A 72,089-nucleotide genomic window follows, 5' to 3' on the forward strand; every position below is an offset into this window, starting at 1 on the left:
ATTCATTTTCATTATATGTACAACATTAGCCATAATTCAAGATATTTGGCTAGCTCTAGAAACCCATCTTCAAATTGTTTTCTAACTTCCTCCTTGATTTTTAACAGCATATCGGGTTTCATTCTTTTCAATTTCAACTGTATAGGTTTACTTCTAGGGTAAATGGATACCTTATGGGTCACTATATCCATATTTAACCTAGGCATATCTTGATATGACGATGCAAATACATCCATATATTCTCGCAAAAGGCTAACTATCTTTCCCTTGATGCTACAATTCTTATTTGCTTTGAATCTTCTTCAGTTTCTAAGTTAACTATTGAAATGGGATCCTCACTAGAGAGTGGACATAGACGGGAATAGCCAAACCACTATAAAAAGGGTTTGCATCTCTCTTTCTTTGTCTCCTTCAATTTTATTGCATTATATTTGTATATTTGCTTGATTTGTTTAAATTGTATTAGAATGTGTAATCAAGTACATTAATTTTGTTAAAGCCAATCCATTCCCTTAGGTTGCCACTTGGGTCAATGCATGAGAGAGGCAATTTGAAGATCCTTGTCTTCAACTATCTTAGTGAGAAGTAAAATCTTTCTTTCCATTTTTGCAATCTATTCCTCTATAGTAGCAATACCATTTTCCATGACAGACATGACACCGGCAGATGAGGGGATGTTGTGTGGGATAATCTTTTTATAGGGCTAAAGGATGACCCAAAATGTGAGCCATTAAAAGTATAATATTTTGATATGTGGATTGGGGTCTTGCCTCCACTCATAAATTGTTTCAAAATTGAAGAAACCTTCAAGTTTGACGTCTTCTAAGCGAACAAATGAAGCATTATTGTGTGCTTTAGCTTGTTCTCCTTGATTTTTTGAGAACTATGTATGCCCTTGATTTGGTACAAGTGAGTAGGCTTACAAGGTAGAGTTATTGGTGGTATTTGTATCACCATCTACAGATCTAGGAGCCACAGAGGTAGCAATGACATGCTTGTTGGATTCATTCCTCATAAGAGCTATTGGATTTGATGATGTGGAGTTGGAAATTTGTTATAAAGGAGAAAGAGATGAGAGGTAGTGATGTCACAATAGGTATGGCAAAAATTTATATTGTCAAAATTTGTGCATTGAAAATTAAGATAAGGAAATTAGTACAAAAATTTAATTCTTGCATTGAACAAAGAATAGGTGCAATCTTTGTCGATTTTTTACAATAAAGAATACAACAAATTTCCTTTGTTCGATTTCCTTGGAAGTGGAACTACCAATTTGAGGGCTCAATGATAATGTTTTTTTTTTTATCTGTAAAGGGTAAATATATATTGATCAAAAGCGAACATACACTATACACTGGGCATACCTAGGCAACGGGGGAAGCCAAGTCCCATCCACAATTGCAAGACATACATTCAAAAGGTAAGACCAAATGGCCTCCCTAATCAAGCATCGTAGTTACATCAATACCACAAAAACCAAATGAAATTATGCAAAACAATTCTCAGTCAATAGAGAATAGTTTGAATCTATCATAAACCACCCTATACATGTGTCTTTGGATCACTTTCAAAAGCTCTTCTGGAGAGATAGACTCATTCTCAAACTTTTTCTTATTTCTAAAATGCCATATGTAGTACACAATGGTAGCCAAGCATACCTTTTTACCAATTTCTTGGATTCCTGTACCTTTAGCTTCCTTATGGAGCCATTTTAAAGCAGCCTTCAGGGTAGTCATAGCCCTAGTTAAAGCCAGCCAATTACGTACCAAGTCCCACACTGTTTTAGAAAACTTGCATTTAAAGAAGAGGTGTTCATTGGTTCCCACATCTCTTTTTCAGGATTCACATTCCATATTAAATCCTTCTCCTTGCAATTTGTCATTTGTTAACAATTTACCTTTGAATCCCATCCACAAAGTGATAGCATGTTTTGGAGTACTACCACATTTCCACAGCTCTTTGTGCTAGTTTTTGAATGAAGAAGTGGTAAATCTTTTGAAAGATCAATTTAATGATCTACAAAAAGTTGGATATATTTGGTATTTGATCTTTTTGACAAAATTTTTAGTTCAAGGGCTCGAGGAGCATGTTCTCGAATAAAACAATAGTGCATCTCTTAAACAACGAAGTTGATGATTCATCGGGAGATGGTGCAATCTTCGTAAGCTTAATCACAAGTGATGGATGTCCAGAAGAAAAATTGATCGTACAAGATCGATCAAAATTTGAATGTTTTTTAGCCACTGAGATTGCCAAAGAATAGAACCTTAATTATTAATAAATACTTTCTTTTCACATTTTAGTTATTTGTTTTTCTCCAAGCTTAATCTATTTTGAGAAGCAAATAAGTCTATTTATATGAAAACCTAAGTTTAAGTAAACTCTAGAAGCTCTCTTATGTGTGAGATTAGGCTTATAGGCTAACTATCCATACTAAACAAATTAGGCTCACATTTGGGTGTTAAGGCCCAAAGCCTATATTTATTTTGAAGCCTAATATACTTTTTATCAAATGGTTCATGAGGATAATTAGTCAAAGATATTCTTTAATTTTAGATAATTAAATTGGCATTAAATTTTCTATGCCTACATGTGATGCTATCCCTTGTTTTCCTTTAGAAAAGAAACAATACAAAAGCTCCAAATCCTTAACCAAAGTAAAAAAAAAAGAAGAAAGTTAAAGTATATATTAAATTAATAAATAAAAATTAAGCTTTTACATAATATTAGTATTTGATTAAAAAAAAAATTTAATCACATTGACACAAAAATTGATTTTAATAGTATTTGATATAAGATAAGAATATAGTAAAAAATAAAATTTCTTTTCATTTTATTTTATTTTGTTACCCAAAACAAATTTTAGATTCAAATGATGTCAAAACAATTTTAATTTTAGAGTTATTTTAGCGTGGTATTGCCTATTATTAACACAATTATTTTTTAAAATTAGGTATGAGTTCACTTCAAATTTATGCTCCATTATTCTAAAATTTTTTATTCCTTAATTAGAAAAATCATATTGGTAACAAATAGTAGTGGACTAAATAATTGCAAAGTAAAAACGAAATTCAAACAATTAGACTAAAAATAACTATTGAGTAGGGAATTTTTTATTTGATGTCTATTTTATTATGATATTATTTCTTACTAATATAATTATTTTTAAAAATAAAATTTAATCTGATATTTGAATTTCTTAATCTTCTTTAAAAAATAATTTTTTTAATCCATTTAATCCAGCATGAACTGGGGGCGCGTGGACCCGGTTTTGATTCATTGCCTTAATGTCTAAGAAAATTACAATTTTTTCTACAAAAATTCTGAAATTTCTCTGTTGAGATCGATCGTGCACTCTCTTTGCTCCTTGCCCGGAAGCAATTCTTTTGAAAAATAAAAATAAAAATGGAAGAGCAGAAAACCATGGATGAACCTCTGCTCGCAGGTACACACTTCTTCACTTCCAATTTTAATTTTCATACGCGTGCATATGATTTTCAATTATGTAATGTTTTTCTCTTTGCTTTTGGCCTTCTTATCATTTGAATTTGAATGTAGGAAAAAATGAAATTGGGGAGGAGAGCGGGAGATGGAGTTCGTATCAGCACGTGGGAAGAGCAGGGTCCGTCATTCCGACGGCTTCTTTGGCCGGAACTGAGGTCAGCGTGGAGGAGATTCGGTCGGCGGCGGCCTCTTCCGAATACTACCCTCCCTCCATCCATGCCGGCTTGATCAGTTCACCGGAGCCCGACCCTAATGGTACGCGAGACCCAAGCTTCCAATTTGATATTTCCATAATTGGGGTTTTTAAGCTGGGTTTTTTGTGGGCATTACTTATTTTTGAATTGTTGGTAACTTTTTCTGCGAAAAGTTCGTTTTTGGACTTTTAGTGGCTGTTTCACCATTTGACTTTTGTTTAATTGTTAATCTGTTTAGCATTGTTGGTGACTTTTTTCTTGGGAAAGTTTGCTTTTGGACTTTTAGTCGCTGTTTCACCATCCGACTTTTGTTTATTTGTTTATCTGTTTACTTTTCTCAATTATATTGAGGAGAGAGCCTTTGCAATCAACATTTGCCGCACCAAAAATAAAGCTTCAGTGAGGAAGACAGCCTAGTGTCACCGACCCAAGTTCGTTTCCACTTGTTAGGCTTCATGTGGCACTTGTTCTGAACTCCTCCAATCAAGTTAGTGAAGGTTTACTTGATCATGCTGCAAGAGTATCACATAAGTCACATGCACCATGGTGGTGAAGTCTCAAATAATATAAAAAACAACTGGGAGCAAACATGGGGCAAGAATTATATCCATAATGTGCATCCATAGCATAGTGAGACAGGTGATAAACATTCCCCACAATACACATGTATGAAAGGGTCTACTTGTATCATTCATCAGAAAAAATGAATCCATATATTTTCCAGAATTCATATTTCAATGTAAATCTCTAAAGAATTATATTTTTTTGGGTCCTACCAATACATATTTATTGTTTATGTTGCTACTTTGTGACATTCTCCAACTAGTGACATTCTCCTCCACTCAATGTCTTGATGTCTTGATCGACGTGGAAACTAGGAAGTTTTCAATCTTTTGCGTGGAGTATTTTAGGGCTTCAAACTTCTCCCAACTTGTTTCTTCCTATCCCAATACTTCCATTTGACTAGATAGTTTTGTTGTTGATGATGTGCTTCACTCAGGAGTAAATTGTCCGTGAGCTTCTCTTCAAATTTTTTCACTATGGCTTGCATCCTTGAATTGGATGGTCTCTGAGCTTTTTGTTTGTTGGGTCTTATGTATCCGTGAGATATGGCCTGACATTGTTGAGATACAAAACTGGGAGGACACTATCCTCTTCGTTTTAGCTAAATAGAGCGCTCATCCAACACTTGCCAGTACGGGAAATGGTCCTTTATACTTGCATGGGAGTCTCTTGTCCTTATTGCTAAGGAAAACAAAGCTATTTTGATGGCACTTCAACAGACACGAGGTCTCCAACTTTAAATTGTTGTGCTCACAGCCATTATCTACACATTTTTTCATGCACTTTAAGGCTTCTTACAAATAAACTTGTGCTATTTTTGCATCCACTTTCCATGCGTTTGTACGAAACTCTTTCACTGCATGGGTTGTCAAGGGTGTTTGCAGTACCCACGACAATTTCATAAGGACATTCATTAGCTAGGACTTTTGAGAGTTAAGACAAAAGTTGAGCTAGTGAGGAAACTAACTTCTTTTAATTTTCGTTCATAAAATTTTTGTAGATATTCTTCTAAAAACTCATTGAATTGTTTGTTTTGACTACCGTCCATAGTTGGTAGCTTGTAGAAAGGTTAAGGCATGATCCCATGACACAAAAGAGTGTGACCAACAATGTTATTGTAAATCTGTCATCTTGATCATTGTCGAGGCTCTTTGGAACTCACTATAACTTGACTATGTTTTACTTAGACATTTGCCACATGGTTTGTTCATCCTTACTTTTATTCAAAGTGGAAATCAAGATTTGCCAAATGTTCTTGCTAATGGGCATGTTTCAAACTTAACCCATCTTGGGATAAGGAATGATCAATGGTAAATTGTCAATCTTCACCTTGGATCTAGTTTCGAATAGGTAGTCAGCCAAACCCTAAGGTAATGTACCATGAGTAGAAGCTTTTTCTCTTGTGCTAGTAGTTTTGTTCTGTGTTTGTTAGTTTTCAACTTTCACAAGCATCCTTCAAGAACACCCTCTAATGCAAAATTAGAAGCACCCATATGAACTTCAAAGGGTTTTGTCACACTTAGGAGAATTAGTATTTGGGCTCCCCAATATTTTCTTGAGATCATCAAAAGCTACCTAACAACGTTGAGATCAGACCAATTTTTATCATTTCTTCTAAAGATCTATCAGTGAAACAAGTCTTCTTAAATATCCTTCACTGATTTTTGTATAGTAGTTTGGCAAGTTTGAGGTAGGACCATAGTTTGCTTAAAGAGGTGTGTTTTCCACTCACAGATTGTTTGAACCTTGGTCGAATCCACTTGTATATGCCCTTCTTCAACAATATGACCCTAGAAGTTGATATGATTATGTGCATAGACACATTTCTCTGTGGTGAAGTAGATATGATTTTCTTTGAGCCTGTTGAGGGCCCGACACAAATGAGATTTGTGCTTTGATATTGTGGAGCTATAAACCATGATATTGTTAAGGTAGACGATTACAAACTTGTCAAGGTATTCTCTAGAAATTTAATTCATCAAGGTACGAAGAGTGGCAAGAGAATTGGTTGTTCAAAAGGCATAATAACAAGTAATCGAAATGTTCCATACCGAGTAACACATGTCATTCTTAGTTCGCCTCCTTTGATGATGCAAACTTGATGGTAACCTAATTTTTTTTGGTTAACAAAGAGAAAATTTATTTAAAAAAAGAGGCATCAAAGGGAGGCCACCCAAGTACAACGGAAACAACAAGAGAGAAGCATCCCTTAGACCCTCACTAAAAAGTATCAAGAAAATCAAAGACTGCAAAGGGGTCCTTCCTAGCCAGCCTAGAATACTAGCTAGAGATCATAGCAATCCAACGGTCTATAATAGCCTGAATAGGAGAAATAGTTCCTTCAAAGGCTCTTCTTTTCCTTTCTTTCCATACCACTCAAAAAATAGCAAAGGGAATGAGGGAGAGATATTTTCTTCCTTCATTATTTGATCTAATCCCTTTCCAAGTCCACATTTCACATTTAATTGTAGGTATAATGACCCACTTTTGCTTTACAACGGAGATGGCTAAGTTCAACAATTTCTTGGTCCATGAACAATGCAGAAGGACATGATCAATCGATTCCTCTTGCTCCAGGCATAAAAAGCATCAATTGACAAGAGAGTGACCTTTTTTTTTGAAGATTGTGCATGGTAGGGATTCTCCCAAGAGTAGCTTCCTATGTGAAAAAGAGCAACCTTAGTAAGGGCTTCCATTTTCCAAATTAGTTTCCAAGGGAAGTTTGTGCTGCTCTCAGCAAAGACGCTAAGGTGTTTGTAGAAAGAGCTGACCATGATGTTCCCATCCTTGGTCAAAACCAAGGGCTCATCAAAATTGGTCACACTAAATTTTAGAGATTGCTGAAAAATTCTGTGGAAGTATTAAGTTCCCAATCGAAAGCATTCCCCATTGGAATGATTTCACTTTTGCCAAATTCACTTTTAAGCCTGAAATTGCTTCAAAAACAAGGAGGTTAAGAATTTGTCCCGTCTCATCTTCAACAAAGATGATAATATCATCGGCAAAAGGGAGATGGTTGATCTCCATTGAGTCATTATTCCTTCCAATGCTGTTTCCTTCGAATATTTAGCCTTGATTTGCACTGGGCCAAAAGACATTGACCTCGCCTGAGGTTTGACAAAGAGACAATGACCTCCCTCGAGGTTTCAAAAATTTTAGGGACCTCCCCTAAGGTTTTCCAAAAAGGTACAAACCTCCCCTTGTATTTTGCAAAAAAGACAAGTTTCTTTAGGGGAAGTTTGTGTCTTTTTGGCAAACCTCAAGGGAGATCTGTGATATTTTTGAAACCTTAGGGGAGGTCTGTGGCGTTTATAAAACCTTAGGGAAGGTCTTTGTCTTTTTGCCAAATCTTAGGGGAGGTCAATGTCTTTTGCCCTTTGCATTAGTTATCAGAAGACTTAGAACTTCCATGGGCATGATAAACAAAAAGAGGGGGGGGGGGGGGAGGGGTCACCTTGTCTCAAAATACGAGGTGATATGAAAGAATCAATAGGGAAGCCATTCACCAAAATAGAGAAAGATGTGGTAGAAATACACTGGATCTATCCGCACCAGGATTACCGAAAACCCATTCTTTTGAGAATGTACAACCTTCTCCATACCTAGCTTGCGTACCACTCGTATTTTCCCATTAATGTAGGCATCAAAAACTTCATTTGCAATCAAAGCATCATCTATAATTTTCCAAATTGAAATAAAAGCATGTCGGTGCTTTCCAACAACTTTCAAAATTGCATGTTTGGTCTAGTTGCTAGGACTTTGGATCGAATTTTGTACAAATTGCCAATCCAGGTGATTTGGTGAAAGTCTTTGATGTTGCAAGCCCTTGGTTTCTTAGGAAACAAGGAGATAAAAGTTGAGTTGATATTGGACACAAAATTGTCGATTCTAGGGAAATATTCAAAAACCCCAATGATATCCCGCTTGGGAAGGTCCTAGTTCCTTTGGAAGAAAGGCATATTAAAGTCATTTGGACCGGGGGTTTTATCCTCATTTCAACTCTTAAAAGCTTGAACAATTTTCCTTTTCCTCAAAAGGTCTCTTCAACCATCGAGCGATGGAGAGGCTCAGGTTTCTTAACATAATACCATCAAACTCTGGTCTCCATGACTTTGATTTGGTGTACAAGGCTTTGAAAAAGTTGCAAATGCCTCTATTAATTCCTCCCCTCTACCACCAAAATCTTTCCCTCCACTTCTATTCTGGTTATCATGTTAAATTGACGATGTGCATTAGCTGCTTGGTAGAAGAAACTAGTATTTCTATCCCTCTCCTTCAACCAAAGAGCCTTAGATTTTTTTCTTTAAGCCATTTCCTATGTGTTGATGGTTTGGGCCAGATCTTTTTTAAAGCAAGCCTTCCAGATCTGTTTTCTGCCTTTAGACCCTCACTGATTTCCTTTTCATCCATCTCCTTAATGTTGTCAAGAAACTCTCCTTTTCCCCCAAGAGCAATGTTCCCAAAAATATTTTTGTTCCACTATTTCAATTTTTCTTCGAGCAATTTTAGCTTTGAGTCAACCCAAAGTTGGCTTCCATTTCAATTTTTGGTTCAAGCCACTATTTCTTAACTTGTTTATCAAACCCTTCATGTTTAAACCATTTGTTCTCAAAGTGGAAAGGGGTTGAGCCCCACTTGATCCCCCTGCATCATGAGGATTGGCAAGTGGTTTGAGATAGGGCGAGGAATCAGGGATTGGGTAACCTTCGGGAAGTGTTCCTCCCAATAAGAGGAAATTAAGAATCTATCAGTCCTTGAGTGTGACCTTGAGTTTGACCACATGGAAGGCCCACCAATGGGTGGGGGAGGGGAGGCTTCAATTAAAGCATAAGCATTGATGAAATCATGAAACTCTAGCACACAAATAAATTAGAAGAAGTCCTATCCCTCTTATAAGGATAAGGATCATGTTTACCAACCTGCTATTCGTGGAATTCATCTTTGCTTCCTGAAAACAAATCACATCCCCTTTCTAGTCATTGAGAAACAATCTGATCATGTATGTTTTTTTTTTTTCTTTTCAGTCCCCTTATATTCCACAAGATTAATTTTCTCAACACAGGGTCAAATTGCCGACCTGGCTGCTCCAGCCTCCCCCAAATCAAAGCATCCTCGGTGCTTGTCATAGTTCACCTGAGCACTCCAATCTTTTTAATTACCTACTTGTGTCGTTCAAGTGGCTGCTGCCTTGAGGTTTTTTTTTTTCCCTAGAAGTTGTGCGTTCTTCTCTTCTTTTCTTCTCTATTTCCTCAAATAATCACCTCATCTTTCCTTGAATCCTTCAAAAAATACCTTGATAGTCTTGCTCACCAAGTTCATTTTGTGAAGCACTCAATTGGACACCTGCGGATGTCCTGTCTCATCTCATTTAACTCCCTCGAAGACAGACAGGGGGGACTGGGGGACTAGCTTCAGCATTCAGCAGGTTTGTGGGTGCTGCAGGGATAATCGTCGGATTATCCACTTCAGGAGTTGGATTGATAGGCTCCTCAGAAGAATGATTGCCAACCAGAATAGGGCAGGCCTGCTCGATCTGGTCTTGCTGGATCTGCTGAGAGTTAAAATTCCCAAAAAGAACCTACTGCGAGTCCAAAGAACCAAAAGGGTCACAGCTGGAGGGGAAAGGGGTGAAGGCAGTGGGCTTAACAAGTGGAGGGAGAAGGGGGACCCAAAAAGTGGGAGGCCAAAAACAAAACTACTTGGGCTTAAAGAAAAAGTAGCCCCCAACTCTTGAAGCTAGTGCAAGTTGTGAGGTGAATAGAGCTGGGGTCAGAAGATTCCAATGGAAGAACCTTGGTAGCCTCATGGACGACACATGCAAAGGATTGTGTCCTCTCCATCAAGTTCATCTGCTACCTTGGCAATGGAAAGTCTGATGGAGCTTGCATGAGGGGACATACACCGCTTCAAGGAGAGACAATATCTCAATCTTTTGGGATCAGCAAGCAGACTTGACTGGTACAGCTTGAACAATGACCTCGATCACACCTTAGGATGGGCTGGAAGGCTAGGGATGATTCTATGACCTAACTCCTTCGCAGTTGAGAAGAGGTTGGACCAACCTTTCGAATCTAGACCCTTTGGAATGCAGATGACCCTCCAACCTCCTTTAATGATTTTTATTAGGGCAAGGAACTTGCCAAAACTGTTTTCCTTTTAATTGGAGCAATAACATCTTCTCCTTTGACCTATAGCGTTTTAGCCAACAAGGGGAAATAAGCTTGACATTGAAGGAGCTCTAGAAATTATTTAGGGCAGCTAGGAGCCACCTGTTTTCACCCTTGTCAAGAAAGATGGGGACCCTCTTGCCTTTACGGTTTTTAGTAACCTTGAGGAGGTCGACCTTCTCACCGTCAACCACTAGGTCGAAGGACTTCCTTTCGATGAAGATGGCCAACCTGCCATCGTGTTGCATGCGGAGAGGGGGCGTGCACTAGGTAGGACAGTTGAAGAGCAAATAAAAGGCTTTGGCCTTCGAGAGGGCAGAGGCTTCGAGTCTTCAAGAGAGAAGAGGATTCGAGCTTGGGAGGGAGGTTTGACAGCAAGGAAGGGGGAAGATGGGGTTGCAAGTCACTCTAGGGCTCCGAAGAAGCTCTAGCTCAAGGCTGAGAAGTCTAGCAAACAAGGCATAGGAAGAAACTACGAGGCTAGAAGAAAGGCTCGATGGCAAGGAAAAGAGCTTTGAGGCTTTAAGGCTTTCATAAATGACTAATTGTAACCCAATCTTTGATCCATTTTGGGAGAGTATGTGGCACCAGTTAACTGGTCAAATTGGTTTGCAATCAAGGGGATATGGTACTTATTTCAAACATTCACTGTATTGAGTGCATGGTAATTAAGGCACATTTTCAATCTCCTATATTCTCTTCCCGAACATTATAGGTGAACCAAAAGGAGCTCTTTAGTGTTGAATAAGTCCTGTTTCAAGTAGCTTGTTCAATTGCGTCCATAACCATGCTAATATTTGGGGATGCCGTTCAGCGTGGGGCTTAAGCAGGTGGTTTCACACGACAGAAGGTTCAATTTCATTGTCCTCCATGCATCAAGGCGGTAATACCCTTGGTCTGTGATCCTCTCAAGGAATTCATCTAGTACCATTTTTATTTTATTTTATTTATTTATTTTTTAAAAATTTCTATTGGACTTGTTCACATTTCTCTCTCACATTGCCCCTCTAGTAGCACTAAGAATGAAGATTCCTTTATTTATTTATTTTTTTCAACTTTTTCTTGAATTGGGGTGTCGAAAGAAATGTTCTTTCATTATGGTACTCACAGCTGCAGGCATGATGCTAGGTTTGTGCCCATGAAAGGCCCCTTATGAGGTTGAAACTTTCTCAGCCTAATTGGGGGTGAGGACCATGCGGTGTTGTTTGCTTGAGCTAGTTCCTTTGAAATATTGCTCCATGTCCAAGAGGAAATTATCCAACTTCACTTGGCATTTTGGGCATCCTCTAAGCTTGTGGGTCTAGGTAATTTTGTTCGTCCCTCCTTGATTGTGTTAACCTCTTACTTGCTAGCCTTTTGCTTAACTACATTCGATTTGGAATTGAGCTGCATTCGGCTTTGGAGTTGGGCTAGTGTCAATTATCTCACCAACTGTGTTTAGTCTCTTGTCAAAAAAGCTTATGGGCTCTTTGATATTATTTGTAAACAAATGAAAATTCTCAAAACTCTTGTTAGGTGGCATCTACAAGCAGAAGCACGTTTGGAAACTTGAAGTGTCCGTATTCGACACGTGTTAGATGCATACATCTGCCTAACACTCTATACGTTTAGGAAATTAATTAATTATTATCATTATTTTTTAATTTTTGGAAATGGCTGAGACACTTCTTGACATGGTGAGGACACCTTTGGGACATTTCTTGCACTAAAACGCTACGTCTTGTTGCCCCCTTTAGTTTTGTTAACAAATCCCCCCCCCCCCCCCCCCCCAAAAAAAAAAAAAAGAAAAAAGGAAAAAAAGGAAAAAAGGGAAAGTTGTGAGATTGAGAGTCAAGAGGTTCTTTGACATTGGAGTGGTTGGAATTTGGAGTCCTAGTGCTGTTGCACTAGCCTTGTAGAGCACCATCAAACCTTCCAATCTCCAACCTCTAGAATTTCCCCCTCTTTAAAGCCGTCACTAGTTTATCACTTCTTCTTCTTCTTACCTATTGCCCAACATCATCCATGCCCTTGAGTTGTTTTTATTTTTTATTTTTATTTTTATTGTTGGACCGATATTTTATGACATGAGCGTAATTGATGATTGTATAAGTGTAGTTTGTAAAATGTGTATGTAATAATTTTGCATGAATGGTGCTTATACTTCATTTTAAATTGGAATTACCACAAAATTTGTCATCTAAAATAAAAAACATGCCTAAATACATATATTTTTATATTAATTAATGTATCCTTGCCGTGTCGTATCCTCATTTTTTTTAGAAAATATCATAACACCATGTCATTATCGTGTCTTGTTGGTATCTTGTGTCAATATCAGTAATTGCTAGGGTTGCGTCAAGCTTTATTGGTAGTTCCCCAAAGGAAGTTAGTGTGGGCATCATTCTTCTTCTTCTTTTTGTTACCCATTGCCCATCATCATCCATGCCCTTGAGTTGTCTTTTTGTTGTTGGACCAATATTTCATAATATGAACATAGTTGATGATTATACAAGTGTACTTTGTAAAATGTGCAAGTGATAATTTTGCATGAATGCTGCCTGTTAATGGTTATTTAGTCATTTAGCATTATTATTATGTGTTAGAGCTTGGTTGGTAATAAGTGTGAGTTAGTAAGGGTATTATGATCATTTCCATTGTACTTGACATATATTATAAATAGAGGGAGAGACCTATCATTGAGTTTAGGTCTTCCATTTTACCCAATTATTCGACATGGTATCAGAGCATGATTCTGAAACCGAAACCCTAATTGTTACCACCACCATCAAAACTGAAGCCTAAAACCTAAAATCCGCTGCATGTCTACCTTCATAGAAGAATTTCCAGCAATATTATAGACCTAGAAAACAGTCAGCAGCGGCAGAAAGTCAGACCAGTCACTGGAATTTTCTTGGCGACACTGTCAGTTCGAGAACATCATATCTACTACATATTTTGCAAAAACAAAACCATAGTCATCCACAGACACTGCTGATCTGCCCCCCCACTGAAATCCCATCTCCAGATGGTGTCCCATGTGCCCTCACACGCCAGTCGAAGGCTGCCAGGGCCAACCCCATGCACTGGGGCATGAAGCTACTTTCAGGCATAGTTTTGACCTGAAATCATTTAACAGTGATCCAGTCCCTCTATTAACATTTTATTGGAGTTTTTCGTGATGTATTTTGTCCAAAAATCTCAAAATTTTTAATTGCTTTTGTGCAACACTCAAGGAGTGGTTATTTGATGCTTTGTGTAACTGTTTTTCAATGGTTATTGAGTTTATTAGGTCTGAAACAGTGGGATTTGCGATGTTTTTTGATACAATGTTCTAATTCCTTCCATATATCAAAATATCAAGCTGTTGGGCATGTGTTTTGCTCAAAGATCCAATCTTTGTTGTGATCATGCACTTGTGGTAATTCATTAGTTGTTGTTTGGTGTTAGTAACGGTCATTGGTGACTTTCTTGGAGCAGTGGCAGTGCTTATAAAATGTTTTTCGTGAGGCTGTGGTAGTGTTATATAAGTTTGTTGGTGATTAGTCCATGATAGTTTCGGTGGTTCACCACTCCAATTGTTCCAGTGCTGTGTGTTGCTTTCTTGGAGCTGCGTCTGAGTTTCTTGGTGCTGTGGTAGCCTTGTACTGATTTATTTGTGACTTGTTCATGGTGGGCACCTTGTACGTGGTTGTTCTGATTGTTCCAGCAATTAATCTTATGATCATTGGTCTGATTTTGTGAATGTTGGGATGGAGTTTGCAAATCCCAAAAGTATGGTTCTTTCGTTAGTCATTTGTTTGAGTGAACTGCGTACTGTTGACTATATTAGAGGAGGAGTATTCAAGGTTTTTGCAGTATCAGTTGTCTCAATAAACATCTTATCACATTGTGACTTTTGCCTAGAAAGGTAATCCTATAGTTTGTATGTCATCTGGTATCCTTCCTACTAGTCCTTGGGTTATCGATTCTACTGCCACTGGCCATGTTACAGGTGCAACCAACTTCTTTTCTGATCTCCAATATCCTAAAAATCTACCTCAAGTCACCCTTGCTGATGGGTCCACTATTGTTGTTAAAGGGATAGAAACAATAAATCCTACTCCTATCTCTCTTTTTTCTGCTTTATACATTCATAAATCTCCTTTCAATTTCATGTTAGTCACTAAATTGTTTTTTCATGTTCTTTCCTGATTCTGTGGTTATTCAGGATTTGAAGACATGAAAGACAATTGATAGAGGACGTGAGGTTTGTGGACTTTACTACTTTGAATCACCTTCTCCATGCATTACCTCCACAGTCGCAGCTACACTACTTCAAATCCATCGTCAACTTGGTCATCCGTCCTTGGACAAGTTGAAACTGTTAGTTCCTGCATCGAGTTATGTGTTTTAATCTTGAGTGTGAGTCTTGTCAATTAGGCAAGCATGATTGTGTTCTCTTTGCTCCCCGGGTCGAAAAATGGGTGGTTAGTCCTTTCATGCTAGTCCATTCCGATATTTGGGGTCCTAGTCGTGTCACATCAAAGTTGGGGTTTTGGAACTTTGTTTCATTTGTTGATGACTACTCTAGGGTGTCTTGATTATATTTAATGAAAGATCGTTCCGAGCTGTTTGATATTTTTGTGCCTTCTTCCCAAATAGAGACTTAATTTGATATGCCAGTCAGGATACTTCGTAGTGATAATGCTATGGAGTACTTCAGTACCTAATTCAGTACTTATATGACTAACTTTGGTATGATCCATCAGTCCTCTTGTGCCCTCACTCCACAACAAAATGGAGTTGCAAATCAGAAAAATTGCACAACAAAATGGAGTTGTAGAGCATAAAAACATACATATTCTTGAAGTCACTTGTAACCTATTGTATCAAATGAATGTCCCCAAAGTTTTTTGGAGTGATGTGGCGCTTATAGCTTGCTCCCTCATCAATAAAATGCCATCCTTTGTCCTTGGTGGTAAAATCCCATAATTAGTTAACTTCCCTAAGGCTCCTTTGTTCTCCCTTGCTCCTCATATATTCGATTGTGTGTCTTTTGTCCATGAGTTACTCCAGGAATGGATTAGTTGGATACTTGTGCTAGCTAATGTATTTTTCTGAGCTATTCATATACTCAAAAAGGATATAGATGTTATAGTCCTACTTTAAATCAGTTCTTTGTCTTTGCTGATGTCTTCTTCTTTGAGTCTACACCATACTATAATTCCTTGAGTTTTGTTGACTTTGATGAGTCCCTTCCTTTGCCTTGCCTTCTAGATCCGAACCTAGTATCTATGCTCAATCCTCCTACATCTTCATCTAGTTTGAGTCCTTTTTGTCACTTGGATCATCCCAATTTGCAGGTATACACACGACGACTCAAGGGGGAAAGTGCCTCCTCCAGCTTCTACTACCGTTCCTCTGGTTCCTTCGTCGGATAATCTTATTTCCCATGATGTTGATCCTCCTCTAGCTGTTTGAAAAGGTAAACACACTTGTACCCGACATCCGATTTCTAATTTTGTGTGTTTTGATTTCTTCTCACCCTCTTATTACTGTTTTGTTAGTACTTTGTCTTCCGTTGCTCTTCCAAAATCTATTTCCGAAGTCTTATCCTATTTTGGGTGGAGGACAACAATGGTTGAAGAGATTCATGCACTACATGATAATGACTTGGGATTTGGTACCTCTCCCTCCTAATGAGTCTGTGGTTAATTGTTGCTGCGTGTACAATGTGAAAGCCACCCTTGATGGTTCTATGGCTCGTTTGAAGGTCCGCCTTGTTGCTGAAGGGTATACTCAAGTGTATGGTTTGGATTATTCAGACACATTCTCTCTGGTTGCTAAACTTGACTCACTACATTTGTTGATTTCTTTAGCCACAACTTGTCATTGGCCTCTACATCAGTTAGATGTGAAGAATGCTTTCTTACATGGTGATCTTCATGAGGAAGTATATATGGAATGTTGTGATATGTGGCTCATTTACTGAATGGGATACATGTACAAAGGAAGAAAACATGGAGTGGTGAGGAGCAGCAGGGAAACCGTCAACGGTGTTTGGAGCAGTATTTCAGACAATTTCCATTCTGTCTGAAATCGTTGACGGTTTGGCTCAGGACACCCAGTGCAGTTTTCAAATTTTGAAAGGGGGGCGTTAGTATGGTTGGGGTTTGGAGGGGAAACCTCCGGGAACTCTATTTATATGTCATATTAGATGTATTTGTAGAGATGGTTGGTAGATGATTGAGAGGATTGATGTATTGTTCTTGTAATTTGGACAAGAAAATAGTGAATCCTTGCCGTTTGCTCCCATGGATGTAGGCATTGCCGAATCACGTAATTCCTTGTGTTATTTGTTGTTCTTGCTTTCATATACTTGCTGTGGTTGTGGATTGTTCTGTATATTCATCATTTATTGCATTGTGTGTTTGATCCTATACAAATATATTCCGCTGTGCAATTTATTTTTCACAACAAATTGGTATTAGAGCTTTGTTGTAATGGCCTTTGGATTTTCATTTGCGAAATTTGATGTTGTCAAGTTTGATGGAACCGGGGATTTCGATTTGTGGCAGAGAAGGGTAAATGATCTGTTAGTGCAGTAAGGCATGGTGAAGGCCTTATATGGAATTCAACTGGAAAACATGGATGAAGCAAGTTGGAATGAATTGGAGGCAAAGGCAGTATCAATCATTCGACTGTGTTTGGCTGATGACGTGTTGTATCACGTCATGGATGAGGATTCTTCGACAGCAATTTGACGTAAATTGGAAAGCCGGTATATGTCTAAATCTTTATCAAAAAAATTATTTCTTAAGCAAAGGCTGTATTGGCTTAAAATGGTGGAGGGTTCGGATTTGAACCAACATATCAATGCATTTAATCAGATTGTGAGTGATTTGATGCGTGTTGACGTAAAGTTCGAGGAAGAAAACAAGGTGCTGATGCTATTGAATTCCCTACCTACGTCTAACACGTATGAGAATTTGATTACCACTCTAACATGGGGCAAGGAAAGCTTGAATTTAGAAGAGGTGACAAGCGCATTGCTCGGTTTTAAATGACCAGCGATGAAGTTTCACATGGTGAAGTGCTTGTGGTGAAGAGTAACCAAGAACGTGGAAGATGTAAGTCTCGGAGTAGATATCGGTTGCAGTTCGGGAAGAGGAAGGACATAAAGTGTTTAAGGTGCGGTAAAATTGGGCACATAAGACCGGAATGTCCGGAGAGGAAGAAAGGGAATGCTGATAATCAGTAGGGTCCATCAAAATATGAAAATGTAGTGGAAGGAGACTCAGGAAGCAGTGATGGTGATATGCTATGTGTTTCATCGAGTTCGGAGTGTCTTATGGATTATTCTTGGATCCTAAGTACCGGATGCTCTTATCACATGACAACAAATAGAAAATGGTTCAACACCAACAGGTAAGTTAATACTGGTTGTGTTTTGATGGGGAATGATATTTCATGCAAAATAATTGGTATTGGAAAGGTCAAAGTCAAAATGTATGATGGTGTTGTGAGAACCTTATGTGATGTAAGGCATGTACTAAATCTAAGGAAGAATGTAATTTCATTGGGCATTTTAGATTGTAACGGATATAGTTACAAGTCTAAAAGTGGGGAAATGAAAGTGTGTGAAAGCGACTTGATGGTAATGAAAGGAAAAAAGGTGGCCGGAAATATCTATGCACTGTAGGGTACAACAGTCATAGGTGGAGCTGTAGCTGTAAAATCTGAGTCAGATGTTCTGTGGCATATGCGGTTAGGGCATTGGGGTGACTACATGTATTGAGATCTTTGGGGACTGATGAGGATAGCATCACGGGGCAGACGTATGTTTTTTGTGGGTTTATAACGATAGGTCTTGGTGTATCTCATGTGACACAAGTCTGTGGTGTTTACCAGGTTTAACTTGTGGTTGAGGTGGAGAACCAGATCGGGAAGAGATCCTCAGGTTAGACGTTGGGACTGAGTACGCTGGTTTTGTTCAAGGAGTTTTGTGAGCAGGGCAGGTTACATGCAGGGCTTGCAAGGAACTTCTAGGTGAAGTCAGTGAGTATGACGCGTTTCTCGTTTAACCGATCGCCGAAGGTATCACTTGATGAGAGAGTTGGAGGAGAATTGTGGGTAGGTTTTGTGGTAGACTACTCAGGTTTGAGTGGATGTCCACAGGTGCACAATTCTAGTGATGTTGGATCTAGGCTTGGTGTTATGTCTGGACAATACATCTTTTTTGGGTATAAGAAAGGTGGGTACAAGTTAGGTGATCCTGTGACAAACAAAGGGGTGATCGAGGACATGAATTTTGGTGAGAAAGCCATGGGGCAGTGTACTCGGGTAAAGGAAAAGAAACAAATGCTAGAAAACTGCGGCAACAACAAACATGTAATTCAGGTGGAGTTAGATTCTCAGGGTAGAAATGTGGGGAGTTCTATCTCAGGTCAATAGTATCATAGTATAAATGGGCATGCGATGCAGGTGGAGTTACAGATTCAGGGCAGAGATGACACTGTTCATATTGCAGGGAGTTTCAGCTCGAGAGATCAGTAGGATCATGGTGGACCCAGGTACACTTTTAGACCACCACTTAGGTATAAATTTGGCATTCTGGTCTTTTATGCATTCATTACTACCAGCAGCAAGGTTCCTACTATTTTTCAAGTTGCAGTGCACAACAAAGGGAAAAATAGATGGATAAATGTTATGGTGGATGAAATGGAAGTATTGTATAAGAACCAAGTATGGGAGTTGGTGAGACTTCCAGTGAGTAAGAAGGTGATAGGATGCAAGGGAGTGATGTATTTGTTGTGTGTGAATGACATGTTATTGTGTGGGAAGGCTTTGATTGAGGCTAGTCAGTTGGGAACTCTATTGAAAGGTTTTCACATGAATGTTTAGAGTACGCCAAGAAGGGTCTTGGTTTGAAGATTCGCATGGACAGAGTTGCAGGAAGATTAGTGTTATCTCAGGGTGGCTTTGTGGATAGGGTTGCAGGGAGATTGGTATTATCTCAGGGTGGCTTTGTGGACAGAGCTGCAGGGAAACTTTGTTTGCCGTCTCAAGGGGGTTCTGTGGAGAATCGATGTTAAATGTCTATTGCTCGGTACCCAGGACGGACGGTGATGTCTGGGATATGTCAAAGGTCCCTCATGCTGGTGTAATGGGGTGTTTCTGCAGGCAACAGAGTGGTCTGTTAGTTGTGAGATTTGTTGAAGACTACGCAGGGGGCTTTGGTGATAGAAGACTTACAACAGCTTTTGGGTTTACTGTTGTGGGAAGACCTTGTTGGAAGTCTAAGGCGCTACATCTACAACTGAATCGGGGTTCATGATAGAAGCCGAAGCTGCCATAGGCAAGCTCAAGCCTTGCTTGAACTTGGCTTTTGTCTCCAGTTGCTAGACGGGAGATGGTCCCAACCTAATGTCCCAAGGTCAAGATGGAGCAGCGGGCTGTGTTTTCGATTTCTCCTAAGGGTTGTATATTCGCCAAAGTGGAGATTGTTGTGATATTTGGCTCATATACTAAATGGGGTGCTTGTACAAAGGATGAAAAGATGGAGTGCTGAGGAGCAACAGGGAAATAGTCGACGGATTGGCTCTAACTGTCGACGGTTTGGCTCAGACACCCAACGCAGTTTTCAAATTTTGAAAGGGGGACGTTAATATGGTCGGAGTTTGGAAGGAAGTCTTCCGAGAACTCTATTCATTTGTCATGTTAAATGTATTTATAGAGATGGTTGGTAGATGATTGAGAGGATTGATGTATTGTTCTTGTAATTTGGACAAGAAGATAGTGAATCTTTGTCGTTTGCTCTTGTGGATGTAGGCATTGTTGAATCACGTAATTCCTTGTGTTATTTGTTGTTCTTGCTTTCATATACTTGTTGTGGTTGTTGATTGTTCTGTATATTCATCATTTACTGCATTGTGTGTTTGATCCTATACAAATATATTTCGCTGTGCAATTCATTTTTCGCAACATGGAGCAACCACCTAGGTTTGTTGCTCAGGGGGAGTTAGGCTCGGTATGTCAACTTAAGAAATCATTATATGGATTAAAACAATCTCTAAGAGCATGATTTGGCCATTTTAGTGTTGTGGTTCTTGAGTTTGGCCTTTATCAATGTGCCACTATCACTTTGTATTTTATCGTCATACTCAATCTAATAGGATTTTGCTTGTTGTGTATGTGGATGACATTGTAATCACTGGTGATGATGATCAAGGCATCCAAGACCTAAAGCTTTTTCCACTGAGTAAGTTTCAGACCAAGGACTTGGGACCATTGAAGTACTTCTTGGGTATAGAAGTATCGAGATCTTGTACAAGAATTGTCTTGTTACTTAGGTTTGATCTTTTAGATGAGATGGGGCTACACCCATGGGTCCCAATGGTAAGTGCCAGATATGGGTGATTTGTTGCCTAACCCAGGTCAGTATAGGAGACTTGTTGGAAAGTTGAATAATCTCATAGTCACTCTACTAGATATATCCTTCGCAACAAGTGTTGTGAGTTAGTTTCTCGATTCCTCTAGAGCAAGTCATTGGGATGCAGTAATTCGCATTTTGAGATATCTCAAAGGTGCACTTAGGAAGGTCTCTTATATTAGGATCGGGGTCACACTCTTATTCAGGGATATACGTATGTAGATTGGGCCAGGTCACCTTTCGATCGAAGATCCACAATCGGGTATTTTATCTTTATTGGTAGTAATTTGGTGTCTTGGAAAAGTGAGAAACAAACTTTGGTGGCTAGGTCGAGTGCTGAGTCAGAGTACAGGGCTATGGCACATACTACATGCGAACTTGTTTGAACTGAAGAACATGTTGAAATAACTTGGTTTTCCACATTCGCAGCCTATGGAGTTGATGTGTGATAATCGAGCTGCTATTCATATTGCCTTCAATCTGGTCTTCCATGAGCAAATAAGCACATTGAAGTTGATTGCCATTTTATTCGCAAGAAACTTGTATTGAAGCTCATTGTAACCACTCATGTGAAGTCTGAGTTTCAGCTTGCTGATTTGTTCACTAAAGCCTTGAGAGGCGCTTGTGTGAAATTCATATGTAACAAGTTAGGAGCATATGATATGTATGCTCTAGCTTGAGGGGAGTGTTTTATTTATTTTTTATTAAAGCTTGAGGGGGAGTGTTAATGGTTATTTAGACATTTAGCATTATTATTACGTGTTAGAGCTTGGTTAGTAATAAGTGAGAGTTAATAAGGGTATTATGGTCATTTCTATTGTACTTGACATACATTATAAATAGTGGGAGAGATTTGTCATTGAGTTTTAGGTCTTCCATGTTACCCAATTATGAAATGGTGCTTATATTTCATTTAAATCAAAATCACCACAAAATTTGTCATCTAAAATAAAAAAAATTCCTAAGATAATTTTTTGAAATTATCATACGCCATGTCATTATCATGTCGTATTAGTATCTTGTGTCAGTATCGGTGCTTCCTAGGGTGGTGTCAAGCTCTATTGGTAGTTCCTCAAGGGAAGTAGTGTGGGAATTGTTCCCCCAAGCTTGTTTATCTTTGCCTCAAAGGCATCCATTTGTCAACACTCCTTTAGAAGGTCTTCAACTCTATTGTCTGTTTTGTTGGGATTTAACTTGGGGGCATAAGGGTCTTTGGAGGATTATTGCATTCCGTGGCCCTATGGTGTTTGTGTGGGTGACCTCAAGCTCTATTGCACACCCTTGGGGTTGGATATTTTGGCACCAATGTCTTGAGTTTAGTAACTCTTGCCTCAAGTGCCTCGATGCACTTATATATATTCTTGGTGATTCTAACCATAGTTACTAGAAAACGCTAATACCTTAGTGAACCACGTATTGGTAGGAACGTTTTAAGACGTGGAACATCTTCATTTTGGAATGCTAGTTCATATAAATAATTTTTTCATATAAAGTAACTTTTTATTAGTTAATAGTGGGCAATTATCGCATTTTAGTTCTATTTTTGTCGTTATTAATCTATTTCTCAACAAAAAACGTCTACATTTTGAAATACCTCGTCATCCTCTCCAAAATATACAAGTGCCATTACACTTTTTTCACCAATATATCTATTTATGTATTCCCCTACATTCCATATTTTAGAGCATTTGCCTTATTGTGATCCTGTCCTGTGCTATGAACCAGAACGCTCCACATTCTAGGTAACATTGATCCTTCACCACTTGAGTGACAATCTCTGTGCTGATGTCAACTGTTATGGACTGAAGTTTGTTTACGATTGTTGGGTTTGTGTGGCTCTTCTCGTGACTCCTCCAAACAAGTTGGTTACGGTTCACTCCATCAAGCTTGAATGCACAAGTATCATGTACCATGTTGGCAAGCACACTTGGGGCAATAGTGAAACACACAATGACCCAATAAAAGCAAGGCCTTGGGAATATCCTTGTTGGATAAGAAGAATTGGATTTAGGTTTGTTGGGTTTAGTTAGTAGTTTATTATGTGTTTAAAATTAATTAGTATAGGATTGTGTATTTGGGGGTTGTTTGTAATATTTGTGTAATGTTGGGGTGGATTTGTAATTCATGTTGTTGTTTTAGGGGTATATGTGTAATTTCATGTGAAGAGGTTTTCTTATAAATAGTGTGTGAAAGCCATGTTGTAAGCAGTTATTGTTGAATTTGAATTGGAATTGAACATGAATTCACCCCCTGGTATCTCCTCTCTCATCTCTTCCCCTTCTTTCCCCTCTTCAATTTCTTCTCTCTCCCATGGCTGCAGAGCCTTGGTGCTGCCCTGCGTCATTTGGTATCAGAGCCCAAATTCAATCTTCCATCTTCCATCTTCCATTTGAGTTCCCCCATTCATTCCAATCACTCTTGTTCTTCCTCCTTTGTTCTTTCTTCTCATTCTTCTCCTTTTGTCTGCTCTGTTCTATCCAGCAACCTCTCTGTAATTCTGCCTTGCTGGTTCTGTTTCACCCTCCCTTCTGTAATTCTGTAGTTCTGTAATTCCCACCCCCTTCTCCTTTCTCTTCTTCTTCTTCTTCCATTTTATTTGCCCTGAAATTTCAGTGGGAAAATAAAACCGGAAAGCAGTTCTGAATTTTTCAGAAAATTTCAATTGTGTCCCATTTTTCAAGACCCTAAATTCTGGCCTAGATTCTTCAAGGCCACGCACACCATGACACCAACAAAAACAGAACCCCCTGAAACCTTCCCTTCTAATTTTCATTGCTGTCCGACCACCGGAGGACCCCCCACACGCCGGCCAAACCTCTCCCAGCTGATGGCCTCTTAAAGAACCTTAACTTCCTGTGCTTTTCTCATCACACCACCACCACCACTGTACTCCCCTTTCCTTGATCTCCCTTTGCCCCAAAAATTGTTGCCGGATAAGTCGGCCGGCGACTCACGTGCCCCACTCACCGGCTACTGCGAGTGTGATTCTGACAGACTCCCTTCCTGCTGCCAGAATCGCTAGAAATTGGTTCCAGCTATGAGAAATTGGTGTCTTCTCCTGAGATTTGATTTGCAGCATCGTATTTTGGTTCCTGACTTGATATCGTGCAAGTGAGATAAATTGCTACAAGAAGCAAGAAATTGCTTCTGCCAGCATTTGAAATCAGGTTTCATTGCTTCATTTCAGTTGACTTGGAGAAGGTTCTTTAGAAATTAGGAGTCAAATTTGTGGGTTTGCTTGATTTTATGAATAATTGAGGGCAAATTATGTTAAAGGGGTGTTGGTGATATAGAGCTGCAGCATATATATGCATAAATTCAGCAACATGGTGAAAAATTATAGGAAAAAGGAATGCCATTTGCAAAATTTTGGGCTCAATTTCAAGCTTTTTCATACCTCTCTCAAGTGTGGAGGAAATGGACGCAAATTCTTCATTGAATGAAGATGTCCTATGTAGGGGTAAGCAAACGGTCGGTTCCGCCAAATTCGGTTAATTAACTGAATTAACCAAAAATTTCGGTTAAAGAATACTGTTAACCGAACCATTGGGCCTCACCAAACCGAGCCCGACCGAATTTCTTTTTCGGGTAATTCGGTTAACCTAATTTAACTGAGAAAATGAGGGAAAGGGGAATCCGGGAAGGTGTATCCAGAACAAGGGAAGGGGGAAGTCAGGAAGGTGTATCCAGATTCTAGACTGATGTGGAGGAGAGGTGGTTAGGGAGACGATTGAGCTCGGGTGAGCTTGATGCCGATGAGGAGTTGGGGGTGGTTCTCGGTGAGTTGGTCTGTGCACGAGAGAAGAAAACTGAGAATGAGAGGGAGCTTGTGTGCTGGTGACGATGGCTCGTCAGTGGCGACGACAATGGCAATGGGTGCAGGCGATGGCATCACGTGAAGATGGTGGTGCGGAGCAGTGGGCTCGGGTGAGCGAGAGAGAGGCAGTGACTCAGTGAGGGCTTCCGACTTCAGAGAGCAGTGACTGTGTTGGTGATGATGGCTGGCGACGGCGACGGCGATGGCGATGGACACAGACGAAGGCATCGCGTGAAGATGGTGCCTAGTGGTGCAGAGGACCGAGCTTGGGTGAGCGAGAGAAAGGCAGTGAGGGCCTTATGAGTTCTGACTTCTAAGACTGAAAGCAGTGAGAGTGTGAGACTGAGAGTATGAGAGGGAATAAGTGAATAATCGGATTCTAATTTACTAATTTATATTTAAAATTTAATTAATTCGTAAATTGGTTAATCGGTTAACCGAATTAATATTCTCCATTCACCGAACCGAAACCCGATTACCGAAATATTGGAAAGCATAACTGAACCGACCGAACCGAATTTTTTAACCGAACCGAACCGACCAATTTCGGTTAGTTAATTCGGTTTTCCCCGAATTATGCTCATTCCTAGTCCTATGGACATGGTTTCTAGAAATAGATTTACTTGAATGCAACTTCATCCAGAACCTCATCCAGAGCCTTATGAGTTGTCTTGGATTGACAAAACTACCTTACATGTTTATGAAAGATGTTTGGTTCCTATCCAAATGGATGACTATTTTGATAATGTTCGGTGTGACATCATAGCTATCTCCTTGGTTGGATGATTTGGGTGTGACTCATAGACATGAGAACACATTTGTCTTCCAGTATAATGGTAAGAACATCATTTTGAAGCCTGCTCTACCACTCAACCAAGACAAGGAATCAAGCACAATTAAATTACTCAAATTGAAGACACTAGAAGGAAGGAAATGAATGTGTATCAACACATCCAAAGTCTTCCAGGCATACCAATTGTTGAGTTTGTCATTCTTGATATGTTCATTGATGCTAACTCTCAAGTCAAGTCTATGGTATTGCCATTTGCCATTGGAACGTTGTCTCTTGTATCACTCAAGTGCTGGCTTTTGAAGAATCCAAGTTTGCTTCTCACTTTTGATTCTCCAACATTTCAAAATAGAGGCTGAATTTTTTCTGACCAAGGAATAGTTAATGTAGGACAAGAAGCAAGGCCTTGGGAAGATCCTCGTTGATTAGTACTTAAAAACTGGATCGAGCATTGTTGGGTTTAGTTAGTAGTTTATTATGTGTTTAGTATTATTTAGTATAGGATTATGTGTATTTGGGGGTTGTTTGTAATATTTGTGTAATGTATGGGTGGGTTCGTAATTTGTGTTGTTTTAGGGGTATATGTGTAATTTCATTTGAAGAGGCTTTCTTATGAATAGTGTGTGAAAGCATGTTGTAAGCAGTTATTGTTGAATTTGAATTGGAATTGAACGTGAGTTCACCCCCTAGAATCTCCTCTCTCCAATGGCTGGCGATCCTTTATGCTGCGCTGCATCAACATTTCAACAATACACATGTATGGAAGGGTATAATATCATTCATTGAACAAAAAAACAGTACATACATATGTTTGAGAATCCATATTAAGATATAAATTGCTGAAGAATTACATATTTGGATCCTGCCAATAAATATTTTATTGCCTATGTTGCTACCTCTTGACATCCCTTAGGCCTTATATTACCACCCGGCGACTCTAATCATTAAGCATCAGCTGTACTGGTCTTTTCTGAGCTGTATTCCTATTTAAGTTTTTGATCCCACCTAAAAGCTCTTTAGTTGATTAGTTGAGACTGAAAATGACTTCAACACTGGCCAAGTGCTCCATTTAGCTCTGTAGATTACTCATTAGGTCTAGATTTCTAATGTAGTTTGACCAAGTATGTACTCAATTTCTTAAAAGTTGTGAAGCTATGTGAACAGGTGAATTAAAACTCTGGAATTGCTCCTCCTTGCCCTTACTTTCACTGGCCATTGGATTGAGTCAGCCCTTGGCCTGAATTCAAATTCAGGTGATGGGTTGCTAAATTATGAGAAAGAAGTTGAATCAATCGGCAAACAGCGTTTTTGTCATGCAAAGCTTGACAGTTTAAATAATGACTATATATGTTGACACTTATTCTTAGAAATGGCATTTCTTTCGTAGATTTTTGCATATTTTTTCTCTCTTTGGTTATTAATAGCATGGTTGGTGCAGTGGAGCATGTGGTTTCTAGGAATTTAGGGAGTGTAAATCAATTTAACCTTATTGTTTGTAACTGTCTCGCATCTTTCTTTAAACATATATTATCATGGATGCTGAATTTGATGTACTTGTTCCAGAGCAAGCTATTGTTTATCAGGGAGCATATGGAGGAGATTTTGGTGGAACAACCAATGAAATTCGGAGGTATTGTTGGGATAACATGAACCATTTATCGAGTTACTGTTTCAGCAGGACTGTTGCATTGGCTTAATTTGGTTATCAAAGTCACTTATTTAGTTATTTTTAGCCTCAGGTGTTGATTACTGTTCATTTTAAGGTTTGGCTGTTTTTTTGAAAAATGAAGAAGAGTATATTGAAAATAGTTCAAGAGTTTGAGACTTGTGATTGCTTCAATCGAGGCTATAATGGAGCCAAGCCGAGCTAATTTGAACATCTTTAGGCTTGGCTTGTTTAGTAAATGAGCACTGAAGCTTGAAAATTCTGCTTGAGTTCTTTGATAAGCAAGTTTGAATGAGCTGAGCCTAGTCTTGTTTAATCTTGGTTTCCTCCCCGAATGAACCTAAAATGAGCTGAGTGTAATTTTGTTCAAGCTTATTTTATTAAGTTTTGAATTAGGCTTTAGAATGTTCCATAAATCTTAATATTATAGCTGAAATGAGCTCTTACTAATACGTCTCTTCAATTTAAAATGACTTAATAAAAAGAAGGGCAAAAAATACTGACCTCCCCGAGGTTTGGCAAAAAGACACTGATCTCCCTTGAAGTTTTAATAATTCTAGGGACCTCTCCTGAGATTTTAAAAATTTCAGAGACAAACCTTAGGGGAGGCTTGTGGCATTTTTGAAACCTTAAGGCAAGTCAATGGAATTTTTATAATCTTATAGGAGGTCCCTTTTCTTTCTGCCAAACTTCAGGGGAGATGAGTGTCTTTTGTCTTTAATCTAAGAAATTTATGGGACAAACCTTAGGGGAGGTTTGTGGCCTTTTTGAAACCTTAGGGTAGGTCAATGGAATTTTTGAAATCTTATAGGAGGCCCCTTTTCTTTTTGCCAAGTCTCAGGGGAGGTGAGTGTCTTTTGCCTTAAAAAAAGAACGAGTATAAGTTATAAATAGGCTTATTGAAGAGTTAACAAAATTAAGAAACTTAAACGAGTTGTTCTTGAGCTTAAACAAGGCAAGCTTAACCTTCTTTAAGCTTGGTTCATTTGTTAAACAAAGTTCAAAATCAGACTCATAATTATTTATTAATGTACATGAATGAGCTCAAAAAAGCCTTTACTGAGCCAAGCTACCAAGCTGCTTATGATTCATCAGCAACTTGGTTCATTTGTTGCCCTAACTGTGATGCTGGAATATATCATTAAAAACTGTCTAATGGTGGGTTTTCCAGTTTACGAACCCATGACCAAATCTGGCCATAAGTGGTTTGACGTTCACTGTACCTGTGATGAATGTCTTAATGATTTAGTGTATGAATGGTCTGATGAAGAAGAAGTTAGAGGTAAGAAGAAGAAGAAGAAGAAGAAGAAGAAGAAGAAGAAGAAGAATAGGTCCCAGCAAAAACTCAAAAAGAGATTTGAAGACGGAGATCCAAAAGTCAGCTTGTTAGGAGAACCATCAAGGAAATTTGACTACTATGTCAAGTACGAGAGGAAAAGAACAAAAGATGAAACATCTCCCTAGATTAACATGCTAAGACCCTAGAACTATGATGGAGACTTCCCACCATTAGAGTATGAAGATGTGCGATCTCGAACAAAGCACTCCTGGAAGATCAAAGATCCATTTGTAGTCAACCCAGATGGATCTACCAAGCAGGTTTCCCCAGCAGAAGCAACTCTCAATTGGCAGTCAGAAAATGCCATAGCTCAGAACAGAATGCTCTAGCAAATTATGGATAACCAGAGAGAGCTGGCCAACAATGTCGAGAACAAGTTCGATATCACATCCATCCTCATGGACAAATGTCAGAACCAAATCCAAAGAGTACATGAGGAGATAATGCAAATGATTTAGCACATGTTAGCATTCTCTCCAGCTTTCAAAAAGAAAGAGGCAGAAATGCAGCATCTCAAAGCTCAGCTAAATTCCCTCGAGCAAAGCCAGCAGCAACAACATAGACAGGCGAGGATTGACCCTATTTTCCCTCCATCCAATTTGGCCTTCAGCTCTCCTCAACCAACATTCCAGCCAGTATCAATGCAGGCATCCTTCAGAGGTTCTTTTCTCCATCTAAAAAAGAGGCAGTACGCCTAAAAGCCAACCCAAACCCAGAGGGTTGAATCAACTTCAGTCTCCACTGCTCCAAATGAGATAGACAAGCAAAAACTTGGAGAATTGAGTAATCCAAATGGAGAACCACAAATTGGAGTTCTAGAAAAGGATAACCCTATCTCCAAGCTCCTTACTAAAATGACTGATCCATTACATCAAGAAAAAGCACCAAAATCAACACTTGCCATCATGACGGATGATATTCATCTGAAGAGGAGATTCAACATCCAAAGACTACAATGATGACCCAGCCATCCACTTACAGGACAGAATACGACAGTCTTACTAACGATGAAGGAGTCGATGACAACATTAACCTCTCAGAAAATACCTCATTTGCTAGTCCCATGCAGAGTCCAAGTAACAATGGAAATGATTCAACTATTTCATTGGAAGGAATCCCTCAAAGCCAGTTGCATTGCAAAATTAATGAAAGAAGGAATTACCCTCAAAGAAGTCATTGGAAGGGCTGTCTCCAAGTTCGTTGGAAGACTAAGAATCTGGTGGATAAACTTTGGAGACTATAGGCAACTGCAGATATCGCAAGTGCCGCACATTGATATCTTCGTCTCCACAATCATTGAAGAATTCTGTGGTGAGTGGGAAGACCATGTTACTCAAGCCAGAAACGAATACATGAAGATTAAATGCTGCTTACTTAAAAGAAAAGATCTAGAAAAGCATTATAATCTCATCTCTGAAAGGTATTACACTCTTTGTGGACCAAATGACATTAACCTCAACAAGCCTATTTTAATAGCTTGCTTGATCCATTAGGAGAATAAGTCCTCCGAGAACTTCAAATGAGTGGAAAAAGACTTGAAAACACCTCCCTTGGAAAATTATATCAGAGTGATCTTATGAATTTGGATGCGCTCTGCAGGAAGTATGACATGTATAGAAGAGTCCAGAAAGCAGGAGTGAAAATCACCAAGGAATGCGAAAGGAAGGACCTCCTCATCAAGTGCAAAGGAAACAAGCAATGCTCTTGCCCATCAGGAGAACGGGAAGACATTTATCCCTGTAGAAAATCCAGAAGATCAAAGCACAAGAAAAAATGCTAGAAATACCTAATAATGAGGAAGCATAAGAAAGAATTAAGAGATCATCGATGTTACATCTGCAATCAAAAGGGCATTGTGCAAGAAGATGTCCCTAGAAACGAAAAAGAATTAAACTAACCCAGATGTTGCACAAAGTCTTAGATTGGGGCTCAGATGACGACCTCGAATCTATATTCTCCATTGATGACCAACAAAATGAAGATTCTATCCTTGCTTTCCAATAGTGTGAACAAACAGAATCTTCGGATGAAGATGAAGAGTTCGAAAGTTATCAGGCCGATCCACTAGAATGTTCTCACATGCAATCAATTAAAAGGAGAAGTTCACAACCTCTGTTCCATCCAGGAGTCATTATCAACATAATTCAAAAAAGGAGATTATGTTTCACCCTCTGCTCCAGTCTGGATATTAGCTGATAAATGCTCAAATTCGGTAAAAGTCATTGCATTCTTTGACACAAGAGCGACATGCAATTTTCTCAAGCCAGGTATTCTCCCAAAAGACAAATGAAAGGCTTGTAACCAAGGATTCAAGGCAGCAAATGGAGAACACTTCCCGGTAAGGTTAAAAAGCGTACCCATCTATATTAAGCTACATCTAGAATGCTTAATCAAGGCAACATTTTTTGGGTCAAACCTTCCAAACAAAGATCTTCTCATTGGATTTGATATCATTTAGCACTAAAACAAGGTCCAGTGGACAGCACAGGGTTTAAAATTTAGATCATATTTATTACAATGGACCAAGACCCCTAATCTCTTCCAGATCACTCAATCATAGTGAGTTTTTGAAGAAATGCTCAAAGCCATTATGGAAGAATCCAGAGTTCTTTGTCAGTCTCCTCTTTAAAAAGAATGAAGATATCAATCCAACCAAAGCTAGCCACAAGGGGATGAATCCAGAGCACTATTCTTTGGCCCAAAATGAATTGACCCAACTTCCAGAAGGACACATTGAACCAACAAAGTCGCAGTGGGCTTGTGAAGCTTTCTATGTCAACAAAAGGGCTGAACAATCTCGAGGAAAGCTTAGGTTTATCATCAACTACCAGCCCCTCAACCATTTCCTTGCTGATGACAAGTTCCCATTGCCAAACAAGGTCAGCCTATTTTCACAATTATCAGAGGCCCAAGTTTTTTCTAAATTTGGAACAAACAGAGCATTATCTTCCACTTCTTTTACTCCCCCTCCCCTCTCATTGAGTTCTATTTTTTCCCCTGTGGGAGGGGGGGGGGGGGGGAGAGGAGGGGTTGGCATTTTTTATTTCTTAACTATATATTTGTGTTAATCAGTTTACCGATTTACCATTTGATTTTGTTGTGATGGGGTATGCAAAAATTTATGCTCTACTTAAAATTTATTGTTGATGCACAAAAAAGACTTTATCCTCTTCACATGACAGTGGGGATGAATGAGATTGGTCAAGGTTCCTTGGGATGTGGAATTGTGGATTGTTATACATTATGGAGTGTGAATCAGGGATGGGAATGCAGAATGTAGGTTAGCACAGAACATAATATAGTTGGGATGGGATTTTTTGCAATTAAAAATCCATGATAAAAACGTAGTAGAGAGTAACTTTAGCTTCATCGTATTGTAGAGAATCTCTAAAATTAAAAATTATTGCTATTTCCATTCATCTGTCTTTTTTGGTTCATTCATCTGTAATCCAATATCAGACATTAGGTTTTTGTTGTAATGATAGCATCATCACTACATCTTTCTTAGACATCACTACATCTTTCTTAGACATAAGCGTTTGAATGCTGTGATCCTCGTTGCTGATAAGAGTCACCAAATTGCAGTTTGTTAGGGGTAAGGCTGAACATGGCCTTCTTTGTTCAACTTTTTATAAAGCAGATACTGAACTGAATTTTTTTTGGTTTGCCCATGTGTAAACAATCCTGAACCATTTTATTGAATAATCAAATGTCAGCTGTACAAATCTATTCCCTCAGTAAACTGGGTTTCTTGTTTTTGAAATTGGCCTTGATAACATAAATTAAAAACTTTGGAACTACAATTTTAGTAAATATAAGGCTTGCATCAAGCATAGGCCCAGCACAAGCATTAATGCACATGATAATTGAGTGCATTAATGCGCTTGACAATTGAGTTTGCAATTGACGAAGGGAAGGGGTAGGGGTGGGTTAATTGCTTCGCGCATGTTGTGTGATGATAGAAGACCTTTAAAATTAAAAGTAAGGTCGAATGGCCATAAGACCAGGTTATGGATTAGAATATTGGGCAACTAAGAAATGACATATCCAAAAATTAAAAGTTGTCGAAATGAGAATGTAAAGATGGATGAGTAGTATAACTTTAAAAGAGAAATAAAGGAATGAACACATATGTGGGGTGGGGGTGACTTCACTGGCACGTGGCAGGCAGCAAGTCTCCGGAAATAAAACTCCAGGTGAAGGTAGAGCAGGGGTTGGTGATTACAATGATCGTGGTGGTGATAAGAAAAAAACGAAGTTAGAGACTTAAAAGGGGCCAATGGCTGGAAATTTTTGGCCTGCTTGTGGGACTTCATGGGGAATCAAATGGTGATGAAATTTCATTGTTTTTTTTTTTTTTTTTTTTGGGGGGGGGGGGGGGGGGGGTGGGATGCTGAGGTTGAAGATTCTGTTCTCAATGGTATGGGTGGTGTTGCAGGATGGTGTCTGGTAAAAGCGCTGCTTGAAATCAAGGGGAACGACTGTAATTTTCTCTTTTGAGAAATTGCGGTTGGAGAGAGAGAGAGAGAGAGAAATCAGAAATAGTAGAAGAGAGAGATTTGGAGACAGAAAATCAGAAATAGAGAGTAAGAACTACAGAGATTCAGAAATCAGAGAGGGAAATGAGGGAGAATTAAGGGAGAGGAAATAGAAAGAAGAGAAGAAGAGGGACTAAGAAGAGGTTGTTGTGCTGGACAGAATACAAGACAGAGATAGAATGGAACCAAGGCAGGAGTTGAAGGCAGAACAGAGAATTAAAGAAGAGCGAGAACAGAAGAAAGAAGGAGAAAGGATGGACGAAGAAGAAGAATGATTGGAAGGAAAGTGGGGGATTGAAAATGAAATAATGGAGATTGTGGTTGAGCTTTGATACCAAATGATACAGGACAACATCAAGGATCTGCTGCCTAAGGAGAATCAGAAGAAATTGAGGAGAGTGAAAGGAAGGGAAGAAGAAGGAAGAAGAGAGAGGGAAGGAAGGAGATACACTCAGGGGAAATTACTTTCACTTCAATTCAAATTCATCAAGAACCACCTCCTACATGGCTTTCACACATTATTAATTAGAAAGCCTCAAAAGCATGAAATTGCACATATGCCCCTTAAACTACACAAAATGACATGCGCACCACTAAAATGCACAAATATTACAAACAAGCCCCCAAGACACAATCCTACTACAAGCAAACAAAACACACATAATAAACAACTAATTAACTAAGCAAATATGGGTTTAGGACCCAATAATCGATTGACTCTCTTCTTTGACATAGGCCTCCAACTTGACCTATGTTATTAGGCATAATACATGTAGAAGATAAGATAAAATAGGGATTATTAAGATGATTTGGGCACATGCAACATAGGCCAAATCAGAGCATGTGAGGAGTGAGCTAATTAATGTTAGTGGCAGTTAGGGTAGGGTGGGGTGGGGAGAAGGATATACCTATAACTTGGATTGATATGAAAAGGACTCAACATCTCTACATTTGTTAGGATCATTGCCCAAATTGTGCAATTGGTAAAAAAAGATTCATATAGGACCCAATCTAGTGGGACTTAAAGCTTGATTATTGTCGTTGTTGTAGTGTTCACCCTCTGTTCTCATCTCAAAATGACATGGGAATTTGCATTATGCAGCATCCGCACATGAAGGAAAAGGTAAGGTGATGGTGGACTCCCAAGATGTTTCAACCTCTTACATTGCCATTACTTGTTAGAAACTTGGATTCTTCCCGTATCAAAATTACTGACGAGGAAAGGGGAGAAGCTCTCTTATAAATACGTTGTTCTGTTCCTCTGTCTTCAGATCATAAGTGCCCCAGCTGTCTTCACTTTCATGGTGCCCAAATTGCATTAATGAAATATAATTTAATTTTATGTGTTAAATAAAAATAAAATTTATTAAAAATATTTAGAAATAGATTTATAGATACTTAGGAAATTTTAATTTGGTTTCGTTTGAAAAGTAATACCAATGGAAAATATTAAAATTTTCAAAATTTTAAATTAAAACCGAATAAATTTGCTGAATAACCAAACCAAACTTGAATTTTATTTGGCTGGTTCTGGCTTGCTGTTCAATTTTTGGGTAAAACTTGAGCACTTCTAATTCCGGTTAGGAGCTAACAAAATGTTTTAGATTGCAATCCAGGGATAACGGGTCACAGTAACTCTCTTAGGAACAAGAGGAGGCATATTTGGAGGATTATGAAGTTCAATATATTTATATAAATTGTATTATTGTGAAGTTTCTTGGTATTCAGCTTGCCTAAGCTGCGAGCTTAGTGTTGTTAGTGACACTTAAGAGCCTTCTCTCTTAGCCAAATGGAGCCAAGAAAACCTCTCTTAAATGTGGTCTTAAATTTTCACCAAATTGTTAAAATTTCCCTCAAAATGGCAATCAATTTCCGTCTAATAAAATTTCTGTTGAAATTTCCTACAAGTCATAAAAAATTTACTAGTCTCAAAATTTCTGCAATTTTTTTTTTTTAAAATGACTATGGAACAAAATTTCCTTAAGATTGAAACTTCATGTTCAAAACACGAAATTGAAATCTCTCTATTAGTAAATTTTTTTCATTTTTTTAGTTGGAAATAAGTATAAAAGATATAACAAGAAGGATATGAATGACAACTTTTGGGCTCTTAAAATTTTATACAAAATTGAATTTTGATATTAGCTACAACATTTTATTTGACCTTTTATGTCTAAATTAGTTGTATTTGCTTAATGACTGATATTTTCTGAATTTATTCATTTATATTAATTGAATATGTTTAGTATGAGTATTGTATTATAATTATCACAACACCTTATGCACCACATACCTATCATTAATGTATTTTTATTTACAATATTTTAATTCTAAATATTTGCATAGAGCAGTAGCAGCAACAACAACAACAACAAGCCTTTATTCCCACTAGGTGGGGTTGGCTACATGAATCCTTTTCTGTCAATTCATCCGATCGAGAGCGTTTTCCTATAGTAGTCCAGGGCTATTAAATCCTTCCTCACCTACTTCTACCCCTTTTCCTGTCAAAAACAATGACTATTTCACTCCTCCTCACAAGTGCTTTACTAGGCCTGCATTTCAAATGCCCAAACCATCTAAGCGGCCCCTCCCTTATCTTATCTTCAAATGGTGTTATGCCCTAATTATTGTGTATATACTCATTTTTTGCTTTATCTTTTTATGTTGTACCGCTCATCCACCTTAACATTTGCATTTCAACAACTTTAACTTTTTGTACATGTTGTTTCTTAGTTGTCCAACATTTTGAGCCATAAAGCATGCCGGCCTTATAGTCACCTTATAAAACTTTCCTTTTATTTCTAAATCTTTGCATGAGTATGTCAATTAACAATTTCTAAAATTTAATTAAAAATGCTATGTTTGAAACTAATTTTCATTTTTTTAAAAAACTGGAATTGGAATTGACATTGACATCTAAATTTTGGTAAAAATTTTGGTACTTGCTAAAGTGTCAAAATTTTATTGAAGTTCATTGGGATCCCTTCCATCCTTTAGGGTTTTCTGGCTTTTCTCATTTACTCTCAGTGGATCTGTCGTATCTGCATTCATTCTTGTTTATTATTAGCATGTTTTTGCGTGTTTGGGGGGAGGGCGGAGGGGAGAGAGTTCTTTTTACGGGCTGGTTACCTTCTTTGTAGACTTCAGGAACAGCATTCCTTTGAATATCTGTGTGCATGTAGCAAAATGTGATGGTGAATGCTATAAAGTGCAAACTGGCAAAATTAGTTGCTTATCTGGCTCATCAAGGGAGATCCATGAGGTGAAAAAAGATCAGCCAGATTATGATTTTAATTACATTCTCTCTGAGCATGAGGAAGAAAATTATATGTGAACTCTTCCAGAAACTGAAATGAAAATGACATTTATTTTGTCGATTTTACAATTATGGATCAATTTAGTATCATATGCATCCAGTTTATTAGACTTCCTGATTAGAAAATATGACAGGCGTATTCCCTCACATTGAGTACATATTTAGTTAAGCTACAGGGACTGATAGATTTTCGTTTATACTCCAGTTCTATCTTTTATATCAAACTCTCCTCCCTTGATTGATTAATTGACTCATCTCTGTGTAGGCAAATACTGGATGAGGTAGAGATACGAGAGTTACTCATTGATCATGTTGGCCATCGTTGCTGCTGGGGAAGCTATCCTGCTCGTACTTGGAAGTTTCATGCAGTGGAAGACTGCAATGTTTATGTGGGTACTCTAGAAACTTTTATAGAAGAGAGGGAGACTATAAGAGAAAGAGTGCCGTATTTTGGTGGCAAAGTAGATGGAAAGGATAATGGGCCTGAACTCGGAGTATGGGAAATGGATCTAAGGTCTGAATTCCCTGTTTTATTTGTATCATACAAAGAATCACGAGCTAAAATTCCTCATTCTGAAGCTGTCGAGAAATGCTCAGGTCAGGATTGTGAATAACATGTATTTAATGTCAATGAGATGTACGTTCAAATGTATAAATTTTTTGAATTTTATATTTATATTACCTAGTGATCAACTATTTTTTTCTCTACTTCTAGTACTTCTGTGGTCAGCAATTTTTTAATTCTAATGCTGCCTTAAGATGATTTACAGGTTGTGGGGGACGAGGAAATGTTGTGTGTCCCAAGTGCAATGCAGATCAAGAACCTGGATTGTACAAGGAAAATTTGATGACTCAGTGCCCTGGTTGCTATGGAAGGGGTTTAATTGCTCACAGAGATGGCTCTGATACAATGTGAGCACATTAATTATTAATTATGTTACATATATAGAATCAGGCTAGAAGTCATTTCGATGGCTAGCTGGCCTTGCAGCCATTTTTTAAAGACATTGCATAGCTCCTAACAATTGTGTCTCAACACTCTAATGTAAAATTTGAACTTTTGACATTTTTGACTGTTGAGCATGGTCAGTTATTGAGATGGTTACTTCACCTTTTAGGTGAACAGTTGGCCTTAATTGAATACCTCAGACGACTGTCTCTATTTTATAGTATAGCAGGCAATGTATGGTAACATGTGGGTCTGAATGGTTTTTTTGCAGATGTGTGAAATGTAATGGAAAGGGAAATATTCCTTGCACAACTTGCGGGTCTCGTGGGCTTATTAAATGTGAAATATGTCGTGGAGGTGGTTCTCTTTTGACACGCAGCATTGCTGTTGTTAGATGGTATGTATGCTATTTTTGGTGACATAAATATGGTCATCTCATTCTACAAAAACTAGAAGTAGAATCATTAATATATGGAATTTATTAATATTAGTCTTCAATGGGTTCTGTAGTGTGAAGATGCACCTAATATGACCTTTTGTGATGAAACAGATGTCCGTCTAATCTAATTTTAATGAACATTATCTAAGTTGGAAAATTTTACACATTTTCCTATGCCATCACATGAGTGTCTACTGTCTTCAATGTGATGGGCACCACCTTGAGGAGATCATTGTACCCTGAGTGGTTAAATTGGGTGATTACATGGTCATTGGAAAATGTTAGATGTTACACTTTAGTCTTGGCATAGAACAGCTCCTGTTTGACAATGCAGACGGGCAGTTAATGTGTAGGTTTCTGTTGTGTCAAAATCTACCCCCCACTTTAAATCAGTTGAAGGCATATCCAGATAGAATTCTCTCATTTTTCAGGAAGACTCTTTCAACTCGAAAAGTAAGTGCAACAAGCGGAGCAGCCTCGGTTCCAGATGAGATTTTCCACAGAGCCAAAGGGGTGCAGTTATGCAACACCCAGGCCTACCAGTGCACTCCGGCCTTCTTTGCCGATTCGTTCTTCTTGAACAAGTTTTCATCTGAGGTCATTGCAGAAAGGCCTTCGGTACCTCCCACTGCAAGGATCATATGCGAGAGGCATACCATCTCTGTTGTACCAGTGACACGTGTCACGATGGCTCATCGCCGTCGTTCCTTCAGTTTTTATATAGTTGGTTTTAGCAGGGAGGTGTATTTGAAGGATTACTACCCCTCTAGGTTTTGCTGGGGTCTATGCCCTTGCTTGGATTGGTTGAAGTTGTGATTCATCTGCTGAGTTTATGATCTTCAAGAGGTTGTGGTCTTCAAGGCTTCGTGCTGCCCATAATTAGTTTATCGGTAGTTTTCATGGATTCTCTCTCTCTCTCTCTCTCTCTCTCTCTCTCTCTCTCTCTCTCTCGTGTACCATATTGTCTTAGTTATAACTTATGGAGCAACAGGTGTGCAGTATATTTTTATGATGGTGGCTACCACAAAAGTGAGTCTTGATGTTAGGGCTTGAGCAAACATTCATGCTTTTATTCTCGTTTGGTCTTTTAAGCTGGATTGTGCTAAAAAAATTGCAGTGTCCTGCATATTGGAGTGTCTCTTTCACTTTTTCTATTTTAATATATTTATGAAGTGAAATTCACGGGCTTGATGGCTCACAGGGGATGTATGAATTAAATAAATTGTTTTATATGTAGGATTTAAAAACATTATTCAATAATAATATGATATGATCAAATAACTTATTTAATATATTATTGTAATTAAACATGATATAGTTAAGTTTATGGACAAATGTATTTTGTAAAAATTTTAAGAATTATGAATTATTTTTAGCAATTTTAATGTAATTCATATATTTTAATGCAATTAAAAAAAAATTAATACTATAATTACATTTGTAAAAAAATAAATAAAATAATTAGCACTTGATTGTATTCTCTTAGAACTTTAATTTATTTATTACTATGCAAAACTACTAAAACTTATTAAATGGTGAAATGTCTAAGTTTATTTTAAAATGCACTATTTATTATAAATGTGAGCAACTAAATACTTCTTAGTATAATTGGATTACCATTTACTAAATTAAAACTCGATATAAACGAGTGGGTCATAGATTACTCGTCGGGTTCCGACCGTTTAAGCAGAAGTTGGGGACTCATCCATAAATTGGGTACGATTGGTGCTACTAATTATTTGTACTACTGGTAATGTCCACATAATTATCACAAATTCATGAACTTTCAGGTGCTGACATGATGCAATGCGTTTTAGGAGGAGGGACAGAGTAACGGTCACAAGGAACTTAAGGCCGCGTTTGGGGGAAGCTATTTATTGCTGGTGCAGCTACCCTCGAGTAATGATGGAGCAGGTTGCATGTTTTGAACGTTAGTAAACAAAATCATGATTAGTATTATCAATTGTCAACATGGTGAAAGATCATTGATCTGGAGCATAGGTCTCTACTCTTTAAAGATGATGAGGTAAGCAAGTTGGCCTCTCTAGGAAATAACCTTTATGCAGTCATGTATGGTGTTGTATTTATATTTATTTATTTACAAAATACAACACCAACAACAATAACAAAAATGATAATAACAATCCGGGCTTAAGCTTGATTAGTTGGGGCAGCTATGCAAATCTTCTTTGTCATTCTACCATCGAATGAAACGTTTAGTCTAACTCTATTCATCACTGTTTTAATGGGGAGGATCCACATAAGATATGACAATCACAGAGTATATTAAGTTAGAACAATTGTTTATCGCTGTTATGTTGCGAAAGATTTACGTGAGATGTGACAACTACGCAAAAAACCCTACCTAGTCGGCAGTCGGTGAAATCGGTTCTTAGTGCCCACTACACAGATCGGCAGAAAGTGAAACAGTGAAATCCTCATTCCCCATTTCCCCCAATTTTAGTTTTTTTTATTTAGATATTAATAAATAAAATAAAGGACTGCTTTTAAAAAAAAAAAAATTATGTCTTTTTTACATTTTATATGAAATGTTTAAATAATTTAAAATAAATAAATTATATTTGTAAGCGGGTGACCCGTTTATTAAATGGGCGAGTTTGTGTTTATATATTAGTCTTTCGTTAATAAACGAATCAACCCAAACCTGAACCCGTTTATGACTTGTTCGAATCTGGTCTGTTAACCAATTTTGCCAACCCTAGGAACTTGTGAGCGGAGAAAAGTGCATTACATGTATGGAAACATGTCACATCCGTGCTTTAGCTTTACGTATATAATCTTGTATTTGCATAAAAAATGAAGACATTTTTATTATATTGTGTTTCAAATTCTCTATATAAAAACTATGAAAATTTTTAAAACAAAGGCAATAAATAGGTAACTTTTTGAAAAAGTTAAATTATAAAATAAAAATTATTTGCATGACTGTTTATACCCTAAAATTTAATAACGTGTGACACGTTACTTCAACAGTTAAAAAAAAGAAAAAAAAACTTTCTTTTTATTAATAACGGTTGAAAATCAATAATAAGAACTGCAAACTAACAATGTGGTCGGACGGATTATTGCGACCGATCTTTCTATTGCACAAGAAAAATAAAAATAATACTAAATATTTCTTCTAATTAACTTGCTAAACAAACACACCCTAAATACCAAGATCTTGGATTTAGTGAGGCCCCCAATTCTCGCCATGTGATATACATATGATGAGACATGTTACCCTTGATCTGCAAAATGAATCCAAGTCCCAAGAAGCCAAAGTTGAGATCCCACTACCATTTTCTTCTCTCTTAAAACTTCCTCCTTACTCGCAGCCACAAATTCCTCAAGTTTGTCTGAAGCATGCATGCAGGGTGCAGCCACCTCGGTGGCTACCATGCATACCTACCCACCTTATATAACCATGACTTGAAATTCATGCAGTTGGGTCGCACACATATGAAGCTGTCTCCTCCCCCCCAACTGTCAACTAATTTCTTCAAACCCAAATTAAACCATGCCATATTTCCATGACTTGACTAGCTTTTGATGGGATCTCAACTTACCAACAGTGAATATCACATGGTTTCATCTCCAAATTAAAATAATAGAGCTAAAATTTAAAACTTCATCCATGTACATTACAGGTCTTAAGTTTAAACTCAAGGAACGATAAGAAGAGATTTGAAATGGAAAATAAATTATCTCGTACTATATAGCCGAGACTTAGTGTAGTTTTACTGAATACAAACAAAAAAAAAAAAAAAAAAAATCAAATATGAACCATAAATTTATAATTTTATTTTTAAAATTGTAAAATATATACAGAACTCGATATTAAGTTAAGGTGTTATGAACTTGTTGATATTGTACATAAAATTTTACTTCATATATATATATATACTCATAAACACAACTAAGACATGGTCAATATTGTATAGTATGTGTTCTCAAGCTAGGATTTTTTTTTTTTTAATTAAAGTATATATGTTCTTCTTCTATAGCCTAATTCAATTTATTTTAATGCATTTTTAGATGACTATCATTATTTTTAAGTTTTAATTTTGAAAAATATTTTAAAAACTTGAGTGTGAAGATAACTAGAGAAACAAAGCATTGAAAACTTGGAGGAAAATTTTATGACTTAAAAGAAAAAGAATGAAAAGTAGAAGCTTTTTTTTTTTTTAAACTTTATTTGAAAAAGCAGGAATAAGGTGAGATTCTCTAATGCTCGATCACTTACTTGAGTTGAATCTTAACTTTCTTAAATTTTAATATTGATTTTGTGAGTCAAATATTTATTTTTGTATTGAAATTCTTATTGAAATCTTGATTGTTTTAAGAAATGAAATTTGAACTATACCAAATTGTTATAATAAATCATTTGTGTGGAAGTTTTATAATTTGAATGAGATTATAAGTTTTCGTCAAAATAGCATTTTGTAATTAGTGGATCCTACAAAAACGGAAGGCGACTAGTTTGAATTTCTTTCTTATTGTGATATCATCTAGGTCATGAATATGTGTACCACTTTAAAAAATTAATTTTTTTCTAAGTTATTTTTTCATTCCTTTTTATTGACTTTTTAAATACGTCTAAATGTAATTATTTTAAAATTAGTTCGTTAAATATTAGCAGTGGGATTTATACTACATTATTTATCTAAACTTTGATTTAAATAATTAACTTGACACGAAAATGCAATCCTAAAATTGGAATAATTAGCCTAATTCCATTACAATACATTGAAAGTAATTGCTTGAACCTTTGATTGACTATATAGTCTAAATTCAAAATCAAAATAAGTTTAAAGTGAGCCCAAGATTGTTAGCTTTATCGTAATCCTAAGACCCGGGGGGGGGGGGGGGGGGGGTTTCAAATTTTATCCCCTAGGTCAATCCACTAACAGCAGGATTACACAAGTCTAAGGTCAATCTAGTGCAGATAAAGTAAATCAATATAAATATACAACAGAAATTAAACTGTACAATTAATTTAACTAAGCATGCACAATAAAGTAGTAAATATAGATGACACCCATAAATCTTATCGAGGTTCGGCAAACTGCCTACGTCCCTGCTTTGGCTAACAAACATAAGGATTACCACTATAAGCTCACTTAACGGGTGGAGCGACACCTAAACAATTAGGTCAATTAGCATAGTGACCTCAACCTTTACATACAATCCTTATCGGGTTGAATTACCGCTTTCTCAGGCCACGCCTGGAATACAACATATTTCCCAATAAAATTTGCGTACAACCAATATGCTTCTCAACTAAGCATATTATATACCAATGTAATCAATACACTACCGAATAATATGATAAGATAAGCTCAGTGTAGCTTTAGTGTCTATTTTCAAAGATTAATGCAAATATTGCAATCAGTACGTGAGAGTGTAAGTGATAGGATCTTTGTGTCAAAATAATAATCTCAATCACAATGAAGCAACAAAGATCACAAGCACATTTCAAATATCTCAACAAATATTTTTCTCAAAATAAACCACAAGAGATATTCAAAAAAGATTTGTAAGAAAATTATTTAATCTTTGTGTCTAGATGATGATATCAATCAAAAGATATAGTAACAAAGATTTTCAGCACTCAAGCAAATATCTCAAAATGTATTTCTCAAAGATAAGCACAATAGATATTTTAAAAATGATTTGTAGAATATTTTTCGCAACCAAAATGCAATGTGAACTCCTTAAGTATTGCAATGACGATGCAAAACCCAAAAGCTCAATGAAGTATTCCTAAGAAAGACTTATTAACAAAGTCCCCTAGAAACACTTGAAACTTTGCTCTCTAATAAAATAACCTCAATCAGTAAGAACAAGAGAGAGTTTAAGCATAATGAGAAGAACACTCAAGCACACTTACAAAGTGATTTTAGCAATAAGAGTGAGTAAGAATGAGTGTAGGATGCTTGGAAATGAGAGTAGGAATTTTTGAGTTTCATAGGATTTTTGCTAATTAAGTTTGCCAATAAGTCCTTAATTTTTGCAAATGAGGGGGTATATATATAGAATTCCCCAGAATTATAACTGTTTAGAACATATTAGTCATTTTTGAAAAAGTTTAAGTGAGATTAATAAAAATAATAATGTTTTTAACCTCGGTAAAATTCGCCAACCCGAGAGCACCGGTTGACCGTACTTAAAATTTGGTTGACTGAGTGTCTAGGTTCGGTCGACCGGGAGTATTTTGAACTAGAAATATGGTCGACCGTACTTGAGGGTTTCAAAGGCAAATTTCCAAATCCACGCGGTTTGGTCGACCAGATCGTTTTGAACTAGGAGGTTCGGTTGACTGGGCGGTTGGAAATTCCCATGTGGGGGGTTCGGTCGACCAGGGCGTTACCCATATGTTTCTGGTCGGTCGATCGAAAATCTCAATGTAACTGAGTTCGATCGACCGAACATGCCAATTTGGGCATTTTTGGTCATTTTCTCTTTAAAATGCTTGTGAGAATTGGTGTATTCCCAAGAGAGGGGGGGGGGTGAATTGGAATTTTAAACTTTTCTCCTAAGTTGAACTAGATGTTAGCAAAGTATTACAACCTAGGGTCTTTCTATGTAGTTCCAAATATGCCGATAAATATAATATATGGAGATTTAAATCAAGCGCATCATTCACATAATAACATACACGTGCGGTAAATATAAAGTGCGGAAATATGAACAAACACACGATATGTTATCGGGGTTCAGCAAACTATGCCTACGTCCCCACCTCTAGCTCGCATGCCCGAGGATTCCACTAATAGCTCACTTAAGGGTGGAGTGGCACCGATTACAACCAGGTCAATTACCATAGGGCTGACCTTAACCTTAACCAAGTCAATTAGTGGGGTTGACCTTAACCTACACGCCTTAACAAGATGACACACCTAGCTTTCTTAACCAGGTCTTAGCCAATTCGGGACTATTCCAGGGCTAGTCTCCCTCTTTAGGCCCGTGCTCGCAAATACAATAGATTTGCAATCAAATAATATCGGTATAGTGATTGTGCTTTCGCGCAAAACAGATATGTACTTAGATGCGCTCATTCACATACACCACAAGATGATTTAATATGTAAGGTGTGGTCCAATATTTCAACTCTCAAAATATTTGCTATCAGTGTAATGCGTACATGAGAGTGTCAACCAGTATGATCTTTGTATCACAATATGTGTTCAATCTAATAGCTCACACAAAGATACTACCCAAACAATATATATGTATATTTCAATCAGCAAATTTTCTCAATCGTATGATGCTCTAGTAGTGTATATATTTGGTTTGCAAAAGAATATTTGATCTTTGTCTTCAGCAAAAGATATGTAAGTTAATGAATATTGCAGCAAAGATCAATATCACAAACACAAATATCTTTTCACAAATATATCAATATAGATCACACAAGATATTTGAGTATGTTTTGAAAATAATTTTGCAACCCAAAGACAAATACAAGCTTCCTAAGATATTGCAACACAAATGCAATACTCAGAAGCTTAAGCAAATCTTCTTAGAATAGACTTATTAGCAAAAGCCCCATAAGAACACTTAGGTTTAGCTCTCGTAAAAATCGAATCAATCAATCAAAAGTGGTAGAGCAAACCTATTTAGATTAATACTTAATCAACTTACAGAGTGTTTAATTAGTATGAGAAGGTAAGTATGAGTGTAGGAGGCTAAAAAATGAGTATTATAGGTTTTTGGATTTTCAAAGAATTCTCCCTAATCAAATATGCTAATCTGTTGCTAATCTTAGCAAATGATGGGCTATATATAGACATTGGAAGAATTATAGCCGAATTATAGCCGTTAGGACAAGTAGGGTATTATTAATATTGTTCAAGAACATTTTAACTCTAATTAACCCTGTTTAAAAAATATTTAACTGCGGTAAAAATCAGGGCAACCCGAGAGGTCTAGTTGACCAGAACCATTTCGGTCGACCGAAGTTTATATGGTTCGGTCGACCAGGACACTTTTGAATTGGAGACTCAGTTGACTGAAAGTGCTTGTTCAAAGGGCGATTTTCCATTTCTCTTAGGTTCGGTCGACCAGGCTATTTAGAAACTGAATGGTTTGGTCGACTAGATAGTTAGGACTTCTCCCGAGGACCCTTGGTCGACCAGGTAGTTGGTGTACAAATTTGGCTCGGTCTACCAGATGGTCAATTTGTTGACCTCAGGAGGTTTTGGTCGACCGGGGGATTTGAACTACACTAGTTTGGTCGATCGGGACCTTGGTCAACTGTTGACCCAAATCAGTTTCGGTCGATCGGGGCAGAATGAACTGCCAAGGTCGGTCGATCGAAAGTGCACAAAGTGTGCATTTCGGTCCTGTTTTGAATCACACAAATCCTAATCAAGTGCCTAACATTCATAGGTGCAATGGTAAGTGTTCTAGGGTCATTTATGTCCAATTAAAGACACAAAAAAAATCCTGTTTCGGTCTACCTTTGGTCAACCGAAGGGTAAATCCTTAGGTCATTCTAAGGTCATTTTAGGTTATACCTGGTTTGAGCTTACGTATTATATCATGCATGTGATGTGTGTGAGCTTATTACAAACCAATCCTTATTTACTATTACAAACCAAGTACATGAATGAATTATATATATTACAACTCAATGGTCTTCGATCTTTACTTGCTTTGTGCCCATCCCGATCTTGACAATTTTAGTTCTTGCACAAAACCGCAAATACCCATTAGATACAATGAGTATTTTTCATAATCAAAATCGAGCGTGACCTATAAGGTCAACAATGCTTTCCCTATTCATATGATGATTTACTTAATTATATAGGACACTCTTTTATGCTTGCATGGGGGACCTAAGGTCAATCTAGGTTTTTTTGAGCTTATTTATCTAATCATGCATGTAATGCATTAATTATTACATATCATTTCCTATTTACTATTATAGACCCAAATGAGAAATGAATTGAAATATAACATAATATAGTCTTCAGGGTCTTCAAACTCTACTTCATGTGCCATCAATTTGATTTGCTAATTATATATCTGCACATAAACTAGATAGCCATCAAATGCTTGAGTATTTGTCATTATAAAAACCAAGTGTGACCTATAAGGTCAACAAAGACAATAATGACCAATAAATAATTGCATCCAAACAAATTTAAATGAACTTAAGTACTTTCTCTAACGTTTAGTGTTGTGAAACGTGCATCAATTATGAATAATAGTACGAAAAACACAAAATTAAGCAATAAAAACACATGAATTTAACGTGGTTTGGTAGTATGTATACAGTCACAGGAGCGAGCGACGACAGTATTTTACTATATCAAAGTAGGGTTACATTGATTACGTGTCAAAGTTATGTAATTAGGCGTTTAAATTCATGCATTAAAAATTATAATTTTAATTAAATGCCAAAGTATGTTCAATATTTTAACAGTGAGCTCAATTTATAATATTTGGGTTTTTATTCGATAATTTATGGATTTTTTGGTATCTTATTATTGTAGGATGTTTTTTGGACATTAAAGTTGAAATTAAAATGTACGCAGGTCATGCGTGAGAGAAATCGTGTAACGACCTACTTATCTAATCATATAATAAAAAATAATAAGTAAAATAGTCAACCAGAACTCGTGGGCAGCGGGGACACTTGTCATACACAGCGGAACCTAAGCAGCAGTAAATGTAAATCATCAACCTCATTACCACAAAATACATAATACCAAAGTTAATGATAATCCAAAACATTGTGTCTATATACAATCTCCCAAAATATCCAAAAATACCAAAAGTATTTCCTAGGATCCTACAATAAGACCATTGATCCTAGTTCAAACTTACCCTCCTAATGGGGTGGTACAATGGGCTCAACGACGGCCACGACCCGCCGATTCTTCTGGGTTTCTTGAAAATTATTTAAGTTTGGGGGTGAGACACTTCTCAGTAAGAGAAAATAAACTAAATACAGTTGTGTGACGACATGAATATTTAATGATAATATAGATATACAGTACATTCTTCATACGATAAAACATTAATCATTTAATAACTGCATAAACGTATACCTTCATATTTTTAATAAATCATACTAATCATAACTGTAACGACCTGCTTAATTTCCATGTTTTTTTTTATTTTATAAAATGAAATTCTAAATGCTCTAATACAAAATGTAGCGACCTCAAATTCTGTAACATAAAATGTAACATAATAAATGGAAACGTCAACCCGAACCCATGGGTAACGGGGACACATGTCAATCACAGTGGAAACCTAAGCAGCAACAGGCATATCATCTAAATCATCCATCCATAAAGAATAATACCAGAGTTTACTACAACATCATAAAACTGTATTTTTATACATCCTCATAAACGTCAAAATAACTCTAGGATCAAACAAAAATTAATTCTAACCCTAGTACAAAAAATTACCCTCCTAACGAGGTAATATCACTAACTCAATGGCCGCCACGACCTGCCGGTCACTCAGTGTCTCCTGAAAAATTAATTAATGTTGGGGGTGAGACACATCTCAGTAAAGGAAAAAAAACTAAATACAGCTGTGTGACAACATGAATATTTAAGACAATTATACCTATACAGTACATTTTGTATATCGTAAACATTTATCATAACAAACTAAATTCTCATATACTTTCATATTTATTAATAAATCATAACGTACATAAAACATTTGTTATAACTGATAATACTGAAAACATACCCAGGATGAATAGCTAGCTGATGTCATGTATTACCCTCCATGACGGGTTGTGCAGCCCGAAGGCTGGACTTGACAATGGCTGGCCGAACACTGCCTAGTCAAAAATATCTGTAAATACGATGGGCCCGTCACACCTTAGTCTGGACTACCAGGTGGACGTACACACTCTACTGAAAGCCACATCGACTATCCATCTCCCACCCCCTAGTGGAGTGGTTAGCACTAATCTGAACATAGATATCTGATCTATATAGCTACGGTACCGAGCTTTTGAAACTGAACTAAACTAACATCCGGGTTCTGATAACATATAATACGTGATATTATAACATATTTCATAATTACGGCCTTGTGCCGAACATTTCATAATTACGGCCTTACGCCAAACATTTCATACATAAATACGTCATTATGAAAATAATCATTTAATCATGTATTTGTTAGAATCATAATGTACTGTATACTTCCATAACTTCTCAAATCATACTGCATTCATATTATTATCATATCATAATATTTTTCTACGTAAAATAATATTCATGCCACACATTTGCTGTATAAAACCATACATTGCATTTTAAAATCATATTTTCTAGCATCTCATACATATATATACATTTCAACATATTAGCAGTATTTTTCTCAAACATACATTTCCTTCGTAATTTATAGCTACAATACATGCTTTCCATGAAATAACTTTTCTCATAATAACAATAATTTGCATGAAAATAACTGCTTTAGTTTATTCCCTTACCTGTCTATTGAGAAAAGCCCCTATAAACTCTGGTCTCACACCCGTAGGATTTCCTAATCAATACCCTGAAAATGAAAACTCTTAGTATTAAACTTCAGTATTTCTACATGTATATCATTTCCTATAACTACCGTAAGATCAAATTTAGCTTAAAAAGCCTTACCTCAACTCAGGGATAATTTTCAACTTGCTTTCACCAACGATCTACTCTGGAAGATTTGGAGAGAACTTCCCCACGAGCGTCGTGGTGACTTCAGATTGTCGAACTGGCGTAAATCTAGCCCAAAATCTAAGAGAGAGAGAGAGAAGAGAGATTGCTTAACTGTGAAGTTAAAATTTTGGATTTTGATATTTATAGAATAGGGGATTCGTTGACGATCGAATGGAAGAGAGAGAGAAGAGAGATTGCTTAACTGTGAAGTTAAAATTTTGGATTTTGATATTTATAGAATAGGGGATTCGTTGACGAATCCTTTAATAATTTCATCGACGAAATTCAGTTCTCGTCGACAAAATTCAGTCGGCTCAAAATCTTTCTCGGTATTTCCTCGTCGACGAATCCTGTCTTCGTTGACGAATTTTCTTATGCCCTTGTCGATGAATCCTGTCTTCATCGACGAGTCCTCTGATAATTTCCTTTCCTCATTATTATTTAAACTCCATTTTTATCCGGGTTGTCACATTCTCCCCTCCTTACAAAATTTCGTTCTAGAAATTTGCTGTTCATAGAATTCATCATCCCTTATTAGGAAAAATGGTCTACTTATTTTATTACTTACCCTCACTTATGGTGGAGGAATACCGTGGTTACAACTCAAGTTCTGGGAGAGTACATATACCAAAAGAAAATTCTTCCAAACTAAATATCTCATACTACCTATAACATTACATGTACCTGCAAAAGAAATATTACATATTTACTTACATTTCTAATTACATTTAAACTTCTTGGAATAGTTGCGGATATTTTTGTCTGATCTGTTTCTCGAATTCTCAAGAAACCTCTTTTACTACGTGATTCCTCCATAGAACCTTTACCAGAGGAATCTTCTTATTACGTAGTTCCTGTTCATTTTTTTTTTTCCAAAATTTGCACTGGTACCTCCTCATAGACTAGCGAATCACTGGGCTCCAATTCACTATAACTGATGATATGAGAAGGGTCTGCGACGTACTTCCTCAACATAGAAACGTGGAATACGTCGTGCATTTTGGATAATGAAGGCGGTAAAGCTAACCTATAGGCCATTGGTCCCACTTTCTCTAAAATCTCGAATGGACCGATGTATCTAGGGCTAAGTTTACCTTTATTTCTGAATCTCATAACTCCTTTCAATGGAGCTATCTTCAGAAACACATGATCACCAGTGTTGAATTCCAAACTCCTATGGCGATTATTGGCATAACTTTTCTGTCGGCTCTGAGCTGCACTGATTCTTTCCCTGATGAGCTGAACCTTATTGTATGCCTGCTGTACCAGCTTTGGTCCCACAATTCGCCGCTCATCCATCTCATCCCAATACAAAGGAGATTGACATCTCCTACCGTATAAGGCCTCAAACGGTGCCATGCTAATACTAGACTGGTAACTGTTATTATACGCGAACTCCACTAGTGACATGAACTGAGTCCAACTACCCCCAAAATCTAATACACATGCACGGAGCATATCTTCTAATTTTTGTATCGTCCTTTCAGTCTGTTCATCTGAATGAGAATGGAATGCCGTACTAAACGATAACTGAGACCCCAGAGCCTTCTGTAAGTTCCTCCAAAAGGTCTCGGTCTGACACAATGGATAATGGAACCCCATGAGAACGAACTATTTCCTGAACGTAAATTTCTGCCAATCGGCTGAGGGAATAGCTAATCTTGATAGGGAGAAAATAGGCAGACTTAGTCAACCGATCTACTATCACCCAAATTGCATTCTGACCATGCAATGTCGACGACAACCCTGAAACGAAGTCCATCGATATATGATCCCACTTACACTTTAGGATAAATAGCGGCTGCAACTGGCTTGTTGGCCTATGATGCTCAGCTTTAACTTGCTGGCACGTCAAGCACTGGGCTACATACTCAGAAATTTCCCTCTTCATTCCACTCTACCAATAAAACTCTCATAGATCTCTGTACATTTTCGTACTACCGGGATGAACCGTATACAAAGATTTGTGAGCCTCATCTAAAATAGTCCTTCTAATGTTAGTATCAGTAGGAACACATAGTCTGGAACGGAACCGCAAAGCTCCGTCATCTGAAATGCATAATTCCTCTCCTTGACCACTCTGCACTCTATCCATCACCTCTACTAATTCTGGATCTTCTTTCAGGGCGGCTTTAATTCTTTTCTACAGAGTAGGCTGTACCACTAGGTTGGCAATAGATACTGGAGTATTACTCTCTATCAATTCAATGCCGAGTCTCTCTAGATCCATCATGATCAGATACTGGATTTTCATAGCTACCAACGCTGATACTCCAGTATTCTTGCTCAATGCATCAGCTACCACATTTGCTTTCCCTAGGTGGTAACTGATAGTACAATCAAAATCTTTAATTAACTCTAACCACCTTCTCTGTCTCATATTCAATTCCTTTTGGGTGAAGAAATAGTTTAAGCTCTTGTGGTTAGAGAAAATCTCGCACTGCTCACCGTACAAATAATACCTCCAAATTTTCAGTACGTATACCACTGCAGCTAATTTAAGATCATGGGTAGGGTAGTTCTTTTCGTACTCTTTCAACTGTCTAGATGCATACGCCACTACCCTGCCATGCTACATCAACACACAACCAAGTCCCTTCAAGGACGCATCACTGTGGATAGTATAACCCTTACCTCCAGATGGGATGATCAATACAGGCGCTGTGACTAACCTTTGCTTCAGTTCCTGGAAACTTTGCTCATAACTATCATCACATTCAAATTTGGCATTCTTCTTCGTCAGTCATGTCAAAGGTCCTGACAAAGCTGAGGACCCCTCGACAAAATGACGATAATAATCGGCTAGCCCCAAGAAACTCCTAATCTCCTGGACGTTCCTCAGTCTAGCCCAATTCACCACTGCCTCAATCTTACTGGGATCTATAGAAATTCCGTCTCCTGAGATAACACGTCCCAAAAACACAACTTTCTCAAGCTAGAATTCACATTTACTGAATTTTGCATACAACTTATTCTCTCTAAGCATCTGCAAAACCTACCTCAAATGTATCTCGTGCTCCTCATAGCTCCTCGAATAGACCAGTACATCGTCAATGAAAACAACCACAAACTGATCTAAATATGGATGAAAAATTTATTCATCAAATCCATAAATATCACAGGAGCATTCGTCAAGCCAAATGGCATAACTAGAAACTTATAATGCCCATACCTGGTCCTAAAAGCCTTCTTCGATACATCTTCTGCTCTCACCTTTACCTAATGATAGCCTGACCTAAGATCGATCATGGAATACACCCTTGTACCTTGGAGCTAGTCAAACAAATCATTGATACGGGGTAGAGGATACCTGTTCTTGATTGCCCCTTTATTAATCTCTCTGTAATCTGTACACATCCTCATAGACCCGTCCTTCTTCTTTACAAATAGCACTGAAGCTCCCCACGGAGATACACTAGGTCGTATGAAGCCTTTATCAAGAAAATCCTGCAACTGATTATTCAGTTTTGCCAATTCTGCTGGCGCTATACAATACGATGCTTTAGAAATCGGCGTTGTACCTGGAAGTAGATCAATGGGAAAATCTACTTCACGATCAAGCTAGAAACCTGGTGATTCATCTGGGAACACGTCTATAAATTCTTTCACCACAGGCGTATTGATGAGCTCTAATTCATTTTCTAACATTTCCTTTACAAAAGCCACAAATCCTTAACAGCCACTCTAGAGTAGTCTTCTCGTCTGAATAGCTGAGACCATCTGAGGTAAGGATTGCACTCATGACCCTATAAATCTAAATTCTGGTTTCCCTGGAGGTCTGAATATCACTTCCCTTGCACGACAGTCTATAATAGCAGAATTAGCTGCTAGCCAATCCATGCCAAAGATAATGTCAAACCCGTGCATACCCTGTACCACCAAGTTAGCAGATAAAATTCTTCCTTGAACATCAACTGGACAATCATGAAATATCCTACTACATCTCACCACGGATCCGGTCGGTGTAGCCACTAATAATTCGACATCTAATGATTGTATTTCAACCCCACACAATTTAACACACCCCGAGGACACAAACGAATGTGTGGCACCAGAATCAAAAAGTGCAATAACTTTAAATGAAAACACATTAACCTTACCTATCACCACATCGCTGGCAGCCTCAGTGTCGCCTAGCGTCAAAGCAAAAACTCTGGCTGGGGCCATATTCCTTTGCTGGCCTCCTCGTGGTGCCTGGTAACCTCCTCGTGCAGTTCTAGGAGTAGGAGCAGCACCAATCTGTGTCGAACACTCCCTCATCATATGTCTTGGCTCCCCGCACCTGTAGTAAACACCTCGTCCGACATGATACTCTCCTAGGTGCCTCTTCCCACAAGTCAGGCAAACTGGGGGTGATTGCACACCCTGAAAATCATGAATCCCGATCTCTTGTCTCTGGTCTCTATACTAGCCACCTCTCTTCCATGTAGCACAGCTGACTCCCTACTAGGACCCGGAAGGTGCGAATCTCTTCTTCTATCTCTGTTCCTCAGCTTCCAACCGCTCACCAATCTCTGCTATAGTGGCCTTATCAACCAGCTCGGTAAAATCCTGCAACTTCAGAATCGATACCTGCTTGTATATTTCTCTCCTCAGGCCTCTCTCAAACTGGCGTACCATTTTCACTTCATCTGGAATAATGTACGGGGCGAAGCGAGATAGCTCGAAGAACCTCATCGCGTACTGCTGTACTGACAGCTGTCCATGCTTCAGATTCAGGAACTCCTCAATCTTAGCCTCCCTAGAAGAGGCTGGAAAATACTTGTCGAAGAATATTTCTTTAAACCGATCCCATGTCATCTCCACAGGTATAGTCCTCTGCTGCTCTAGAAGTCTCACTGCTGACCATCACCTCTTGGCCTCTCCAGTCAATCTATAGGTGGCAAACAACACCTTTTGCTCCTTTGAACACTGCAGCACTGCAAATATTTTCTTTATCTCCTGCACCCAGTTTTTAGCAACCGCAGGATCTGTCCCTCCTGAGAAAGCCGGAGGACTCATCTTAATAAATTTCTTAATCGAACTATCATAGCCTACCGATGGACCACCTGATTCCTTCAAACTCCTGGAAATTTCTGCCATAAGTTGCTGTGCCACGCTGCGTAAGACGGCAGCTGAATCACTACCCGCAGCTCCTGAGGGTCCAACACCCTCACTCCCACTGGCGTGGGCACTATTATCACCAAGGTCAATCCTGAAAAACATGTAACTTAACTCAAACTTCCTTCTCTTTACGTATCACTCAACTCATATGCTATTTTCTCCTAATTAACTCGTCATTCCTGATCTATATTCAAGATTTAATCCTACATCCTAGATACCCAACCCGACGATAGTTTACAATGAATTTCTTGAAATTGTCACCCTAGGAAAATCACACAAACCACCACAGAAGTCCTGCATCTAGCCTACAAAACCAGACCTCAAATCCCCTTATCCTATACTCTGGTATTATTATTGCTACACTTTAAAGTCTATAGAACCTAGTATCCTAGGCTCTGATACCAAAATGTAACGACCTGCTTAATTTCCATGTTTTTTTTTATATATAAAATGACATTCTACATGCTCTGATACCAAATGTAGCGACCTCAAATTCCGTAACATAAAATGTAACATAATAAATGGAAAAGTCAACCCAAACCCGTGGGTAATGGGAACACCTGTCAATCAGAGTGGAAACCTAAGCAGCAGCAATCATAACATCTAAATCATCTATCCATAAAGCATAATACTAGAGTTTACTACAACATCATAAAACTGTATTTTTATACATCCTCATAAACATCAAAATAACTCTAGGATCAAACACAAAATAATTTTGACCCTAGTATAAAAAATTACCCTCCTAACGGGGTAATATCACTAACTTAACGGAGGCCACGACCCACCGGTCACGAAAAATTAATTAATGTTGGGGGTGAGACACATCTCTATAAAGGAAAATAAACTAAATACAGCTGTGTGGTAACATGAATATTTAAGGCAATTATACCTATACAGTACACTTCGTATATCGTAAACATTTATCATAACAAACTAAATTCTCATATACTTTCATATTTATTAATAAATCATAACGTAAATAAAACATATGTTATAATTGATAATACTGAAAACATATCCAAGATGAATAGCTAGCTGATGTCATGTATTACCCCCTATGACGGGTTGTGCAGCCCGAAGGCGGGACCTGATAATGGCTAGCTGACCACTACTAAGTCAAAAATGTCTGTAAGTACGATGGGCCCACTACACCCTGGCTTGGACTGCTAGGTGGACATCCACACTCTACTGAAAGCCACATCGACTATCCATCTCCCACCCCCTCGTGGAGTGGTTAGCACTAATCTGAACATAGATATCTGATCTATATAGCTACGATACCGAACTCCTAAAACTGAACTAAACTAACATTTGAGTTTCAATAACATATAATACGTAATATTATAACATCTTTCATAATTATGACCTTGTGCCGAACATTTCATAATTACGACATTGTGTCGAATATTTCATAATTACGGCCTTGCGTCGAACATTTCATAATTATGGCCTTGCACCGAACATTTCATAATTACGGCCTTGCGACGAACATTTCATAAATAAATACGTCATTCTAAAAATAATCATTTAATCATGTATTTGTCAGAATCATAATGTACTGTATACTTCCATAATTTCTCAAATTATACTGTATTCATATCATTATCATATCATAATATTTTTCTACGTAAAATAATATTCATGCCCCATATTTTCTGTATAAAACCATACATTGCATTTTAAAATCATATTTTCTGGCATCTCATACATATATATACATTTCATCATATTAGTAGTATTTTTCTCAAACATACATTTCCTTCGTAATCTATAGCTATAATTGTAAGAACTTGAACCGTGAGAAATTGGAATTTTGCAGATTTCATCAACGAAGCCATAATTCGTCAACGAAGGCAGAAGGCTTTTCGTCGACGAAATTTAGAGGTTTGTCGATGAAGAAAAGCCGAGAGACAGAAATTGCAAATATCAGGATTCGTCGACGAGGCCACCGACTTCCTCGACAAAATCCCTAATTTTTCATTGATGAAGGCACCACTTTGTCGACGAAATCTGGCCGGGTCAAGGGGCTATAAAAGGCAAATTTCATTTCTTCTTCATTAAACAAACTTAATATCTCTCGCTCTCTCTCTCTCTCTCTCTCTCTCTCTCTCTCTTATCTCTCTCTCTCTTTCTCTCTCTTTCTCTCTCTCTTTAAACTCTCTCTACTCTCTCCTTCTCTCTAGAATTCTTGGCCGATCGTTGACGGAATCGGGAATCTGAGGTTACCACGAGGATCGTGGAAGGATTCTCTACAACTTCTATGGATCGAAATTTTGTTTCGGAGGTTTTCGGGTTTTAGCGAAAAATCGAGGTAAGGATCGATTTTCATTTCTGATCTGGTAGTTTTGTAGAGGATAGTCTTGTGAGTATATTCTATACTGTGATTCATTGGTTTTGGAACTCGATTCGCTGTTTAGGAGCCTTGGAGTTTGGGATTTGTTATATAGGATTAAGGTAAGGGGAACTATGTTTATATTGGTTATTTTTGAAATCAGACTTGGTGGAACTGGGGTCCATGGTCCTGCGTGTGTTTTGGTTACTCATTTGGGGGGATCTAATGGGGAAAACTATGGGTTTTTCATTATTGCAGTTTTTGGGAAAAAGGGGGCGATGGGTTGAATCCTGGGTTTTGTCGAAAATTGAGTATATGTGTGATTTATACTGTGATATTGGGATGGTCATACCTTGACTTTGTTTAAACTATATTTTCTTGGAAAACCATGTTTTAGATTACCAAATGAGTGTGGTTTGTTTGGTTATATGAGCATGCATGTGTGTATGATATGCGGAACTCTTGATGTGAGCGCGGTTCCGGAATTGCTGATTGGATCGAGATTCCAGATGGTTCTAGGTACTGAGAGTGGCCGGCTCTATATCCGAGGGCATGAGCCTATTTCGGAAGATCAGGATGAAAGGTGTGGATCCACCAGTTAGCGCTGGTACGATGCCATAGGAGTCTACGACTAGCCATGTGCCGGTGGCGCCGTGCTTCGCGAGTTGGGTACGGGCCAACGCCGGAATGCCGGACCGACTTTGGGCCGATGAGTGTGACGACACTGTGTACTGATCATGTGTGTGTTCGAGATGGGGCTGCGTATAAATGGCCGCCGTATGTATACGTGTGTGCACTGTGTAAACTAGTACTGGACTGCATTTAACTGCGTGTATGTTTTTGTCATGATAACACTCAAATTCCACACACCGATATAACCTGTGTTCTTCCTTACTAAGACGTGTCCCACCCCTACTGTACGTACATTTTTACAGGTCCTTCGAGTAATTGGAACTAGTGTCCTGGTGTAGGGAGCGTAGTGGCCAGTGTACTGCGTTAGCGCTTGGGTAAGTGTTAGGACTGTATTGTGTTGGGTTGCCATTTTGAGTTGTATTTGGGCACCCAATTTGTACGTTTTGTTAAAGCCATGTTTTGCTCTTGTATAGATTCTGGTATGGTACTACATATGTCGATATAGTATGACTTTTTTCACTGTGTATATGATTGTGTTTGGATGCGTCTACGGTGCCTGGGAGCCCCACGGGGTCCGACCCTCATCCATTGTACTGTATCTTTTGATGATTGTATGATACAGGGACATGTTAGGTTACATTCTCACCTCTGGGTCCCATTTCAGGGTTCGGGGCTTGACAACATGGTATCAGAGCTAACTAGGTTACTAGATCTTGTAGACTTGGTTAGACTTAGTTATGAGTACATACCAGAGTATAGGATGTGGATATGGGTAGAGTTGGTTGAGGATTGTTCAGTTGCTAGACCGGGAATTGTCGACGGTATTCTATGTTTTTCGTGGGATGACGATTCCAGTAAAAGCAGGGCAAATCATTGATGACTTTCGTGTCGGTGTGATAGAACAGACCTAGACCTGGCAGGGAGTGGTTAACACGATTAGTGTAGATCATTGTGTTAACTATTTGTGTTGTGGGGATACTAATAGATTCCTATTGTGTTACAGCATGGAGCCCAAGGATAATAACCTGGGAAGTGGCTCTGAGGAGACTACTAGTGATGAGTCTTCTGTGCCTCGAGGTTTGATGAGGCAGGTGTTACGAGAGATCAGGCGGAGTATGAGGAGACACGAGGGCTCTCCTATTGCTGCGGGGTGCACCATTGAGAGGTTCACATGCATGCATCCTCTGACATTCTCTGTAGGACCTGACTCAACGATAGCAGAGGATTGGGTGGAGAAGAATGAGAGGATTCTGGAAGTCTTGCATAGCATGGATAGGCAGCGAGTTCTTTATGCCACCTTCCAGCTATCTAGGGAGGCGGGTCAATGTTGGACTGCAGTGAGTCTCTGGAGAAGTAGAGAGCTGGTCCTGAGGAGATGATATGGAGCCGATTCAAGGAGGTGTTCTTTGACAGATACTTCCTGGCTTCCGTGCCTGATGCGAAGGTAGATGAGTTTTCTGCTTTGACGCAGGGGAGTATGACGATGCAAGGATATGCGGAACGGTACGTAGAGCTGTCCCGCTTTGCACCATGTATGATCTCGAGCGAGTATGAGAAGACTTAGAGGTTCGAGAAGGGTTTGAGGAAGGATATCCGCAGACTGGTGGGTATGCTTCCGATCCGCGAGTTCTCGGTGTTGGTGGATAAGGCCACAGTGATCGAGATTGGTATCCAAGAGGATGAGGCGGATCAGGAATCAAGGAAGAGGACAGTACCTTCTAGTTCTCAGATAGGATCTTGTCAGGGATCATGGAAGAAGAGGAGCAAGGGCTCGGGTTATCGTCTGTATATCGAGCGCCAGGATTCTCATATGAGCCAGACTGGTTGTCGTTGTACTAGATGCCACAGGTGGCACGAAGGTAAGTACTAGTCATTTGGGGGTTGTTGCAACAACTGTGGCTAGCCAGGCCACATGTCTCGTGATTGTCAAGCACCGAGGCGAGATGTCCCTGCATTCAGTAGGGATTGAGGGAGTAATTAGATACCTCGGGGAACCGCTTAGACGAATACAACTCCGACCTGAGTATACTCTCCTACTCCAGCGGATGCTGAGCATGTAGGTAATGTGGTGACAGGTACCTTATTATTGCTTTTGAATAAAACTTCTGTATTGTTTGATTTAGGTGCAACCCATTCCTTTGTATCTGTGAATTTTGTGGGACGGTATGGGGTTGAGACCCGAGATATGAATGAGGTGTTATATGTTACTACGCCTTCTGGGAGTGTATCTTTCTGTAGGAAGATGTTGGTTGATTGCCCAGTGGTAATTCAAGGGAAGATGCTACCGGCGAATCTTATGGTATACGACATGTCAGGGTTCGATATCATTTTGGGGATGGATTGGTTGTTCTCCAGTTATGCTGTGATCGACTGTCGTAGGAAGGTGGTAGTTTTCAGACCTCCTGGGGAGCAGGAGTACAAATTCGTGGGATCGTGTGTGCGTTCAATGCCACAGATTTTGTTGGCATTACAGGCGAGGAGGCTACTCTTGGACGGATGTCAGGGGTATCTAGCTTGTATGAAGGAACCACCGTGGGATGAGTTGAGACTCGAAGACATTCGGGTAGTCAGTGAATTCCTGGATGTGTTTCCAGATGATTTACCCGGTTTACCTCCGGATCGTGAAGTGGAGTTTACGATAGAGTCGCTGCCCGGTAAAGCACCTATCTCTAAAGCTCCGTACTGGATGGCTCCAGCAGAACTTCGGGAGTTAAAGGAGCAGTTACAGGAGTTACTGGACAAGGGATTCATTCGACCTAGTGTTTCACCCTGGGGAGCTCTAGTATTGTTTGTAAAGAAGAAGGACGGGTCGATGCAGATGTGCATTGATTACCGTGAGATTAACAAGGTGACTATGAAGAATCGCTATCCTTTACCTCGTATAGATGATCTTTTTGACCAGTTGCAAAGGACGCGGGTCTTTTCAAAAATTGACTAGCGGTCAGGGTATCATCAGGTGAGGGTTAGAGCGGAGGATGTAGCAAAGACTACTTTTCGAACCAGATATGGCCACTACGAGTTTCTGGTCATGTCTTTTGGGTTGACGAATGCTCCGACGGTGTTCATGGATATGATGAATAGGGTGTTCCATGAGTACTTGGATCGGTTCATGGTGGTATTCATTGACGACATTCTGGTTTACTCTAGAAGTACGAAAGAGCACGTGGAACATTTGAGGTTAGTATTATAGATTCTGCGGGAGAAGAAGCTGTATGCTAAGTTGAAGAAGTGTGAATTCTGGTTGAGTCAGATCGCGTTCTTAGGCCATGCGGTTACTGGGGATGGTATATCAGTTGATCCTAGCAAGATTGAAGCTGTGGTCGACTGGGTAAGGCCGAAGAATGTGCAGGAGGTTCAGAGTTTTTTAGAACTGGTGGGATACTATCATTGGTTCGTAGAGGGTTTCTTTATTGTCCGGACCTCTGACACGATTGACCAGGAAGGGTGTATAGTTTGACTGGACTAGTGATTGCGAGTAGTTCTTTCAGGAGTTGAAGTATCGGCTGGTTACTGCTCCAGTGTTGACCATTCCTTCGGGGGACGGTGGGTTTGTGATTTATAGTGACGCGTCTCTGAAGGGCTTAGGATGTGTGCTTATGCAGCAGGGTAAGGTTGTGGCGTATGCTTCTCGGCAACTGAAGGAGTATGAGAAGAATTACCCTATGCATGATCTGGAGTTGGTTACTATTGTGTATGCATTGTAGATCTGGCGACATCATCTGTATGGGGTGTAGTGTGAGATCTTCACTGATCATAAGAGCCTTGGATATTTCTTCACGCAGAAGGAGTTCAACATGAGGCAGAGACGGTGGCTAGAATTGATTAAGGACTACGATTGCACGATCAGTTAACACTCAAATGCCACACACCAATATAACCTGTGTTCTTCCTTACTGAGAGGTGTCTCACCCCTACTGTACGTACATTTTTACAGGTCCTTCGAGTAACCGGAACTAGCGTCCTGGTGTAGGGAGCGTAATGGCCGGTGTACTGCGTTAACGCTTGGGCAAGTGCTAGGACTATATTGTGTTGGGTTGCCATTTTGAGTTGTATTTGGGCACCCAGTTTGTACGTTTTGTTAAAGCCATGTTTTGCTCTTGTATAGACTCTGGTATGGTACTGCATATGTCGATATAGTATGACTTTTTCCGCTGCGTATATGATTGTGTTTGGATGCGTCTAGGGTGCCTGGGAACCCCATGGGGTCCGACCCTCATCCATTGTACTGTATCTTTTGATGATTGCATGATACAGGGACATGTTAGGTTACATTCTCACCTCTGGGTCCCATTTCGGGGTTCGGGGCGTGACAATAATACGTGCTTTCTAGAAAATAACTTTTCTTATAATAACAATAATTTGCATGAAAATGTCTGCTTTAGTTTATTCCTTACCAGGCTATTGAGAAAAGCCTCTATAAACTCTGGTCTCACACCCGTACGATTTCCTAATCAATACCTTGAAAATGAAAACTTCTAGTATTAAACTTCAGTATTTCTACGTGTATATCATTTCCTATAACTACCGTAAGATCAAATTTGGCTTAAAAAGCCTTACCTCAACTCAAGGATGATTTCCAACTTGCTTTCACCAACGATCTGCTCCGCCAGATTTGGAGAGAACTTCCCCAGGAGTGTCGTGGTGACTTTAGATTGTCGAATCGGCATAAATCCAACCCAAAATTGAAGAGAGAGAGAGAGGGTCGAATAGAAGAGAGAGAGAAGAGAGATTGCTTAATTGTGAAGTTAAAATTTCGGATTTTGATATTTATAGAACAGGGATTCGTCGATGAAATTCAGTTCTCGTTGACGAAATTTAGTCGACCCAAAATCTCTCTTGGTATTTCCTCGTCGACGAATCATGTCTTCGTCAACGAATTTTCTTATGCCCTCGTCGACGAATCCTATCTTTGTCGACAAGTGCTCTGATAATTTCCTTTCCTCTTTATTATTTAAACTCCATTTTTATTTGGGTTGTCACAATAACTGTCTGGTATAACTAATAATACTGAAAACATACCCAGGATGAATAGTTAGCTGATGTTATGTATATCCCGTCATGAAGGGATGTGCAGCCTGAAAGCGGGACTCGACAATGGCTGACCGACCACTACCGAGTTAAAAATGTCTGTGAGTACAATTGGCCCGCCACACCCTGGTCCGAACTTCTAGGTGGACTTCTACAACTCTACACTGAAAGCCACATCAACTATCCATCTCCTACCCCCTCGTGGGGTGGTTAGCACCAATCTGAACTTAGATATCTGATCTATATAGTTACCGTACCATGCTCCTAAAACTGAACTAAACTAACATTCGGATTCTGATAACATATAATATATGATAATATAGCTTTTAATATAAATGGATTGATAGCATTGTCTATAATTTTATAAATACGGCCTTGCGCCGAACATTTCATAAATACAGCCTTGCGTCGAAATCATACGTAAAACGGCCTTGCCCCAACTATCAATCACGACCTTACGCCAAATATCTTATACATACCATTCTGTATAAATAAATTAATTATCATGTATTTTCAAAATCATAATGTACTGTATTATTTCATAATTCCTGAAAACATGCTTTACTCATAAAATTTGCCATAACATAATACTTATCATGTAAAATAATATTCATGCCACACATTACTGAGTAAAAATCATATATTTCATTTTAAAATCGTATTTCTTGTATAACAACAGTATTTTCCCAAATGTGCATTTTTTCAATAATATTCAAATATAATACATGCTTCCCTGAAAATTAATTTGCTGATAAATAATAATAATTCGCATGGAAAATAACTGCTTTAGTTTATTCCCTTACTTGACACTGGAAAGAAACCCCTCAAAAATTCCACTCATCCTGCACCCGTAGGGTTCCCCATTCAACACCCTAAATTCAACAACTCTTAGAACTAAATTTCAATATTTTCACGTGAATATCATTTTCTATAACTATGAAAAGATTAAATTTGGCATAAAAAACCTTACCTCAACTCAGGGATGAATTTCTACTCGCTTCCACCAATGATCTGCATCAGCAGATTTGGAGAGAACTTCCCCAGGAGCGTCGTGGTGGCCTTAGATCGTCGATCCGGAGAACAATGGAGCCGAAATCGAAGAGAGAGGAGAGAGAAACCATAGGGAGGAGAGAGAGAGAGATTTTCGCCGATTTTCTGCGTAAAAACTAAGTTTTAGACTATTTATACTAGGGACTTCATCGACGAGCAACGTCACCTCGTTGACAAGGTCAAGAGGAAATTCGTTGACGAACTCTCCTCTTTGTTGACGAAATTCAGAGTTGCCCAAAACAACCTCTCAGCATCTTTTCGTCGATGAGCCACGTCACCTCGTTGACAAGGTTAAGAGATAATTCATCGATGAATTTCCCCTTCATCGACGAACTTAAGAGTTGCTCAAGTTGCCATGTCGTTGACAAAGTCTGCTGCCACCTTCCATTTCCCTCTTTCTTTAATATTTAAATACCATTATTCTTCAGGTCATTACAAATTGGGCCATGCATGCAAAGTGAACTGTGCACGTGAGGGCCATAACTTTTCATTAAAAGAGCCGCGTATGTGGGGTTCATGGAGGATAAAGAATAAAATGATGCAAATGGAGGCGTTGAGCGTAAAATGAAGCTAATTGGGCGATTATGGACAATTTTGACACTATTTCATGATTTTTTTATAACTCTGTTATCTGACCTCCGATTTAGATGATTCAAGATGCTATAGAAAGCTAAGAAAATGATCAAGGTCGAAATCAGACGTGAAGTCACCATACACTATTTTTTATGGACTATTTCAATATTATTTTGTAATCTGGACATAACTTTCTCATCCAAGCTTCGATTGAGGTGATTTATGATGATATGGAAAACCAAAAAAATTTTCTGTTGGTATTGGTGTATTCCTAAGAGGGGAGGGGGTGAATTGGGTATTTAAAACTTCCTCCTAGATTTGGTCAAAATTCCACAACCAATATTACACAAACCTAAGGTCTTTCTATGTAATCGTAAACCCAATTAAATATTCAAACAATAAACATAAACATATAGGTGCAAAAAGTAAATTGCGAATATAAAACTAACACCAGATATGTTATCGGGGTTCGGTCAATACTGCCTACGTCATCGCCTCAGCTCGCAAGCCCAAGGATTCCACTAACGCTCACTTAATGGGTGGAGTGGCACCGGTTACAACCAGGTCAAATTACCAGGGTTGACCTCAACCTTTATACACTCTCCTTACGGGGTGGAGAAACCCTACTGATCCTTATGGGATAGTTTAACACCCCCTCAGGCCACGCCTGGAATACAACAGTGAGTATGAAATTTTGCGTACAATTTAAATGCTTCTACACTAAGCAGACTATGTACCGATTCAACATAGTATAATCAATGCACATCAATCAGATAAGAACTATAAGCTCAGTGCAAATATGTGCAATACCACTCAATGTAATGTAAACTAAGTAATCAAGTGTAAGAGTGTATTATCAATCTATCTTTGAAACAATATACCAATATATAACAACCAAAGATAGGGTTTCAAAGTTTTTGAATAACGTGATTAAATATCTCAAAATGATATTCTCAAAATATAAGCACAAGAGGTATTAGTAATCCAAGCTTGCAAAAAATGTTTTGTATAAGAACACAATACAAGCTCAAGAGTCTTGCAATAATAGTGCAAAAACTCATAGGCTCTTAAAATTTTCCCCGCAAATGAATTTATGGATTAAAATCAATAGGGAAAATTTATAGCTTACTCTCACAAGAAAATCAACACTCAATCAAAACAAAGAGAGTATAGCTCGTGTAGGGGATTGTTGTAATGACTCGGAAAAAAATAACGATATTTAAATATTAAGAGAGAGGAAAATGAAAACAGAAACAGAAAGTTGCATACAGGGATTCGTCGACGAACATAGGGTTTCATCGACGAAGGTCTTAATGATTTCGTCGACGAACACAAGGTTTCATCGACGAGAAAATACCGAGAGGGGTTCTGGGGTAGCTTGAATTTCGTCGACGAATACATGGCTTCGTCGATGAATTTAATGAAGGACTCGTCGACAGGGTGACGTGTCTCGTCGATGAATCTGGTAATATAAATAGAGGAAAACCGGGATTTTTATCCATTTACCCATGCCTCTCTCTCTCTCTCTCTCTCTCTCTCTCTCTCTATGAACCCTCTCCCTTCTCTCTTCGATTTCAGCCCCACTAGTCGCTGGTTCGACGATCCAAAGCTACCATGATGCTCCTGGCAGAGTTCTCTACAAGTCTGCCGGAGCGGATCGTCGGGAAAACGAAGTTGGATTTTATCCCAAATTCAGGGTAAAGTCTTTTATTTAGTTTTTGACTTCCTTCCAGTTATAGGAAATGATGTAGGCAAAGAAATACTGATGTTTTGTTCTGGGATATTGTGTTTTTAGGAAGTTGAGTTAGGAACCCTGTGGGTATAAAACCAGAATTTTATAGGGGCTTTTCAAAGTTAAGGTAAGGGAAAGATGCTACGCTAGGAGTTTTCCTAATGTTATTAAAGATTTTATGAACACATGTTTATGCTAGTTTATTATACAGTATTCGCAGAATATACGTTTAAATACTGTGTGGCCTAAGTAGACTTGCATGAGATGAAGAAATTTATACAGTTTTTATAATGTATCATACTATACAGAATACACAGATATTGACGATATATACAGTTTATATGATTTTTCCCAGTATATGGAGTTATACAGATTATAAAGATATAGATTTATATTTACAGAGAAATTTACATGCATATGTAGTCTTTATATGATTAGTTTTATGAAACAAATAAATACATATATACATATACATGCCTATAGTTATACTCAGATCAGTATTTATATTACAGTTTTATACAGAACAGCATATACAGAGTTTTAGTATTCCATGTTTCCTATTACCATAACATATAGAGTATACAGACAGAGTATATAGACAGAGTATAAAGATAGATATACAGAGGTAGCATCAAGATGCTACGGATACAGTATACAAAGATTACAGTATATACAATACAAAAAGATAGAGTTATGGTAATTTTGGAAACATGATGAAGAAAATAGTAAAAGAATATATATGTATATATGTATATAGTATCAGATCCCTGTGGAAAGATTACAGACAGATACAGTACAGATACAGATTATAGAGTACGGTACCGTTGCTATATATAGATAGAGTGCAACCATATATCTCAGATAGTGTGCGGGTACCGTCTAACCGTGCTGGGAGAGGATGCAGCTCCCCAGTACGCTGGGTAGAGGGGGCCGGTTAGACGAGGTAGCAGCCAGTCCCACGCCTAGGAGAGGATGCAGTTTGGCTGGGTTGAGGTAGTGTAAAGTATATTGACTTATCTAGAGGGCCGACCAGGTAGAGTCCCGCCTATGGGCCGCACAACCCTATCACGAGGGGTCAAATCATGATGTGCAGAGTCCCAAGGATAAAACACAGTTATATATATGTATACAGTATTACAGTATATGATAAGTATAGTATGATATTATCAGTATGAAAAGTAGAAAATACAGATGATACATTGTATTTTAAATTATGAAAGAAAGATGTGTTTTACAAATTATTTGTTGTATTACAGTTCAGTTGTTATTTTAAAAGTTCCTTTAACTTAGTTGCCACACACTAGTAATAGCATATTTCCACTTACTGAGTGTCGATTGACCCCATTACTCTAACATTTTTCAGGTAAGCCAATTACGCGAGTAGATCAGGCTCGCGGATAGAGAGAGTGTTTGATCACCCTGGTTTAGGATGAGTTTTTGACAGAGTTATGTATGTCTTTGAGTAGATGATGCTGGAAGGGTGTTTTTGTATGGTTATGGTTTGTATATATATATATATATATACTGGATTCTAGTATTGTACAATTATGTTATAATAGTGATATGCTTTATTGTTTCCGCTACTTAAGAATGAATTTATATATATAGAAATAAAAAAAAAATGTAAGAAATTTGAGGTCGTGACAATTGTAGGTACTCTCAAGATAATCTCACTCAACAAGATTTGCAAAGGAATAAGTAAAGGAGGAGTATTTTGGATTGGAGTATGAAGAAGGGCTCTCAAAAAATTCAGAGAAAATATTTGCTAATTAAATCCCAAATCATATCTTAATCTTGCAAATGAACTCATATTTATAGACATATCACAAATTATGACCGTTGGGGACACCAGGAGAATTATTAAATTTATTTTAAATGTATTTAATAAAATTAACCCTATTTTACCCCAATTAACCCTCTGTAAAATTAGGCCAACCCGAGAGTTTCGGTTGACCGAGCCATAGGTTCGGTCGCTCGAACACTCACAACAGGAAAAGGTAATTTTTGAGGATCGGGTGCCTGAAAAATGGTTTGGGTGGCTGAACAAGGCGATTTTAAAAATGTCAAAGGTTCGGTTGCCTGAACCTAAGTTTGGTCTGTCGAACCTCTCAGTTCGGTCGTCCGAGGCCAAAATAATCGTGGAGTTCGAGTGCCCAAGGACGTGTGAAAAAATCAAAATTTGAGTTCGGTCGACTGAGGACACTTAATTCAAATCGGTTCGGTTGCCCAAAGTTAGGTCAACATTGTTGACTTTCCAATGGCTCGGTTGACCAAGGCGTTTTCAACGCCAAGATTCGGTCACTTGAAGTCTTTACAAATTAAGGACCTAAGTCTTATGTTTACCCCTGATAAGAGATGTGATAGTGGAGATTATCCTAAGTCCTTGTGTAAGGTCCTAAGGTCTTTCTAAGGACGTTTTGAGCTAACCCTAAAAATCCGGCGTTGATTCGGTCATCTAAAAGGTGATCCCTAAGGTTCATCTATGGTCTTGAGCTTATAGTCTCTACATGCATGATATGCATCAATTATTACAAACCTTAAAATAATTATTACAGACCCAATGAATTGAATACAAATTACAACAATTAAAACACTTTGGGTCTTTATTTTTCCTTTGAGTCATCATGTGCTACCATATGATTTTGCTAATTGATCCTGCACACAAACTCGATAAACATTAAATACCAATGTATTTTTTATGATCAAAACGAGATATGACCCATAAGATCAACATTCTTTACAACTTTCACGTTTTGAGTTTTGAGAGATACGAGTTGTAAGAAGGTCAAAATCAAGCTTGAAAGTGCAGGACAGACCATGTGCTTTTGAATTAAAAGGAAAAGCCCATGTGTGAGGCCCATGATGTGACCACATGGGAGGCTATGCAAAGAGGCACTGGAGCCATGCGCTGGGCCTCTCCTTCTCTATGGTAATTTTGAAAAGTCAAGTTTTTGGAGCTTTTGATGGCAAGTTTGAAAAGTCAACAAAGGGGGGCTCTTTAGTTTTTAATTTCTTTAGGATTGAAGGTAGGGTTTCTTTTTCTTTTTTGGGGGGTGTGTGCTGGAGGAAGCACCACACAACAGCTTGGGGACTCTCTCTCTCTCTCACGGCCTCTCTCTCTATTCTCTCATCTCTCATCTCTCATCTCTCACTCTCTCTCTCTTCTTTTTCTTCTCTCTTCTCTCATCTCTCTCTCTCTCTTTGTTTAATTAGTTTTATTACTTGTTACTTCAATACAAAATTTAATAATTAAATTAAGTTGTTTATTGCATTGAATATTTATTGTTGCAATGTCCCAGACTCAGCCCAGAGAACCAATCTCTGGTTAAAAATGGGTTCGGCTTGCAAACTACGAAAAATGAATGTGTATTTTGAAAATGTGAATTTTTGTGGAAAACGATGTGTGGTGGAGTCGCCACTAACCTTTTGAAGTGTGATTAGAACACTTGATTGCTATCCCGTTAGGGGTAGAATCAGTTTGCATCACCAAAGTCGGGCTCGGGAGTATGGTTACGCAAGGGGAAGGTATTAGCACCCCCTACACGCCCGTTCTTACGAACGGTACCAAATTAATAAAGAGTTATCCTGAAATAAATGTAAAAAGCCTTTAAAGATTACTCCATTTCAAAAGTAAAAAAAAACTGAAAATACTATATAGGTATTCCCTCAGAACCGGGGCAATCCAATACCCCAAGGAGCCAATGCTCTTGGTCAATCATTGGGGAGGAAAATCAAAAATAGGATACAAAATACGCTCCTGGGGATTTTGAAATCTATAGGTTTTCTTTAAGTATCAAAAATACTATTCCGGGAGGTTTTTGAAATTTGTTCGGGATTGGAATGATTTTTTTGTGCCTAAAAAGATATTTTTGTGATTTTTCCTAAGTGTGAAAATGATTTTTGTGATTTTTGTGATTTTTCTCGAACTTTCAAAATAACACAAATAAAATCAGTTGAAATCAAAATGTGAAAATATTTTTGGAATTTTTGAAAATTTCGTGATTTTGTGAAATTTATGGATACAATAATAATATACAAGTGAAATGGAGAAAACCGGGGTGAACTAGTTCGAGAATGGTGAACCGGTCAAACGTTGACCAGTTTGGGGAAAAACCAGTTTAAGGTCTTGGTCGAGACCATTGATTTTTCGAGGTTTTCCAATGTTCTTCCGAATACAACAGAATTTTAGACAACAATCATAAAAGTCATAGTTTTAAAGACATGACTTTAGAATGTATTTTTGAAAATTTTGAATGTAAAGAAACAGATCTAACCTTTGCCAAACATGTTGGAAACTTTCTTAGATTTTCTTCAAAAATTTTCAAATGTAAATAAGTTTCAAAGCCTTAAGAATTTTTGAATTTTCTTTGACAATTTTTTTTTTGAATTTTTGTGTCTTTTATGAAATTTCTTTTTTTATTTTTTATGAGTTAAAAAGAAGCCATTTAAAATAAAATAAGAAATGAAATAGAATCAAATAAACCAGCAGAGGTCAGTTCGGGAAAGGGGGGCGGAGATGTAACATAGGAAGAGAAAGTTCATTGGTTTTACCTATGGTCTTTTTCTCCTCCGGTCTTCTTCTCCTGTCTATGAATCTGTAGGGGTTAGTCTACAACGCCTTCTCGAGGGTTGTTCTTGAGCTCCGACTCGAGGCACTAGGGAGTACCTTCTTCAAATGGAGTGACCCGGCACCGGTAGGAAAAGGGATCAATCGATGGCTTGATCTTCTTTCGTTTTCCTCTGCTCCGGTCTTCTTATCCCGTTGATGAGTCTATTAGGGCCGCTCTACAACGTCTTCCCGATAGTTGTTCTTGAGCTCTGATTTGAGTCACTACGGGGTGCTTTCTTCAAATGGGGTGACTCAGCACCGATAGGAAACGGGATCAGTCGACCTTTTGATCTTTACTAAAAAAAAACTAGCTTCACAAACTCATGATAGAAAACTTCAATATTTGAAATCTTCTCCTTACCACCACTAAGAGCTCTCCTCCTTTTGTGCTTGGAATGAGAGGGCTATTTATAGACTTAGCTTGGGGCAAGCATAGGAAAGAAGACATAGGGGAGTCATGATGGGGGGAACCAAGTATGGGGGGAAGAATGATGAAAGGAAATTAGCATGGAAAGAATGGTAAAAGGAGATAACATGACATGTGGTGAGTGATAATGGAGGGAACAAAGTATGGGATGAAGAATGATGAGGGGAATATAGTATGGGAAGAATGATAAAGGGAGGAAACATGACATGTGGTGAGTGATGATGGGGGGACAAAGTATGGGATGAAGAATGATGAGGGGAATATAGTATGGGAAGAATGATAAAGGGAGGAAACATGACATGTGGTGAGTGATGATGGGAGGACAAAGTATGGGATGAAAAATGATGAAGGAAATATAGTATGGGAAGAATGATAAAGGGAGGAAACATGACATGCGATGAGTGATGATGGGGGGAACAAAGTATGCTTGCATTTGAAAAATTAAAATAAATAATAATAATAATAATAATAATAATAATAATAATAATAATAATAATAATATGAGGGTTCTAGAAGTTGTGTGGAGCCCATTGGAGATGTGTGGGGCCCACGCACCATGTGGGGTCCACAAGCCGTTTAAGGGTTACAGGAACCCGAGCTAGCAAGGCACCGGATATGTGGATCCGAGCTAGTATACCAGAGGGGGTAACGTACATCGGATGTAGGAATCCGAGCTAGCGTACCAGAGGGGATAACGTGCATCGGATGTAAGAATCCGAGCTAGCGTACCAAAAGAGGTAACGTGCATCGGATGTAGGAATCTGAGCTAGCGTACTAGAGGGGATAACGTGCGCCGGATGTAGAAATCCGAGCTAGCGTACCAAAAAGGGTAACGTGCATCGGATGTAGGAATCCGAGCTAGCGTACCAGAGGGGGTAACGTGCATCGGATGTAGGAATCTGAGCTAGCGTACCAGAGGGGGTAACGTGCATCGGATGTAGGAATCCGAGCTAGCATACTAGAGGGGATAACGTGCATCGAATGTAGGAATCCAAGCTAGTGTACCAAAGAGGGTAACGTGCATCGGATGTAGGAATCCGAGCTAGTGTACCAGAAGATGTGGGGCCCACAAGCCATATGGGGCCCACAAGCCATGTGGGGTCCACGAACCATTTAAGGGTTATAGGAACACGAGCCAACAGGCAGAAGCATGCCAAAGGAGGTAACGTGCATCGGATGTATGAATCCGAGCTAGCGTACAAGGAAATATGGGGCCCACAAACCATGTAGGGC

At 38.3% G+C, this 72,089-nt stretch overlaps 1 protein-coding gene across 1 annotated transcript; it reads left to right on the forward strand.

Annotated features, from left to right (window-relative positions):
• The first annotated feature begins 3,227 nt into the window (after positions 1 to 3,227).
• LOC131168368 (uncharacterized) lies at positions 3,228 to 38,802 on the forward strand. The gene is made up of 7 exons (XM_058127740.1): positions 3,228 to 3,445; positions 3,559 to 3,759; positions 26,993 to 27,059; positions 36,554 to 36,885; positions 37,059 to 37,200; positions 37,509 to 37,634; positions 38,108 to 38,802. Exons 1-7 carry the CDS (start codon positions 3,406 to 3,408, stop codon positions 38,490 to 38,492), a joined length of 1,293 nt encoding a protein of 430 aa, XP_057983723.1. The 5' UTR covers positions 3,228 to 3,405; the 3' UTR covers positions 38,493 to 38,802.
• Positions 38,803 to 72,089: the final 33,287 nt, after the last annotated feature.

Source organism: Malania oleifera, chromosome 11 (genome assembly GCF_029873635.1).
Source record: "Malania oleifera isolate guangnan ecotype guangnan chromosome 11, ASM2987363v1, whole genome shotgun sequence".
Classification (NCBI taxonomy): Eukaryota; Viridiplantae; Streptophyta; class Magnoliopsida; order Santalales; family Ximeniaceae; genus Malania; species Malania oleifera.

Bases quoted from the DNA above. Each gene is read 5' to 3' on its own strand.
- LOC131168368 (XM_058127740.1), top strand. From the start codon at position 3,406: ATGGAAGAGCAGAAAACCATGGATGAACCTCTGCTCGCAG. The intron at 3,760-26,992 runs GTACGCGAGACC...TACTTGTTCCAG, and splicing joins ACCGGAGCCCGACCCTAATG to AGCAAGCTATTGTTTATCAG. The intron at 37,201-37,508 runs GTGAGCACATTA...GTTTTTTTGCAG, and splicing joins AGAGATGGCTCTGATACAAT to ATGTGTGAAATGTAATGGAA.